General features: G+C 32.1%; 3 protein-coding genes and 2 long non-coding RNA genes across 9 annotated transcripts in view; 1 reads left to right on the top strand and 4 right to left on the bottom strand.

Moving 5' to 3' along the window:
• The window catches only part of LOC148598023 (uncharacterized), a 5231-nt gene extending 3663 nt beyond the window's left edge, over positions 1–1568 (bottom strand). Inside the window, exons 1-2 of the mRNA XM_088561492.1 lie at positions 1250–1568; positions 1–144 (exon numbers count right to left, since the gene is read on the bottom strand). The exon at positions 1–144 is cut by the window's left edge and continues 33 nt beyond it. Of these exons, the coding sequence (XP_088417618.1) occupies positions 1–144; positions 1250–1568 (463 nt within the window). The remainder of the gene's footprint in view (positions 145–1249) is intronic.
• Positions 1569–12961: 11393 nt separating this feature from the next.
• On the bottom strand, positions 12962–15350 carry LOC148598022 (uncharacterized). Its single transcript, XR_015918351.1, has 3 exons — positions 15106–15350; positions 14118–14194; positions 12962–13250 (listed from the first exon to the last, which is right to left on the bottom strand). It is a non-coding gene; the product is annotated as an uncharacterized LOC148598022 (long non-coding RNA).
• Positions 15351–16655: 1305 nt separating this feature from the next.
• LOC148598021 (transmembrane protein 18-like) lies at positions 16656–37179 on the bottom strand. 4 transcript variants are annotated; one of them, XM_088560231.1, is made up of 7 exons: positions 37067–37179; positions 34966–35083; positions 29218–29272; positions 27518–27611; positions 26132–26476; positions 17862–25873; positions 16656–17316 (listed from the first exon to the last, which is right to left on the bottom strand). In XM_088560231.1, the coding sequence occupies exons 1-5, from the start codon at positions 37121–37123 to the stop codon at positions 26342–26344; spliced, it is 459 nt and encodes a 152-aa protein (XP_088416357.1). In that variant the 5' UTR covers positions 37124–37179; the 3' UTR covers positions 16656–17316; positions 17862–25873; positions 26132–26341. The 4 variants fall into 4 exon arrangements, with proteins under 4 accessions (XP_088416357.1, XP_088416356.1, XP_088416358.1 ...); XM_088560230.1 differs by having other exon boundaries at positions 17862–26476; XM_088560232.1 differs by having other exon boundaries at positions 17862–26476; positions 36955–37084.
• A 10731-nt stretch (positions 37180–47910) lies between these two features.
• Positions 47911–50114, top strand: LOC148598020 (uncharacterized). The gene is made up of 2 exons (XM_088561464.1): positions 47911–48068; positions 48999–50114. Exons 1-2 carry the CDS (start codon positions 48064–48066, stop codon positions 49966–49968), a joined length of 975 nt encoding a protein of 324 aa, XP_088417590.1. The 5' UTR covers positions 47911–48063; the 3' UTR covers positions 49969–50114.
• Positions 50115–60011: 9897 nt separating this feature from the next.
• Positions 60012–62155, bottom strand: LOC148598019 (uncharacterized). Of its 2 annotated transcripts, none has more exons than XR_015918569.1 (3): positions 61902–62155; positions 61058–61790; positions 60012–60633 (listed from the first exon to the last, which is right to left on the bottom strand). It is a non-coding gene; the product is annotated as an uncharacterized LOC148598019 (long non-coding RNA). The 2 variants fall into 2 exon arrangements; XR_015918568.1 differs by having other exon boundaries at positions 61058–61195.
• Positions 62156–72089: the final 9934 nt, after the last annotated feature.

Below are 72089 nucleotides of genomic sequence, written 5' to 3'. Positions count from 1 at the left end.
CATCCTTCTGACATGAAATGGATAAAGTACTCGATATAGACTCAAATCCAGGGGCACATTGGTAGGTTAGCGTATCTCTATATACTGGATAGGTTGCTGTAACATTAGCTCCGTAAACCACTGGTTTGCTCGGACACTGGATAGCTAGAAAACATTTTCAAACCACTTGATTTTTAAATTGGGTAATCGGTATCGACACGAGAAGAAAGCAAGCTGACCAAAAATAAATATTTTGTTCTTTGGTAGACATACAGATCAAATTGACACCTAAAGGCTCTATGCAGGGATTTATAAAACCATTTAAAATGTTTACCTTAAGATTTATAATTAATGAAAAGTTGTAATACATTGTAGTATTTTAATGAATGTTTACATTCGAACCTAAACTTTTCGTAATAAAAAAACAATAGAAATTAAAAAATATAGGCAACATCAAATTCTTTTATGACAAGTTCTTCACAAAGATATTATTTGTATTTAGGCGTTTGTAGACACGCCTTCACAATCGTTTACGACACATATCCTTTTAACACTTCAGATAAAGTTTCCTTAGCCCCACATTTAACCGATGCATATTTCGTGCCTAAATTTAAGGTATTGTAACTCTTTTCATGACGTGTTCTTTTTTTTCAAACATCTGAGATTTCCCAAGAGTGCCAAAACAAAAAAATGGGGGTTTTCCCTTAAACCCATTTAACTGATTGAGCATATTCAGTATTAGATTAAATTATGCGTTATTTAATATAATTGATGTGTTCATAAATTTAATTTACTTACAGTGTTCGGAAACTTTTAATTAATTCTTACCGTATGAAATATTTTATGACCGGTTGTAGAGGAATCCATTATATAATTGTTCCTGAAATGGGTTAATTCCATCTTTTTTGTCAGGTGTTGCACTTTTCTTTCATTCAGAATTTTATTCATTTAAAATTCAGTGGAATTCATTGACTTTAAACTAACTGTAAAAATACTTTAAGGTCCAATTTAAAATAAATTCTGAGTAGGTTGTACTTTTCGAAACACGGTACAACCATCCGCAACGCTTTTATTGTAATTGTGCATGATATACCCAACTACTAATTTTAACTCTAAGTTCAACGTGAATTATACTATATTTGTTGATGGTATGGTTTTCTGAAAATACACGATGAACTTGTGACAGATGCGATCAACTATGAAAATAAAAATACACACAAACGAATAATATACCAGTTACAATAATTAACGTTTAACAATATCACCTTACCCGAATTTGAAATGTAATATTTCATTCCAGAGGAAAGTACGGAGACGGTTGGATCTGTTAACACATCAGATGAAAGCTTACATTGATGTTTTGCCTCGTTGTAGAAGTAAGTTTGACAAGTAATGGAATATGTACAATACAAGGCACAATTCACCAAAGAAGGTGTTTCTTCAAGTACAAACCCTGAAGTTGCGACGCGGTTATTAAAATTTGATTGGATGAAAAACTGCTCTGAATCAACAAAACTTCCTAATACAATCTGCAAGCGTATCACAAACATTGTGATACATACAAAATATACTGTAATACCAATTTGCATTTTGACAAAATTATTTTTGTAGAGACCAAACATTTACAAATATGATCCAGTTTGTTAATATGAAACAAATTACTAAGACTCGTTTCACAATACTCGATTAAATATAATGTCATATGTAAACGTTAAATACGTATTATTTGATTTTGAAAAAAATACGTATTTATATACACTTGAAATTATAAATCAATGATTAAGTATCCATTAAAACAATTTAAAAAATAAGCTTATTTCTAGATCATTCAACTGAGTCTTTTTTAGTGTTTTCCCATATCATTATAACATTATTTTAATTGAAATCTGTTTCTGATTATTTTAACTTTCATTACTAATTAAAATCAATCGCGGTATGTTTGTTTTTCAATAAGTAGTACAACACAACAGTGTTAACAATCAACGTAAAATTCAATAGAACTAATTGAAATACAAACACATTAACAACTCACCAATTATAAACGTTTGACCGGCTTTGTTCCCATGATAAAGAGTATCCGCATTGTCTACACTAATTATTTTAGTTTATAAAACTGATTGAAATTCAAAACCTGGATCAATCAGATATTTTATACTGTATATCCTTATAATCAGTTTACAGCTAATTGAACAAGACCAGTTCCAATTTCAATACAAATTTAGGTAGGCTGTTTTGTAGTTTAAATAGCTCTCTAGGTAGAAATTTGCCCTACATTATACCAATGTGTCCTACTTAACTACCTCAGAACACCTGTGTGATCTTTTGGACACTGCCTTTCAAGTTTGAGCAGCTGTCAATTGTGACGACCTTAACCTCTATATCATCCAGGGCAGCTTGTACACTATGTACAAGTGATTTACTTGTTTCTGATTGGATAACACTGTTCATTTTATTTAAATATTCATAGACCAGCCCTATGTTAGTTTCAATTACTTACGTGAACTGTAAGTTGAAACTTCTTTTAAAAAGAGTTTGATGCTCATACATTGTTAAAATGAGTTTCTCTCTATCTGAAGTAGTTGTTAGAGCTTAAAGTAATGACAACATTCATTACACTTTTGCAAAATGGCTATGTTTTCAATTTGCAATAAAAATGCATACACTACTCCTTTTAAGGACCTTCTTAATATCAAACAGTTTAAAACAATGTTTGTAAAATGGTTTACATACTTAAGTAACAGTTTTAACTTTTTTTCTTTGGTTCACAGTGACAGTGTATATAAGATGCTCCAAAATATAAACTTGAAAAAAAATGTACTAGTATAGAAAATCTTACAATGATTTAAATGGCCTCAGTGAGTTGTATTTACTTGACATCATTGACAGCTATTTAAACTGGAATTTAACAAAAATGCCATTTTGATCAAAAAATTTAAGTGCGTCTAAGCTTTATGACTTCTCTTTTTATCACCATTATTGTGACAGATGAATACCAAAAATACCAAAAATGTCAGGTATCAAGCTTCCATCCGGAAACGGACAAGACTGTTGGAGATGTATAATTCAATATCGGGAGGCTTCCGCTGAAAACTGGAAGGTTAATACCTATGTAGATGCATTTATTTCAAACTTTCCCCGCATCATTTACTATTATTCGTTATCATAAGTACAAATGAAATAGTGTAATTATCATTATTAAACACAGCAGAGGTATTGTATGTCTGTCTGTCTGTCTGTCTGTCAGTCTGATGTTAAGCACAAAAAAAACATAAGTAACTTTTAACAGCTCATCTTGAAATCAAGCAGTGCTACCATTTATTTGGGGAGAAGGCAACGGAATACACTCTTGATGAACACCGAATGTGATACAAGTTTGTATTAATTATGTCAATATTTGTTGAACAATGCTATTTTATGGAACGAGAGACAAAACTAATTGGGGTGTTCAGGGAAATTTCATGAAAAAAAAGAATTATTCAGTGAGTTATTATTCCATCGTTATGTTAAATTAATCTATCAGGAGATGTTAATCTGAAATGTAACAATCTGTGAATCTGTGAAACCATAGTCAGTGCTTTAATAAAAGCTAATTTGATTTAACTACAAATCAGATAAAAGGAATCTAAGAAACACGCACACAAAAAAATCAAAATAGTAGCCTGGTACAAATTATAATTTTAGAGGTTGATCGGAAATAAATCCGGGCACATTCTTCTTCGATAGAGAAATGTGCTTTATTTATGTCACAGAGGATGATACACTATACACGAATGAAAGTATATTGAACTTTACAGAAAAAAAACGAGAATATAATCTTGTAAATGCATCATTAACGTCTTAAATGTGTTATCATTCCGAGCGGAATAAAAAAATATGCAAATAAACACCTGAAGTTATTGACTGAGAATGCAAATTGATAAATGCGCTTAATGTACATTTCACTTTTTTTAGAAGTGCAATTATTACAGTTCGGTTTGTGGAATATAGTGGTATATTAATGATACTCCTTTTCAATCTTTTTCGAGAAGTATAAAAGATGTTGGAAAGACGAAGCATGTTCGTAATATTTCATTCACCGTTTTATTATGTTTAAATGGTGTGAATGTTTTACCAAGCCTTTGTTAAGAAATATCAAATTATATTTTATAAAAATACACCTTTTTTTCAAATCTTTGAGTATAAGAAGTATTGAAAAGGTAACAAAAAAAGTAGAAAGAAAGAGGGCAACAATTAGCACCTAAAAGTCACCTTTGTAAACAAGTGAAAAGATACACATGGTATTATTGCTCAATCTTTAGTCCAATGATTTTCAATCCTAAAAAAAACAGTTACTCTACATTATAGCTTAAACCACTTTAGCAAATAAACGAATCCTATAGGTTCGTCCGTTCTGTAGTCAGTTTTGCGGAAATATGTAATATGAGAACACAGACTGGACTAATACAATACCAAAAAGAAGACACTATTTATCAGAATAACGTCAACCGCTAATATGCTGCATAGGTTTTGTTTTGTTTTGTAATTCATAAGAGAAAAACGCATTGTTATAGATCAATGATTACTTTTTAATACATGGGCTCATATACAACCCCTAATGTAATAAAGTTTCATTAAATTCAATTTATACATTTATGAAGATGTAGGAGGTGTAATGAATTAAAGATGGACCCCATGTCCCTATATTCACAAAAGATAAATTCCATGTTTTGCTTAATGAAACCCCCAAATTGTTTCGAATCAAGATCTAGAATAGAAGGTGAACAATGGTAAGATATGATAAAGATTCTGTTGAAGTTTCATTAAATTCAATTTATTTGTGTATGTGAAGTAACTGATAAAATATGAAAACTTCTGTTTCTTTACTTATGATCAACATTTGAGCTAAAGATTTGATTTAGACACTTGCAAAAGGAATTACATTTAAAAAAAAGTTCAAAGTTTTGTCTTGCAGATCAAGTGTCCATCATTTAATGTACGTGGTCTATCGTTCCAGTTCCCATTTGCAGAAATTGACGCATTTTTCGTCGTCGCTTGGCTCTATTTGTCCCCATGAAGTGAAACTTCCATTTTAAAGCCAAAAGCTTTAGAATTACAATAAAGGTAAATGAGTATTTTGCATCAAAAATGTGTCGTATAACAGGGATTCGATTTACCACGCACAAGAAACAGTAATCACCTAAAAAATCCGTTATATAGTAATTTATTTTATGTTTTTTTTATAATTTGAGTATACTAATATACATTACCATACATAGATGTGGACCTGCGTACAAAAAGTGGATAAATCTATTAGTTGAAACTCTGAACTTGCTATTGGGCTATTTTCACTTTCCGTATTGCGATTAGCTATTTTACCAATGACAGACACGGTCGTACGCACCTTTCTGTCATGGGCTGTCTGTCATAAAACAACAATGAAAACTGTGACATTCCTGACTTGTTTGTAAAAGCTATTATGAAACTGATATAAATGCAAAGGTAACACGTTTTTGTTTATAACCCTTAAGTGAAACATGGTATGAAAAAAAACATCATGTAGTGTAATTTGACTATTAGTACCACCAGAATCAAGGAAAACAGACAAGATTTTTTTATATCATGCTGAACCATTGAGTTACAATTTCATGAAACAAAAAAAATGAACATTTCAAGGGCAGATAACTCTGTTAAAGACCTCATTTTTCAAAGATTCTATTGGATAATTCTGAGCAAATTCAATGATGCAGAGATCAAATAATGGTCTTTTCAAACAGCGAAAGTATCCTTGATTGAAATTATTTTATAAGATAGGTGTGGTTTTGACATGCATTTTTCTGAGTTTTTCCATTTTACCTGATCCTTATTAACGATTACATTTAACATCATTTTGTGACCGTGAAGTAATCAGCCATTTTTCAATGATTTGATCTTTAAATATTGTTACCAAAACTAAATTATAAGAAATGATAGTCATATTTTTTCTATCTTTTTTTTTAAGATAACCTCAATGCCTTTGGTATACATATTTGCAAACAATCTGCCACCAAGTTATTTAGTGAGCACCACGTGGTTTCAGTTATATTTTCATAGACAGAAAGTAAATATAACAGTCATTTATTCATTAAATACGTAAATGCTTATATATTAATTTCAGTATTGTTTACTCAAAGATTTACTGAGATTAATATACTTTTATCGATTGTCGGTCTTTTGATCCATTCGTTTTCTTTAGAATTTTCAATGTTTACTAGTACGCTTCCCGCTTCTTTACACCAATCCTTGAAATTGAAAGAAAAATTCATATTTGATTAGAGTAATGTTTCATTGATTTGAGTTCTTCCGAAGTGAAATCTGTTCTTGTTAGTTTTGATTATGGTTCATTCAATATTTATTTTCATGTCGGCTTTGTGGGGTTGTTTTTTATTTTTTTATTTATTTTTTTTTATTTATTTTTTGATTTTGTTTTTTTTTTTTATTTATTTTTTTTTTTTTTTTGGTTTATTCTGTTGTGTCTAGATTTTGTAAACATGACGTATATAATGAGTGATTTTCGAACATTTAATTGGTTTAATAACACAAACATTTTGAAAAAAGCATCACAGCTACATCACTCTTGTTCTATCCCACCCATCGTCTGTACATATACTAAGTGACATACATCTAACTCTGTTGTATGGTGAGGTATTCCATTGAATCAATTGAAGTATTACTGAGTTTAGTTAAATATGTATTGTGTCCGTTTAGTGTTTGTTTCGTGTTTGTTTTGTTTTGTTTTATTTTGCTTTGGTTTTTTTGGGGGGTTTTTTGTTTGTTTGTTTGTTTGTTTGGGTTTTTTTTGTTTTGTTTTGTTTTGTTTTTGTTTCAGTTCATCCTAAACATTAAAGTAGACAGTGATGGCTTTATAACAATGCTTCTGCTCAAATTCAACCACAGGATCAATGCGCCTGTCCACAGTCAAGGTATGTTTTTCATTACGATTTTATATTAGTATTTACCAATTGATTTGAAATTTTCATATTTTACGTGACTTAACCAATGTATTACAAATTTCGAAGACTAACGACTTACCACTGCTCCTTGCCATATTGTTGTATTAAATACAAACTTGTAATAGTAACCGTTATAGCGTTCCCAACCAGGTGAACAGTTCACTATTAAACACATGACAGAAAATTGAACTTTATACTATTCAATGTATACATTTCTTATCACTATTTTTCATCATGCAATTATTATATACATATGTTTATGGTAGTGCCATATCCATGAAATGGATCAGATTCATAGTTGATTTAGATTGTATTATAGCAATTAATTACTTGTAAGGCAAAACTACTGAGGTTACAGGAATTATGGATTGGTTTGACGGATTCTTATTTATAATCAACGGTTTATAAAATGAAGCCAAAATAGTACTACCACTCAACGAAATCAACTTGTCCAAACGGAAAATTAAAGAAGATGTATTTTCATAAAATGCTCGATGTCTGTGGTGCTTTTCAAGAAGTGATAATCGGAAGCATTTAAATATTCATTTTCTGCAATTAACATGTTCTCACAATACTTCAGTTTATTTGGATTTGTTTAATTAAATAATGTTTATAGTAAATATAAAGATAATTGATAAACTAAATAATTCAAAACAAACAAAATTTCGAACGTCACACGCTGTTAAGAGCTTGATGTTCAAGTAATTATAGTAGTATGTATAGTCTATGAACCATTATTACATCATAAGAATTGAATGTTTTCCCGCTGCAAATCACATGATGTCTGAAGGACCTTTATTGATATACCAATTACCTTTTTTTTACTTTTTTTATGTTCTTTTTATTTATTTATCTATTTTTTTATTTACATTTAAGATTTTTTACGACTGCAGATTCATATTTCGAACACTACAATACTCCAGCATTAACAAAGCATTTTGTTGTTGCAGAATTCATAACAAATTCAAAATTTACGCATAGACCCAATTACTGATTTTTACGTCTTTATTGTAAAACATTTTGAAATTCATTTTCGTCATAAACTTGCGGATCGTTATAGTGTGTACTTACGCAACCTTTGGAATTAATTGTCCACTGTGACATAGTCTTTTTTCCTATATTTTCATATATTACGAAACGTAAGCAACTCGGCTTGAACTACAGCCTGTACATACCCTTGGCTTTTATGAAGTCTGGATTTTACTTTTGTTTCTATGTTTTTTTTTTTATTATTTCATCTTGTTTAATATGTTTTAATTTTCTTTGGCTAGTCGTAATTCCGGAATTATCCTATTTCCGAGATATGTTTTAATTTTCTTTGTCTAGTCGTAATTCCGGAATTATCCTATTTCCGATTTCATGTAACGTTCCAATTCTTGTTGCAAGTATTTGTGAATTTGACATAGTTTACAATCTTGTGTCAGGATCTCAATTATAATATATTTCAAATTATAAAAACTAAACAATGTAGCATGGAAAGTTTACAGGGACAAATTGTAAAAATATTCTTTAATGTACGAATGAGGAATGACTTTTTTTCAGTTGTTTATTTTCAAAAATGTTATCATAAATAAAAAACGGTTATCGTACAAATTGTTATATTTAGAATGAACACAAAAATAACTCGACCTCGATTAAACCAAGCAAGGATTGTCTTTCTTTATAAACGTTGTTCAATATCAACTGGTCGACTATACGTCCTATATATCATAATATTAACTCAAAATATCTTGTAAATGACTACAATTGCAAAATTAACAGTAAACGCAACGCACACGACGCAAACGTTTCATACTTAGATTTATAATATAAGGAACCTTATTTTTTGTTATTTCTTTTCAGATGCAGTTTTGATAGCTAATGTTTAAACAATTGGTAAGGCTGAACACATTGGTTAATCCTAGTATTGTGAGATCGCTGCTACTTATCTTTACGTGTATATTCTTTTATGCTTATATCAGTTTATTTTGACTTTTTTTAATATTTTCATTATAATTGTTCTGCTATGTGTTGTTTTTCTTTCCTTTTTATTTTTATTATTTTTTTTTTGTATAAACAATATGCAAATGACCATAAAAGGAAAATCATTCCACCAATGATAACAATAGTTGCTGATAGACATTGAGACTAATAAAACTCTATAAATGGAACGAGGCACGCTTAGTGTGGAGTTTTAAACAATATGTCCTCAGTAGTTTTTCCATTTTACCTGATCCTTATTAACGATTACATTTAACATCATTTTGTGACCGTGAAGTAATCAGCCATTTTTCAATGATTTGATCTTTAAATATTGTTACCAAAACTAAATTATAAGAAATGATAGTCATATTTTTTCTATCTTTTTTTTAAGATAACCTCAATGCCTTTGGTATACATATTTGCAAACAATCTGCCACCAAGTTATTTAGTGAGCACCACGTGGTTACAGTTAAATTTTCATAGACAGAAAGTAAATATAACAGTCATTTATTCATTAAATACGTAAATGCTTATATATTAATTTCAGTATTGTTTACTCAAAGATTTACTGAGATTAATATACTTTTATCGATTGTCGGTCTTTTGATCCATTCGTTTTCTTTAGAATTTTCAATGTTTACTAGTACGCTTCCCGCTTCTTTACACCAATCCTTGAAATTGAAAGAAAAATTCATATTTGATTAGAGTAATGTTTCATTGATTTGAGTTCTTCCGAAGTGAAATCTGTTCTTGTTAGTTTTGATTATGGTTCATTCAATATTTATTTTCATGTCGGCTTTGTGGGGTTGTTTTTTATTTTTTTATTTATTTTTTTTATTTATTTTTTGATTTTTTTATTTTTTTTTATTTATTTTTTTTTTTTTTGGTTTATTCTGTTGTGTCTAGATTTTGTAAACATGACGTATATAATGAGTGATTTTCGAACATTTAATTGGTTTAATAACACAAACATTTTGAAAAAAGCATCACAACTACATCACTCTTGTTCTATCCCACCCATCGTCTGTACATATACTAAGTGACATACATCTAGCTCTGTTGTATGGTGAGGTATTCCATTGAATCAATTGAAGTATTACTGAGTTTAGTTAAATATGTATTGTGTCCGTTTAGTGTTTGTTTTGTGTTTGTTTTGTTTTGTTTTGTTTTGTTTTGGTTTGTTTTTGGGGGGGTGTTTTTTTGGGGTTTTTTTTTGTTTGTTTGTTTGTTTGTTTGTTTGTTTGTTTGGGTTTTTTTTTTTTGTTTTGTTTTGTTTTGTTTTGTTTTTGTTTCAGTTCATCCTAAACATTAAAGTAGACAGTGATGGCTTTATAACAATGCTTCTGCTCAAATTCAACCACAGGATCAATGCGCCTGTCCACAGTCAAGGTATGTTTTTCATTACGATTTTATATTAGTATTTACTAATTGATTTGAAATTTTCATATTTTACGTGACTTAACCAATGCATTACAAATTCCGAAGACTAACGACTTACCACTGCTCCTTGTCATGTTGTCGTATTAAATACAAACTTGTAACAGTAACCGTTATAGCGTTCCCAACCAGGTGAACAGTTCACTATTAAACACATGACAGAAAATTGAACTTTATACTATTCAATGTATACATTTCTTATCACTATTTTTCATCATGCAATTATTATATACATATGTTTATGGTAGTGCCATATCCATGAAATGGATCAGATTCATAGTTGATTTAGATTGTATTATAGCAATTAATTACTTGTAAGGCAAAACTACTGAGGTTACAGGAATTATGGATTGGTTTGACGGATTCTTATTTATAATCAACGGTTTATAAAATGAAGCCAAAATAGTACTACCACTCAACGAAATCAACTTGTCCAAACAGAAAATTAAAGAAGATGTATTTTCATAAAATGCTCGATGTCTGTGGTGCTTTTCAAGAAGTGATAATCGGAAGCATTTAAATATTCATTTTCTGCAATTAACATGTTCTCACAATACTTCAGATTGTTTGGATTTGTTTAATTAAATAATGTTTATAGTAAATATAAAGATAATTGATAAACTAAATAATTCAAAACAAACAAAATTTCGAACGTCACACGCTCTTAAGAGCTTGATGTTCAAGTAATTATAGTAGTATGTATAGTCTATGAACCATTATTACATCATAAGAATTGATTTTTTTCCCGCTACAAATCACATGATGTCTGAAGGACCTTTATTGATATACCAATTACCTTTTTTTTTACTTTTTTATATTCTTTTTATTTATTTATTTTTTTATTTACATTTAAGATTTTTTACGACTGCAGATTCATATTTCGAACACTACAATACTCCAGCATTAACAAAGCATTTTGTTGTTGCAGAATTCATAACAAATTCAAAATTTACGCATAGACACAATTATTGATTTTTACGTCTTTATTGTAAAACATTTTGAAATTCATTTTCGTCATAAACTTGCGGATCGTTATAGTGTGTACTTACGCAACCTTTGGAATTAATTGTCCACTGTGACATAGTCTGTTTTTCTCTTTCATATATTACAAAACGTAAGCAACTCGGCTTGAACTACAGCCTGTACATACCCTTGGCTTTTATGAAGTCTGGATTTTACTTTTGTTTCTATGTTTATTTATTTTTATTTTTTTTTGTTTTATTTCATCTTGTTTAATATGTTTTAATTTTCTTTGGCTAGTCGTAATTCCGGAATTATCCTATTTCTGAGATATGTTTTAATTTTCTTTGTCTAGTCGTAATTCCGGAATTATCCTATTTCCGATTTCATGTAACGTTCCAATTCTTGTTGCAAGTATTTGTGAATTTGACATAGTTTACAATCTTGTGTCAGGATCTCAATTATAGTATATTTCAAATTATAAAAACTAAACAATGTAGCATGGAAAGTTTACAGGGACAAATTGTAAAAATATTCTTTAATGTACGAATGAGGAATGACTTTTTTTTCAGTTGTTTAATTTCAAAAACTGTTATCATAAATAAAAAACGGATATCGTACAAATTGTTATATTTAGAATGAACACAAAAATAACTCGACCTCGATTAAACCAACCAAGGGTTGTCTTTCTTTATAAACGTTGTTCAATATCAACAGGTCGACTATACGTCCTATATATCATAATATTAACTCAAAATAGCTTGTAAATGACTACAATTGCAAAATTAACAGTAAACGCAACGCACACGACGCAAACGTTTCATACTTAGATTTGTAACATAAGGAACCTTATTTTTTGTTATTTCTTTTCAGATGCAGTTTTGATAGCTAATGTTTAAAAAATTGGTAAGGCTGAACACATTGGTTAATCCTAGTATTGTGAGATCGCTGCTACTTGTCTTTACGTGTATATTCTTTTATGCTTATATCAGTTTATTTTGACTTTTATTAATATTATCATTATAACTGTTCTGCTATGTGTTGCTTTGCTTTCCTTTTTATTTTTATTATTTTTTTTTTGTATAAACAATATGCAAATGACCATAAAAGGAAAATCCTTCCACCAATGGTAACAATAGTTGCTGATAGACATTGAGACTAATAAAACTCTATAAATGGAACGAGGCACGCTTAGCGTGGAGTTTTAAACAATATGTCCTCAGTAGTTTAATCACGACACCGGCCAGTATGCACATTTGACCCAATTTCCGAGACAAAAAAAGATTTTAACTAGTAACCAGGGAATGATTTTCAAAAAAAAAGAAACGTAGTTCGATACAATGCTTGATTTATTTCTCCATATGTACATAAGCATTGTAATTTTGTTGTTGTTTTGTGTATGTGGGGGGGGGGGAGTTCTATCAAAAAGTCAATGTTTCCGGATCACAAAAATCAAGGATTTTTTTAAGTGGAGTCCGAGTTGCTCATTTGCTTTTGTTACTTTGTATGTATGATTTTAGTTACCTTATGTTCTTAGTTGGGTATGCTGGATTACATTCTTTTGATGACCGCTATAACCTTGGTTCCCTTGATTATTCTTTCATAAAAACTCGTTAATAACTGATGATGTCAATATCAAAATGCAAACTAAGATGAAAGATTAATCGTTTTATTTGAATTAAAAATAAAGTTAAAGTTTGAAAAATAAAGTAAAACACTGTTAAGTAAAGATAAAATTGTGTCCGGCAATTCATAGACAGAAAGTAAATATAACAGTCATTTATTCATTAAATACGTAAATGCTTATATATTAATTTCAGTATTGTTTACTCAAAGAATTACTGAGATTAATATACTTTTATCGATTGTCGGTCTTTTGATCCATTCGTTTTCTTTAGAATTTTCAATGTTTACTAGTAAGCTTCCCGCTTCTTTACACCAATCCTTGAAATTGAAAGAAAAATTCATATTTGATTGGAGTAATGTTTCATTGATTTGAGTTCTTCCGAAGTGAAATCTGTTCTTGTTAGTTTTGATTATGGTTCATTCAATATTTATTTTCATTTCGGCTTTGTGGGGTTGTTTTTTTTATTTTTTTATTTTTTTTTATTTTGATTTATTTATTTTTTTTATTTTTTTATGTTTTGGTTTATTCTGTTGTGTCTAGATTTTGTAAACATGACGTATATAATGAGTGATTTTCGAACATTTTAATTGATTTAATAACACAAACATTTTGAAAAAAGCATCACAGCTACATCACTCTTGTTCTATCCCACCCATCGTCTGTACATATACTAAGTGACATACATCTAGCTCTGTTGTATGGTGAGGTATTCCATTGAATCAATTGAAGTATTACTGAGTTTAGTTAAATATGTTTTGTGTCCGTTTAGTGTTTTTTTTGTGTTTGTTTTGTTTTGTTTTATTTTGTTTTGGTTTTTTTTTTGGGGGGGGGGTTGTTTTGTTTTGTTTTATTTTGTTTTGGTTTTTTTTTTTGGGGGGGGGGGTTTTTTTTGGGGGGTTGTTTTTTTTTTTTTTTTTGTTTGTTTGTTTGTTTGGAGTTTTTTTTTTTTGTTTGTTTTGTTTTGTTTTGTTTTTGTTTCAGTTCATCCTAAACATTAAAGTAGACAGTGATGGCTTTATAACAATGCATCTGCTCAAATTCAAACACAGGATCAATGCGCCTGTCCACAGTCAAGGTATGTTTTTCATTACGATTTTATATTAGTATTTACCAATTGATTTGAAATTTTCATATTTTACGTGACTTAACCAATGTATTACAAATTCCGAAGACTAACGACTTACCACTGCTCCTTGTCATGTTGTCGTATTAAATACAAAACAGTAACCGTTATAGCGTTCCCAACCAGGTGAACAGTTCACTATTAAACACATGACAGAAAATTGAACTTTATACTATTCAATGTATACATTTCTTATCACTATTTTTCATCATGCAATTATTATATACATATGTTTATGGTAGTGCCATATCCATGAAATGGATCAGATTCATAGTTGATTTCGATTGTATTATAGCAATTAATTACTTGTAAGGCAAAACTACTGAGGTTACAGGAATTATGGATTGGTTTGACGGATTCTTATTTATAATCAACGGTTTATAAAATGAAGCCAAAATAGTACTACCACTCAACGAAATCAACTTGTCCAAACAGAAAATTAAAGAAGATGTATTTTCATAAAATGCTCGATGTCTGTGGTGCTTTTCAAGACGTGATAATCGGAAGCATTTAAATATTCATTTTCTGCAATTAACATGTTCTCACAATACTTCAGTTTATTTGGATTTGTTTAATTAAATAATGTTTATAGTAAATATAAAGATAATTGATAAACTAAATAATTCAAAACAAACAAAATTTCGAACGTCACACGCTGTTAAGAGCTTGATGTTCAAGTAATTATAGTAGTATGTATAGTCTATGAACCATTATTACATCATAAGAATTGAATGTTTTCCCGCTGCAAATCACATGATGTCTGAAGGATCTTTATTGATATACCAATTACCTTTTTTTTTACTTTTTTTTATATTCTTTTTATTTATTTATTTATTTTTTTATTTACATTTAAGATTTTTTACGACTGCAGATTCATATTTCGAACACTACAATACTCCAGCATTAACAAAGCATTTTGTTGTTGCAGAATTCATAACAAATTCAAAATTTACGCATAGACACAATTATTGATTTTTACGTCTTTATTGTAAAACATTTTGAAATTCATTTTCGTCATAAACTTGCGGATCGTTATAGTGTGTACTTACGCAACCTTTGGAATTAATTGTCCACTGTGACATAGTCTTTTTTCCTATATTTTCATATATTACGAAACGTAAGCAACTCGGCTTGAACTACAGTCTGTACATACCCTTGGCTTTTATGAAGTCTGGATTTTACTTTTGTTTCTATGTTTATTTATTTTTTTTGTTTTATTTCATCTTGTTTAATATGTTTTAATTTTCTTTGGCTAGTCGTAATTCCGGAATTATCCTATTTCCGAGATATGTTTTAATTTTCTTTGTCTAGTCGTAATTCCGGAATTATCCTATTTCCGATTTCATGTAACGTTCCAATTCTTGTTGCAAGTATTTGTGAATTTGACATAGTTTACAATCTTGTGTCAGGATCTCAATTATAATATATTTCAAATTATAAAAACTAAACAATGTAGCATGGAAAGTTTACAGGGACAAATTGTAAAAATATTCTTTAATGTACGAATGAGGAATGACTTATTTTTCAGTTGTTTATTTTCAAAAATGTTATCATAAATAAAAAACGGTTATCGTACAAATTGTTATATTTAGAATGAACACAAAAATAACTCGACCTCGATTAAACCAAGCAAGGATTGTCTTTCTTTATAAACGTTGTTCAATATCAACAGGTCGACTATACGTCCTATATATCATAATATTAACTCAAAATAGCTTGTAAATGACTACAATTGCAAAATTAACAGTAAACGCAACGCACACGACGCAAACGTTTCATACTTAGATTTATAATATAAGGAACCTTATTTTTTGTTATTTCTTTTCAGATGCAGTTTTGATAGCTAATGTTTAAAAAATTGGTAAGGCTGAACACATTGGTTAATCCTAGTATTGTGAGATCGCTGCTACTTGTCTTTACGTGTATATTCTTTTATGCTTATATCAGTTTATTTTGACTTTTATTAATATTTTCATTATAATTGTTCTGCTATGTGTTGTTTTGCTATCCTTTTTTTTTTATTTTTGTATAAACAATATGCAAATGACCATACAAGGAATTTCCTTCCACCAATGATAACAATAGTTGCTGATAGACATTGAGACTAATAAAAATCTATAAATGGAACGAGGCACGCTTAGTGTGGAGTTTTAAACAATATGTCCTCAGTAGTTTAATCACGACACCGGCCAGTATGCACATTTGACCCAATTTCCGAGACAAAAAAGATTTTAACTAGTAACCAGGGAATGATTTTCAAAAAAAAAAGAAACGTAGTTCGATACAATGCTTGATTTATTTCTCCATATGTACATAAGCATTGTAATTTTGTTGTTGTTTTGTGTATGTGGGGGGGGGCAGTTCTATCAAAAAGTCAATGTTTCCGGATCACAAAAATCAAGGATTTTTTTAGTGGAGTCCGAGTTGCCCATTTGCTTTTGTTACTTTGTATGTATGATTTTAGTTATTTTATGTTCTTAGTTGGGTATGCTGGATTACATTCTTTTGATGACCGCTGTAAACTTGGTTCCCTTGATTATTCTTTCATAAAAACTCGTTAATAACTGATGAAGTCAATATCAAAATGCAAACTAAGATGAAAGATTAATCGTTTTATTTGAATTAAAAATAAAGTTAAAGTTTGAAAAATAAAGTAAAACACTGTTAAGTAAAGATAAAATTGTGTCCGGCAATTCCGAGGTCGGTCGTTTAATTGATCGTGTGTAGGGAACAAGAGAAATTATTTATTTAATTTTTCCCTCAGAAGAGTCCTCAGTAGCTGACCATTTTGTCTGCGGTTGACTCTCTTGGAGGATATTGGTGGTAATTCCGGTAGACTACCCCTTTTTTTAACATCTTCAGAAGGTACGTAGAAATTGACACACTCGTTATAATCGCCGTCGTAGTATTTGCATAATTGTCCTGCTATTTCTTTGCGGCATCCATATTCTGCACAGTATATTTCGTTCAAAACTTCTACCATCCCAACCCATTTGACCGCTTCTGCCATCACACTACAATCAGTCTCAGGTTTACCGTTGTATACACCACTGCAGATGTCATCACGGACTCCTTCAACACACGACTCCAATTTTGACCATTCCGAAATGGGTTCAAATTTCTTGCATTCCATTACATCGTCGGATGCCTTTGAAAAACCTTTACCTGCAAACCACATAACAACCTGGACTCCGGGGCTGGATCCAGCCTTGGCGTACACTGCAAGTGCAGAGAGGAATACACCGATATAGCTGATTGTCCTGGAAATGTTTTATAATAGTTGTAGTCATACAGAGAACAATTAGTAAAGCAATTATAAATCGCAAAAAAATCGAATTATCAAAAATAGGGACAGTTTATTGATACTAAAAACAATGAACATATGTATTAACTGAAGAGAAGAAAAGCAGGCGGTCTTATCAAACCTTAATCACTTGCATTTAGAACCCCACAAAAATATCTGGGACTTGATAGGAAGAGTAAACCTGTCCTGCTCTTAAAAGACCTACTATTACATTCCGAACAAAAATATCCGAGACTATTTAGGTAGCATACAGAAATTAGCATGAGGTCTTGAAACCAAACACTACTTATCGTCACCAATATAAAATACAAAACGGACATAATATTTACCTAAATCAACGTTGAACATAATTTCCTTTAATTTTATTAAAATTTAATTGGAAAAAATATTTGATAAACACATTTGATGTGAACTTTTTACATATTACTATCTGTGGAGGTCAACGAAACTACAAATCATTAACAAAAACTGCCGTGATCAATACTTCAATGCTACACTTACCGCATACTGAACTAGCTGCAGTCCTTTTAGTGTAGACCAAACAAGCTTTGGAAAAATGTTTCTCCAGGCTGTCTCTTTTATAGCCCCTAACAACCAATCAAAACGTCCTTTGAATTTTGAAATTATGGTTATTTCTAAATACCCAAGCTTATTTTGTTTATAGAAATATGAAATGACCCAAATGAGTAGGCGAAAAAACGAAAAAAATCGTCAGCGTTTACGATTTCAAATTCTTTTCTTATTATAATTCAAATTAATGCTTTGTTTACTTCGCTTAAACTATCTTATCACAAAGTTCTCCATAGAGCATTTACTTTGTTGTCAGTTGAAAAAAACGAAGCTTTTATAAAATTATCTGATTAAGTATCAGTGTCCTTAAGAATCACGCAGAATGTGAAATATGGTAAAAAAAAAATCTACCATTTTAAAAGTTTGATTTCACTATTTGAACCATCAAAATCAAGAAAAAGACAAGATTTTACATACGACTTTGGTCAATTCAGCCATAACTTCAACTAACATTTCAAGGGCAGAAAACTCTTTCAAAAACATCATAATTTTCTACCATTCTAGTGAAAAATGTCTGGGTAAATCCAGTGATGCAAGGATCAAATGATGGTCTTTCCAATAGCGAAGGCATTTTGATTGAAAATATATTGCCAGATCGACGGGGTTTCAATATACATATTTCTGATTTTTCTTTTTATTTTACCTGATTCTTACAAATACCTACACTTCATTGTTGTTACCTACAGAAATAACACTATTCATCGCATAGTAGAACGAATCTTTTCTACTTTTATGGATGTGCAAGCGATAAAAGGGAAACATTTTTGTACAAAGCTTCTAAATTTAACCTCAAAGATATGCAAAATAAATACAGAGAATACGTTTTAAAATGCTGCTTATAATATTGCAAATCGGTGTTATTGCCAGTTGAACAAATCGTCCCTAAAAACTATGAATACTTCTTTCAATTATACCATTGTGAAAAAAAAACAATTAAAAATCCTCATGTTATTTGACTTGTAAAACTTACCCCTGTCTTTTATACTTTTAAATTGATTGAAATCGGAACTTTTCGACAACATTTCAGTTTTTTATAATTCCAAACACATTTGTTTATAACGAATTAATTTCTAAAGGCGTCTACCGTAAAGAAATGAAGTGAAAAATTGACACCATCTTATAGTTTAAAGAATAAGCTGCAAAATCAGAATTCAACCGTAAATTGTCTTCATTTAAGACCGTAAAGTCATTTTATAAGTCCTATGAGTGCAACGTAATGTTTTCAATCTCAACAGTGTTTGTAATGAGTAATCAAAATGATAGCTAAATTACTAGTGAATTTCTGAATGATTTACTAGTATATGTTATTTAATGTAAATCATTCTTCTTTTTAATTTGTAAATCAAAAGAGAAAGTAATAACCTCAAAAGTTATGTGTTCTTGATAAATGTTTGTAGCTTCATAAAACATAACTAACAACTTTAAATGATATGGAGTATAAGACTAGCGATTCCTCTATCCCGTGCCTGCATCAATGTAAATCAATACAATCTTGAACGAGCATGTCGAAATGTGTCAGATTCATCTCGAAAAACTGTGAAGTAAACTCACTTGTTGATGACAACATTTACTCTACCTAGAAACCATATAGGTTACCCAAGAAGTCCAATAGTAAAAACAAAGTGTAACAACGGCATCATGTGATAAAGAATGTGTACTGTTTTTTCAACTTTCAGTCAGTAGTTTGAGAGGAATTGCTAATGAGAAGATGCCCCTTCCAAATAAAGCAGCGACAACGTTTATGTTTTGCATTAAGATCCCCAAAGAATTTTGACCCCGTTGGCATTCCATACCCAAAAAGTCATTCAGATGGGAGAACAAAAAGAATTATGAAATATATAATTTCCTATAATATTCTTAAAATCTAAATAGGTAGAACTATTAAATATATAAATAAACCACCTTATTGTAGTATGCACACAGTTTTTCACCTATTTACAATAATGAAATGTGTTGACGAAAAGAAATTGTAGTGTCAACGTTACCGATATCAAACTCTTTTGTTATTAGATTTTTAGTTAAATCTAAGTTAACTTCGCTCAAACTATCTTATTCTATTGATAAGGTTATGCATTGTGCTTTTACTTTGTTGTCAGTGGAAAAAAATATTTTTATTGAAATCATATAATTAAGAAGTTATTGTTGTAAAATTCGGAAGTAATACTATTCATCGTGGAAAAATAATTGACCTAGCATAACGAATCTTTTCTACTTTTAAGGGAGTCCAAGCGATAAAAGAAGAACTTATTGTACAGTTTTGTTATTGAATGGGGGCATCCTTGGCATGTTACATGTTTGTGTCTTAAGGCCAGAATACGGAAAACATGACCGTAAATCATAGTAGTAACCCGTGTTTGGAAAAATGCCACGTTCCTCACACGATAAAGAATTCTACTGTGGTATTAAACAGAAGGAGGAGCCACAGTTTCGCTACACGACGCTAAATTGCCCAATCCTACCCACCTCTCCTAATTTCTAGTAATTCGTCGATCCTATTACTCTTGTGTTCAATACCAATTTTTAATTTCATCCATTCCATGTTTATCACCAGCGTATAGTTGAACTATTGCTGCTTGGGCTTAAGACGCCAATCGACCAATCAATCAATTTAAACATTAAAATCAAGTCATAATCGAACGAGATATAATACAATGTTCATGATACAAGAATACATTTTTACATTTTCCTTATTGAAAATAATTATGATTGCAGAATATTTTTTTTCCAATGAATTACAATTAACTTTACTACCTTACGTAAAACATTTAGTCCAAGCCATTTTTTTAAATAACTTCAATGCATAAACATTTGTACACCTTTTATGTCAAAAATATATTTTTATTTGTATAAATTTATATAAATTCCAGATTCCAAAAATTTCAGAAAGAAACATTATGTTGAAAAGCACAAAAGATTACATAAATGGTCATGTTACATATATGTTATTGTAATTAATGTACCAAGTTATATTCATGGAACGTTCCGTTTAGTTCAACAAAATCAAATTAAGACATTTCTATCCGTTAAAGCAAGAAGCTGTCCATTTTTTTAAAACATGCGCAATATCCATAGAAATTTCGGTTTCTTAATGTTGTACAGTATTTCGTTTATGTGAATGTTCACGTTTTCCTATAAACACACGTCGCACAGTCCTGATTTTTTCAAACACTACTCTGGAATATTTCCGACCTAATCTCTGAACCTCAGGCTTTGCCGAAAATGATATGAACTTGCCTCGACGAATGTTCCGAAATAGTTTTGAACATGCTCCTCCTTTTCTGATTCCGTTTTTATCCACTTCTATACCTGATATTGCAAATTCTTTAGATTGTAAGCACTTTACATGATGTGTTGAATATATACAGTATATCAAGCAAAATATCGTATAAATGGAAATTAAAAAAACATTTTAAAGATTTTAATGACGTGACTTTTAAAATTTATTGAAAGCATGTGCTTATTTTATTTAAAAATATACAAAACATAAATAGCACATTAAAATATGATAGACTTAAAATGTTTTTAAATGTATAAGTAAAGGATTGATAGATTGAAATCTGCTTAATTTTGTATGAACAGCAAAATACGATTTCCCACGGGACAGTGATACTACCTGAAACATTGATAATGCTGCGAATACATCGACCATATTATTATTCCGTACCCTATTCCCATCACCACATACACTGATATGTAACGATACAAACAGTATGTCAGAAATGTTATTTGTGATGATGAAATGTGTATCGTGTGGTATACTTTGATTATAAGCAGGTAAACATGTACATTTTAGAATTATGCATTTTAACGTAGGATAAAAAACATTAACCACCGAAAGTATATTTCATGTTGAGTTTATGTTTCGTGTGTTCATATGAAATGACAATTTGTTGTTTCCCCCCTTTAAAAAAAATATGCTGTTTCCATATGTGTTTCATGATGACGACCATAAAACTTCTTTGTGATGACTTCAATCTTGTAGCAACATAACATCCCTGTTCCAGAAGCCTATTTGTTAGAATTCTAGCGCAATATAAAACGAAGTTTCCGCAAGCTCTGACATAACGTATGAGTTCAAATGAAAGATAAAAGCCAAGAAACTTCATTATGCTAATTGAGTATTGGAGTTAGACTTCTAAACTCAATACATACGGGTTTTTTTTTATTTCTGCATCAACATTAAATGTACAGTACTTTAAAATTACACATTAAGTGTCAGTCCTTGGCAGTGGGTGAAACATGATACGGAAAAACCCTACATTTTGAAAGTATTTTTTACTATTTGCATCATTTGAATTAAGAAAAAGAGACAAGATCTTCCGATATTTAGATAATTCAGTTATAATTTTGTTAAAGTGCACTGGAAATGAACATTTCAAGGGCCGATACCTGTCACAAAGCATATTTATCTAATTATTTTGAAAAATTTCTGAACACATCCAACGGCACAGAGATCAAAATTGTTTTTTTAACAGAGAAATCATCCTTGAGAGAAATGATATTGTTATACCAGTGGGTTTTTGACATGCATGTTTCTGTTTTTTTCACAATTTGCCTGACTTACACTTAATTTACAAAACATATTCAACGTCCCCTTTCACAATAAGAATTATATCATAAATATCTATTAAGCAACAAAAATTGGATTTTCATATATTTCAGTATGATGTTTGTATGAGTTTATCGGATAAATTAATTTTGTGACAGAATTCACGTAAAATTTGTGATTGAATATAAGTAATAAATTATCTTGCCATTCCAAATTCAGACAGTGTTCAAACTTAAAATAATCTCCTTTTTTGTATGACATCTTGTTAAATAGCATGGATATTCTTACTCTTATCCTTGTTGTTTAAAAACCAAAAAAGTGTTTTCTCCTTTCTGAACTTAATTTCTCGTAGGTTATAACCATTATCCGCGAAATCAACCAGATTTCAAGATGCATTTGTAAGTTCAATACAGTACATAATAGTGCTGTCCCGATGACCAATGAATATATGATCGCTGACGGATGGAAAACTGATGACCGGTGACCCATCTGATCGCAGTTTTACTATGTAAATTGAGGGATGGTCGATTCATGTAAATGGGTATGGTGCGATAGAGGATGAATATAGTGCCATAAATTCACTTTTAGCTTATTATAATAACTCACCATTTTATGTTTCATCAAAATAGCAAATTCAATAGGCAAGTTAATTAATTTATGTCTGAATTTAGACAATAAAGTAAATGTGTATAAAATGGAAGCTAAAACAGACTGAAATAGAAAATATATAAACCGATCATTAATCACATGATGTAATTAACATGGTGGGAGGAAGTAACTGTATAACGGATCGGTTTGATGGATCGGTCATTGATGTGCAACCGATCAGTGATTGAGGAACGATCGCAATTATAATTGCACCGAGCAGTGTAGTCATTATGCGCAATGTTAGGTATACTCTATTCTAAAGGCATTTTTTAAGACTTTTCCTGAACAATGTACTCGATAAAAGAAATGAAACCACTATATCGCAGTAAACAAATCTTTGTTTTGTGGTATTGAATCTTTCAGGGATATTCTTGTTGTTTCTGCATGCCTGGATTTCATTTTAAAAAATCTCAAATTGGGATTTTTCTCAAATGTTCAATTTCAAGGGATTTGATTGGTCAAAGTTTGTATTGAGTGAGGATTTGGGGAAAATCTCAATTGGAGATTATGTATGGAATCGGTACCTTGGTCTTAATTCCTCACTATCAACTAAGTGTCCTGATGTAAGTTCAGTACATACATATATGCTATGTAACAATATGGCAAATTGTGTCCATGTCCTTAAGTCATGTGTAGGCCTTCTTTTAATAGGTTGGTTTACGGATCCGCCGACCCGAAAAAACCCGTCAAAATTGGAATAAAGCTAAAATTTCAAAATTGACTGCCGATGGTATTTTCCCATGTGTTAAGTCAACAGTGTTCCAAAAATCAATTTGTCAGTCAATAAAATGCTTTTCCAAAAATCAGATCGATGAAAGCATTTCAATGACGTAGATCGCAAAACGCAGATAGCTTTCACTCCCAAATGCATTCGATTCCGGTGATGGTTGTAAAAACAGATAATTTCGTTTACTTTCAAATTATTCTACTGATTTTATTTTATTTATAAAAGAACTGTAAGACGATTTGTGGGTAGGGTTTTGAAACAATTTATATAAATAAATGACAAATATAAACAAGAACACTCTTTCGGGGTCAAAACATTACTGATTAACAAACAACTGTCAGCAGAATTTTAACTAATTGAACTTTTAACCTTCAACATAAAAAACAAGCCAGCTAGGTCAAATATTCAATTACCAATTCTGTTGATAAATATGTTTACTATAGTAAGGGTTTGTATAGGTCGGAAACAAAACCTCAGTTCAAATATTATACAAATGTATATGACTTGGGTGATACTTTTTATCATGGTGACGATAGATAATGTGTGCAGTGAGGTATAAATGAATGTAATTCACTTGACCTTAACATTACCCATTGTCACCAGATCATTCAAATAATAAAATTGAACTTTGTTAGATTCTAAGGAAAGTGGACATCATTAGAAATTATCCCTTTCTCCGATAAATGAATTTACTATTATGGTGTCTATAATCGGATTTTTCAGTAAACCTCGTACTAAAAATTGACAAATATATCGTGCTATATAGTTTTATCCTTTTACTGAACGACAGTTTCCCAGTACAGGTATTATACGCCGACCCCACCATTTTAGTGTTAATTTCCAACCTGATGGAATATCAAAAAATTTGTCAGAAAAAGAAAGAACTTTAAATGTATTAGAGAACAATACATATACTTGAGGCGCAAGAAAAAGTTTTTTTACAATTTTTATCTCCTCTGACACCCAAAATTCTGCAGAGCTGCTGTCTGTAAACCAACTATGAAAAAACGAATAGTTTTTTTTACCTCCTCCTACCCGAATTTTGCAGATTTGCTTTTCATAAACCAATTAATAAATATATGGCCTCACGAACTTTTCTCAACAATGCAAATTTATATTATGCAATATACATATAAAAATCACCTTAATGCCGCAATGATCTTACAATTATGAAAGTTGCAATGAATTTTCTATTGTTACAATTGCATGACCTATGACTCAATTTCATAATTACTTTGCTAATATCACAACTGGTTAGGCAGGTCTTACAAAATCATTTATTTGCTTTAACAAGCTGATATGTTTATGGACTTTTTTAAATGGTAAGTAAATATAATTTCAAAACGATTAAAAGTTCTGTTCATAATTTCGCAACAACTTTAATATCTGAATTTGTCACAGCAAACAAACATTTTCTAAGGACAGCCTAACCTTACAAGATATGAGATCAAATTTAAGCATCTGATTAAAAGATAAAAATTCATAACTATTAACAAATAACACAAAAATAAAGGCCAAACCAAATAAACTGTTAGTTATTGACTTATATTTCATTTCTTCTTTTTCAGTATGAGAACAAGACAAAATATACACATCAGAAGTTTCACCAAACTTTCATATATTGTCGTTACGTTTTTCTTGAAAGTTTAAAACTTCTTAATCTTTCTATTAAAGTCACCCTTTGTACTACAATATCAATTATCAATAAATATATGTTAATTTTGAAGTTTAATTCCAGACATATTGATATTACTTGAACCAGAGACAGGCAATCTGACCAAGTGACACAATTTGTTTGGGTGTGTTAGGAGGCGTAGCTTCAAGGACGGACGTGCCACACATATTCTACACCACCCAAAATTTTCTTGTCTCGCTCTGTTTGGCATTTAATTCTATTTACGCCTCCTTTTGCCTTTTACTCCTGGATCCGACCCTGTTTAGTGTGACCTATATAACAGATTCAATTTGCAGTTTTTGTAAAATTTTCGTTTTTACTGAACCTTTAATCAAATAATATTTCTACTTTGAGGTACAGTTAGTTTTAATTCTTGAGGGCAGAGGGGCTTTGTAGAAGAATTTTCATTATTAAATTCTTGAAGTTCAAATTTTACATTGTTGAATTATGTTTGTCCTGCCCATGGCTCAGTAAAAAAATCTAGGAGGTAAAATTTTGATTTTTTTTTAAATCTCAATTCTGAATTACCCCTTCTCCAATCTTTTGCATCTAAAAAAAAAATTGTCTAATTGGAGTGAATAAGCTTTTTTATCGGTCCATACTTCCTGGGAAAAATAATCACTGCAAAAAGAGAACTGTATTTCAGGACCAGCTTTTCAACTGGCTTCCCTAAACAAATATTCTTTCTTCTATATATACATGATAAATATACCAAATTGGAATCATGTTTTGATTTTTGTTAAATCGGACAACTAAAAAATCACTTAGTTTGGCCTAAATCAAAGTTTTATAACACCACATTCACAATAGGTTTAGTCTCCCTTCGGCTTGGTTGATTTCTTCTCTGGTTCTTTTGTTTCTACTGGAGTGTTTTGTTTTGTTTTCCCGTGATGCTTTGCATGTCTTACATCAATCATTAGTTTACTCATGTCCAATAACCAAAAAACCTGAAAAAATAAGGTTTTAATGGAACATTATGGGATACCCTGCCATGTATGGTAAAAAAGGATGGCAAAATGTTCAAAATGTACTAATTCAAAAATTACTTTCTGGATTTTGCTGAAAATTGAACTCAATCTTGGTTCCCTTGATTACTCTTCCGATTATATGGCATACCCCTTTATATGTATGAAGTGCGTGCATTAATTTTAAATGATTGTAAAAAGAAGACATGACGAAAACTGTCACAGAAATTATATATTAAACCTATAAGACTAAATTATAAGCCTGCATGTACTCTGCAAAGAAGAAGATTTTGAGGCAAAAGTCTGATATAAATTTGTCTCAAACAATGTATAGGGGAATTTGTTCGGGATGCTCATTTTAGCATATTTCGGCTGTCTGTCTAAAAACATCAAAATAATTTATGCAAAATTATTACTCTGAAATTAAGCACTTTATGCACAATTTAGCATCCGCCAAAATTAGAAATATCAGAATTTTTACATATTTACTTTTGCCTCAAAATTGCCATCTGTCATAAGGTATAAAGAAACTGGGAAAAGTAGACACAGAGAAAAGTGTGACACGGATATGGACAGACAGACGAACATGACATACAATGGCAATTTTGCATACTCCTGAGCAGGTTTTACAGATTTTGTATCATGAGCAGTTAATTAAATAATATAAAAGATCAGTTTTCCTAATTTTATACTGTTTTAATTCAAAGGACTTCTAGTCATAAACTCTTGTTGAATGAGAACATGCCCTGTATTTTTTCCCACTATGAAGCAACAGAGGGACATAGCAATGATAGCCATCTATAAATCCATCACTTAAGATTTTTGGTTGCACAAAAATTACTCGACAGTTTCATCTGATATTTGGTGACGTGTATTGATATGAAGTACAGAAGTACATTTTCAGAATACACTGCCATTTAAATTTGGAGAATTCTGTAGGAATTATGGGACTCACACTATCAACAACAGAAAACCTTGTTATGTACAATGTACCAACTAAACAGAAATTACAAGCCCACTTACCACCATAATGAGACAGTTGATAAGAATAGGTGTTGAAAAGACTGTTGATATGAATAAACCATTGCTATCAAAATATTGCTGCCGAGAAAATAATCTGAAAAGATTAAGAAAGTTGACAATTTGGAATTCCTCAATACACTGAATGAGTTCAATGAAATCCTGAACTTTTCAAGATGATCAAGTTCGATATTCATTGATAAAAAACAAGCGCATTTTTAACTTTATAAATATCTTTAGAAATTTAGGGGTTTTCAAGCAAAATAAAGAGAAAATGAGAAAACACATTAGAACTGCATTGTACAATTAAGCAACTCTAACTAGTATTGCCATGTACTACGTGTAATTTAATGACCTATTGTGCATTTTTTTTTTATTTCAAATCATGATCGTGATCACGATCATTGACAGTAGCATTTTTTTACATTGATCATAATAGTGATTAGCGAAAAAACTATCGATGTATGAACCGTTATAATTTTATAACCAAAGAGGACGGCCATCGTTCTTAACTCTCGGTATCCATAAAAATAAAATATAAAAATCGCTTGCTCTGCTGGAAGCTGCACTCCTAACTTGGGTGAGAGCAACACAGGAATAAAGTATAGAAGCAAGATTGTCTTAGTTTTGAGTACAAAACCTACAAAACTGTCATCATTTCTAAATTTATACATTATTCTTCTTCAATGTACCGACAAATTTGTTGATTTTGTGCAAATACAGTTAAGAAAAGGCACTGACTCCTACATCTGCTATTTTCAATACTGAACATAAATCTGATCATGATCATGATAAACTGTTTATTGATTATGTTTATGATCATAAGCTGATCGATAATTAACATGATTAGAATATAAAAAAATGCACCCATAGTGACCTATTGCATATTTCCTAATAATCCTTAATTTTGCCAGTTCATGTACAACTTATCTCCTTCCCTGATTTATGTGTTCTGTATTTCGTTAATACTGTTTAGCTTTGAAGGAAGGTCACTGATTTGGGCGGATCACATTTTAGGCCTAATATGCACTTTTGGTAATCAAATGTATGTGGAACTGAGCTATTTATACTCATATAACATATGATGTTGTTGATAATGCATTGTTATGATGTTATGTCACTGATGTTTTGATTAACAGGAATATGTGTGCGTCTGCGTCAAAAGTTAAAAAAATCAGTTTCTTATTACAATCATCCTTTCTAAACTTTCTGAACGATTTTGAGCCATTCCTGCTTCACAGCATCTGCACTATTTCCCTATAACCTTCATTTTATATCAAGAAACATTCTGTGTAAGAATCAAGCAAATAGGGTGGCACAGCATTTCGTTTTAAGTGGTTTTTTGTGCCTCAAATATATTCAATACATCTGAAACACCCGTAAAGCTATCAAATTTATCCTGAAGCATTTGTGGCGTTAAAGTTTTTTGACGGCTCGTATAGGCAAAAAGTGCAGGAATATATTTTTCCGCCATTTTTCGTAGTGCATTTCAACTAAATTTAACCTATCAACATCTTAAAAAAGAAAACTTAACAAACTCTTTGATGTTTATTTCTGAAAGTTATGATGTATAAATGCATGGATGATGCAGATACATGTACAGCTCTATAATCTTTTCCTTCATGTGGTACACCTTATAAACATTTTGCCCATTTCTTAGAAAAAGAAGTACTTTTAAAACGCTAACTCTGCGCATTACTTACTTGTAATTCAATGCTGCCCATTCATTAATATTTTCAGCAAAGAACACAAGCATCACTGGAAAGAGAAGAAAAAAAAATGAAATGATACATTTCAAGTAGGGAATATATGATCGACTTACATGTATGTTGTGAGAAACCAAGTCTTTTTTTTCTCAACTCGTCAATTTTAATTAGAAATATACTTGAACGCCAGAAATAAAAACAATTTACAATACTGAAATTGAATGATCAATCATAGGAGGATCTTGGGGATTCCAGCGAAAGGAACCTCCCAAGCCCCTATCCTAATCATTTTGCTTCGAAATTTTGTTATTTTCTGTGTTTTTTAGGGAAAGAACTTATGAAGCCATATGTTCCCTTCCACAGCTAAAATTTGAAACCCAATAGGATAATAATGTGGAGGTAATACTAATAGGATAATTAACTGGAAGGAGTGAATAACCAAAATATTATCACGAGTGCCGAAGAACACATATATTTAAGTTATTCCGCACACGAGTTAAATCTTACTGCGTTCTTGGCACAAGTGATAATATTTTGGTTATTCACGATAACCAATTGATTGTCCTATTTATTATATAGAGTTCCTCGATTATTCGTTGCTATTTTCAACATAAATTTCAAATTTTGTTAATGTCAGATTGATGTCAAAGTTGTGACGTTTTGGCGGGAGAAAGTCCGAGAGTGAAATTACCGAATTTATTTCACAGTGTAAATTATAGAAATTTATTTCAATGGGAACATATGATAAAACGCTGCTATCTATATAACAATTATGAGCCATATATTCTTATGACAAATATATATGAATAAATGAATAGCATGTGTCTAAAATAGGCTACATGTCACCAAATAGGCAACAAAACTTTGATCAAACTTCATCTTGTGGTCACAGAGAAGTTGGATACACTAATTTTACTATGCAATTCAATTCAATCCAGGTCCAGTAACTCCCTTAAGGTTTGTCAAATCAAAATGGAGATATGGTATGGTGTGATCAACTATGTATTGTACTTAACATTCCTATAAAATGTTAACAAAACCCATCCAGTGGTGCTAGAGAAGTTGCCTCAACAAAGTGTTACTAAAGTTTCAATGTCATAAAAAAAAATCCAAATCCCATTACTCCCATAAAATTTATCAAATAAAAAAAATAATGCAGTATGGTTAACTATGTATACCTTTGCCTATAGCTAATAACCCTAAAAAACTTAAACAAAATCTGTTCAGCGATATGTGTGACTGACTGACAGACAGACGGACGGAAGCAGGGATTGACAGACTGATGGATGAACATCATTACTATGTCTCTATGTTGCCTTGTGGCAAGAGAAAAAAAATCAATAATAACATGATCCCCCTTTTTTGCTTCCATTTGATAGATCTTTTTTCCAAAATCATTCCCGCCAAATACATGAAGTTGCAGTAAAAAGTATACTTCTGCACTTTTGCTCTTTTCTTAAATGTTTTTGTTTGGTCTTACAATCACTTCTTCCAAATATTCCATGTAGTAATGTCATATAATGTCAAAACCTCATGTGCAGTCCTTTATATAATTCTATAATGGTTACACTCCAGGTCTTGGAAAAATATTCTTTATCATACATGTATTTGGATCTTCATATCAATTTTGAATTTTGATCAGAATTAAACTACTTTTGTAATGGAAACCAACATTATTATATTGACATCATGAATTCAGTTGGTAAAGATCACCCCTCCTTAGAAAGTAGGAAGTTAACTGTGTTGTCATGATAGATATACACCCTTTTAATAGGAGTCCAATAAAACAGAAAGTTGATTATGTAGTCATGCTACATGTATGTATACAACTCTCATTAAAGTTCCATAAAATAGGAAGTTGATTATTTTATCATGCTAGATATACCCCCTCTCATACAACTCCCATAAAACAGGAAGTTGATTGTGTTGTTATGTTAAGTATACCTCCTCTCATGTACAAGTCCAACAAAACAGGAAGTTGATTGTTTTGCTATGCAAAGTATACCCCTTCTCATACAAGTCCCATAAAACAGAAAATTGATTGTGTTTTCATGATAGGTATATTACCACACATACAAATCCCATAAAACAGGAAGTTGATTGTGTTGTTATTTTAGGTATACTCCCTCTCATAAAGGTCCAATAAAACAGGAAGTTGATTGTGTTGTCATGTAAAGTATATTCTCTCTCATACAGGTCCAATAAAACAGAAAATTGATTGTGTTGTCATTTTAGGTATACTCCCTCTCATACAGGTCCCATAAAACAGAAAGTTGATTGTGTTGGGTATGTTAGGTATACTCCCTCTCATAAAGGTCCAATAAAACAGGAAGTTGATTGTGTTGTCATGTAAAGTATATTCTCTCTCATAAAGGTCCATTAAAACAGAAAATTGATTGTGTTGTCATTTTAGGTATACTCTCTCTCATACTGGTCCCATAAAACAGAAAGTTGATTGTGTTGGGTATGTTAGGTATACTCCCTCTCATAAAGGTCCAATAAAACAGGAAGTTGATTGTGTTGTCATGTAAAGTATATTCTCTCTCATAAAGGTCCATTAAAACAGAAAATTGATTGTGTTGTCATTTTAGGTATACTCCCTCTCATAAAGGTCCAATAAAACAGAAAGTTGATTGTGTAGTCATGCTACATGTATGTATACAACTCTCATTAAAGTTCCATAAAATAGGAAGTTGATTGTGTTGGGTATGTTAGGTATACTCCCTCTCATAAAGGTCCAATAAAACAGGAAGTTGATTGTGTTGTTATGTAAAGTATATTCTCTCTCATACAGGTCCAATAAAACAAGAAGTTGATTGTGTTGTTATTTTAGGTATACTCCCTCTCATAAAGGTCCAATAAAACAGGAAGTTAATTGTGTTGTTATGTAAAGTATATTCTCTCTCATACAGGTCCAATAAAACAAGAAGTTGATTGTGTTGTCAGGCTAGGTGAACACCTTCTAATATAGTCCCATAAAACAGGAAGTTGATTGTGTTATTGTGATATGTATGACCCCACTCATACAGAAAGTTGACATTACACACAGAAACCAAAATCACTTACAATGTTTGCACCCCCCCCCCCTACATTAAGTCACATATTTCATTCAAAATCAATCTGTGAGATATTTTTGTACAAAATGAAATTTCCAAACAGGAAATCGATATCTGACAGCAAGCAGAATTGTGTACCATGTATGCCCCTTCTAGATGAAGCCATTAAATTGTGAGGAAATTAGGATTGAATAACAGATGGACAAGGTGAGTCCAATATTTCCCCCACACTTTCAGTGGAGATATAAAAATGTCTGAACTAATACCCAAATTACCAAATCTACACAAACAATTTATTTTTGCAATATGAAAAAAAATGTAGGTATATGTAGTGTGGCTTTGTGTTTTCTAAAGGCTGAAATCAAAGGTTGCAGTGTCAGTGTAAACAAAAAGAAAAGTATTCGAATTTTCAAACAAGTTCAGAACAGCAGATATTTTAATAACTAGTAGAATGGTGGGCTTTTCCTGACAGTGTTTCACTAAATGCCTGATTCTTACAAAGAGTTCAATGGAATCTATGTTTACAGTCCTTGAAACGATCCCTGCACTGATTTGACAGATCGATGACTGGTGACCAATCTGATTAGAGTTTTGTTATGCAAAATGATGAATGATCTGTCAAAAATAAAACTAATGTAAAATAAAGGTATAAATTGATATTTAAGTCTATTGCATTATGTAAATATGTGTAAAATTGACACAGAAGACAGCGATAATTGTAAAATATATTGACCGCTTTGTGGACACATGATGTGATCACCAGTTTAACGGATCTGTCTGACAGATCGATGACTGATCGAAAACTGATTGATGATAAATGACCAATCACAATTTTTGTTGCATGAATCAGTTCAGGAACTGTACATGTACAGTTCATTAATCCACATACTGTAAAACTTGTCTAAAATAAACCCTGAACTAACAGAAAATGTTCAAAAGGGGTTCATTTTACACAGGTTACATTGTATCTTTTTGACAGTTTGATGAAATACTGATGCTAACCATGCCTAATTGATAACTACAGACTGATCATGTGATTCCTCCCATTCAAATTAGGTGATTAAAGATGCATGTGACTTTTAACAGCCAGTCAGAGATTAAATTTCTGCAAGAGGTTTTCCACCATTTAAAATTTTCTTAAGTTTCCTACAGATAATCATGGGAGATACCGATAGCCTTTTCTTGATTTTAAACATGTCTCCACTCTCAATGGTAAAACTGAGATTTTAACATGCTCACTGAAATTGGCATGTTGAAAATCTTAATTTTACCACCTAAAGTGGAGAAATAATTTCAACCACTGATTACTAAAGAAAAACCCAATGGCGGATCCTTGGGTTGGTGTAGGGGGTTGACCTCCCTTTTTTCACCCCTCCTTTCCAAAGTCACTGGATAACTGTTTGACAGACCAACCACTTACAGCACTGCCGATTTGTAACTGATTGATTATCAGTAATGTCTGTACATACATTGTATTACATGTAGGTCAGTGGTCAATTTCATAAAATAGGGTACTGTTAAGTATTAATTTTCACCATGTCTGTTGTATCGCAACTGACAGAGAAGCATGAAAAGTAGTATCTGCAAAATTTACTTTTGACAATATATACTATTTATCATTTTTTTAACCGCAATAGTTTATACCAAAGAATAAGTCCACTTATCAGAATCCATGAAAAGTAGTGCAAAAACTGATACAAATGTATTAGTCAAGATAATGGTAATATAGTTTACATACAAAATTGAGGTTTTAATCTTTGAAAATTTTTAAGCAGGAGATCTCTCTCTCAAAATTTTCAAAGTGAGAGATTTGTCAATCAGAAGTAAAAATCAGGCAGATCTTATGATATAGATGACACAGGGTAAATTTTATCCAGTTGAATTTTTTGTTCCAATGTAATGTAAATATCATATGTATGTTATAAAGTACAAAACTTATTTAAAATTGACAATAGGTGACTCAGAAATTACTCTAAAATCCCCTAACAATGCAACCAAATTTAGCTCAAATTTAAGAGTTATCTCCCCTTTTTCAATGAATTTAAATGTTCTTATGTAATTTATTTCTCTTTAATCATTGAAGTTAATCAAAAGAGGTTATACAATGGAGCATTTGTTGCATTTTACCATACATGTATCTGTTACTTTTTCTATTGCTACAATTTCTTGTGATATTTCCTCCTCTGAAAGATGACATGCAATGTTACAAGGATAGTAATGGCCTTTAAAATAAGTTCTGAGGTGTGTGATCAATTTGTTTTGTCAAAAGTTAAAGAAATTATTACAGTTTCAAGTCAGAAATTCTAATAAGACATACAAAATTTTGAAAGTCGCCAAATCTACCCCTTTGACATACATGTATGTGACATTATTTTATGAAATATCTGGAGAGTATCGCCCAAAAAAAAGGAGATTTAACACCTACATATGACAGTCAATGATCTCCCCATGGCCATATACATGTAACATTACATTGTCCTGTCGCTATATTTTTATGTGGATGCTATCTGAAAAGAACTTCCATGAGTCCAATACAAATATGATGCTATAAATTTTAGAGGCAAGACGCTATATTGAAATTCAGGGGTTATCAAGGTGCTTTCTGTAAATCTTAGGGAAAGCACTGATAGTACCATTCTAATATTTTAAACTTTTGCAATTCACCATACACATGTACAAGTATACATACATAATAAACCAAACCAGATGAACTGTATCCCTGTTTTACTCCTGATAAGGATTGTAGTTGTACAACAAAACACATGGAATAACAACAGACATCTGAACCAAGGATCATACCAGTCTATCTACAATGAAAAAGATACAAATACATGTACATGTACAAAAAAATGTATGTTGCAACAAAATGGATGTGAATCATTTGATACGCTTGGTCAAATGAGCATCTGCACTTGTAATTAACACAATTAATCATTAATTGTTTTCTTAAGGCCACTGTTGTCTGTTGATTGATGCATTGATCAATATATTATTTTTTTCCCGTTGCACTGTTGAAGTGCTTTTAACATTTCAAATAACATCAAGGGGAGGTAATTCACAATGCTCACTGCAGCGAGTGGAGAAAGTATACAGTAAGCAAGTTAACTCGAAAAGATATTTGAAAATAAAAACAAAACAGACAGAACAATAACTGCCCAGTAAGCAATGGATTTCAGTTCCATCTGAAAGTATAGATTTTCAAGACAAACTTCACGCTATAACAGCTTCAAAACAAATTGACATTTACACGGTTGCCAATGCCAGAATAGGTTTAGATTTTATCTGGACACATGGTTAAATTACATATAGCATCTAGTGAAATTGGCACTACTGTAAATCTGTACAGTCATGAACATAACTATATAAAATAAATCGCTTTCTCTTTTCAATAAACTCAAATCTACATGTACATGTACATGTGTATTACACATAAAATCGAAGTATTTTTTTAAATATGTTTTGTAAGTAGACCAAGATTTTGATTATAAAAAAAGCATTTGTTTATACCATTAGGCATTGATCGAGTTCCCACCATTTTAAATTTTCGGAGCTTTCTACAGATTTTAGTGATAAACTGACTCTACTTCAGCCCTGGTAGCCATATTCTTGATTTAAATTATTTCACCACTCTCTATTGTAAATTAACGGTGCATTGTTTGCTTGACAATCATTTTCAATTGAAATAAATTACAAATAATATACAAGGTTACCATAAGCAATCCGTCATTAATAAAAATAATTTAACTGCCAGATTGAATTACATATATATAAAACCTACATTTGTACATGTACAAATGTACATGTATAAGCTAAAAGTTATAATTAATAAATTAACAGATTCTACCTTGTGCACTTGTGTTTCATCATATCTGTTCCCTTTCTATTGTAGTAATATGAGAAATAACATACATATATACAGTAATACATGTAATAGCAACAACAGAAAAATACTACATACATTGTGTATGTACATGTAGGTGTCAAATTTACCAGATGCATGCCAAGCTCTGTTTTTGCTAGATGCCAGTTTAACCAAGCAGTTGTGAAGTTTTGCCTAGAAACCTAAATGCCTATAAATTCACATGTTACTAAAACTCAGTAAGACTTACTAATTACTGGTTCACCTAAAATCATACAAAATAAACCGAAAGTGCTTAGAAAGATACATTTGTCATGCTTATGACAAATGTCAGCTCTTATCAAATGCCATTTTATGTGTGCATATACAGTAAACCCCATCAAAACATGGATTGTCAGGTTAAAATGGTCAAAGTTCAATAATATGGCCAGAGCTAACAGGAAAATGAATCTGGAGTCCAACTCAATAGGACTGGCACTAACCCAAATAATATAAGTCATTATATTCCGCCAATCTCTGATTGCTCCATTAAGAGGACTTTGACCAATAGAGGGCACTGAATTATTTGAGTTAGACTGACATGCACAATTTCAAACAAGTGATATTTGAAATACATTTCTCCAAAGTATCACAAAAAAACTTTATCAGGCACACATAATCTGACTTGCAATTTTGTACATTCTGACTGTTTCTGACCCCTGCCTGACATATTTATAAAATTCCAAATCATTTTTTTTTTAAATAAACAACTACAGCTGTATTGTGAAACAAAGACAGAGTGCATGTGACATGAAACAATAACATGGTCGTCTTACTGACCCGGATATATTTCCTCTCGAAACATCTTTTAAGTGCAATCATGTCCCATTAATAAAGGTAAAAGCTTGTAATCAAGTGTTTTGGTAAAGTGACTTTTGATTTAATTTGTTACCGATGCGAGATAAGTCCACATTCCCTGAATTTCGTCTACTTCAATAGGTCGTTCCATTTTACACGTTTCACATTTGTTTACAATTTTTTTCCGGATATTAAATAAAACTTAACAAATCCGGGTTAGTAAGATATACGGTCCGTCTATAAAAATAACACAGAGCAAGACTTATGTTCGTTTGTCTGTTTTTCTCGGTCTATCAAACTTTTTACATCAGATCACAATTTTTAAGTAGCAGTCTTTGTAAGAATCATGCAAATTCTGTAAAATGTGAAAAACCTAATTAAAAGAAGGCTACATATTTTTATTTTTGTATAGGTCTAGATGATGTAATTTATAATTATTCATTTCATTTTGCATGATCTAAGCTGGAGTACTACTTAAATATCAAACAAAATCGTTTAAACTCATAGTAAAATATTGATATTGTGTAATATATATTTTATTGGAATACGCGCGTGTAAAGGGGGGGGGGCGCTTTTGGTTATTACTGTGCGCAGCTCTTGAAGTGATCAAAGTCACTTTTTCATTTTTTTTTATTAGTATTATTTCATCCATCTGTGATTTTATTTGAAATTACAATACCAATATTAAAGTAGTCATTTCGAAATTAGAATTGTATGCTGGATGAACGTTTTCTTAAAGAAATGGAAAAGTTTTGGTACCATTTAGAAATAGGAATTTTTGGCATGATGTACTTTTTCTTATAAACAGATTTGATATTAACCATGAATCCTCCTTGAATTTATATGCAACGACAAAGGAGAACTACGTTGCACCGTGATTCCGGTATTTCTAACACACTTATAATTAACAGTCTGCATTGTATCTTAGTAAATGTCCATGTACAAGCACGAGCTTTGTGTGGGCTGTCGCTCGGTGTTAAATAATCGAATATATGCCGTACCCATGTTAAAATGAGTACAAATTTACCCACTCAACGAATTATTTCTTAAGTACACGATTTTACCCATTTAATGAAGACGATGAATTGGATCTCCTTTATATTGGTCAACGCTTAAAAGTTGTCCGACCGTTGTTCATACAAACCTTTGCATGCGCTTAAACAATAATTACCATCATCCCATAATTTTGTAATAAGTTTGTAATAATAAAAAGGAGTGTTAACTCCCTGCACCTCTCTGGATCCGCCACTGATTTGGTGTAATGAAAAAAGGACATGACCCCAATGCGATTCCAAGTTTCAGCTTCTGAACCGTTATAAAAACCAGTAGTCATTTATTTTACTGAGTCTCCATTCTTTACGATCAAAATTTTCATTTTCAAAAAGATCTTCGTCAATTTTTTTTTCTCAAATCCTTCCAAGCCCACCCAATATTAAAAAAGTCGTCCTCCTATCTCTCCTTCTGTTTGTATGTTTTCTGTTGTAAGCACACAGTACAATCGGTGGTAACATCGTCCTTTTTAATGATTCCATTTGCTATCTATGTATTCCTGTACATAGAGCCAGTAACGTTTCTTAAACATTTCCACCTGTACACTCTGCTATGCTACAACATGCTCAAGCTGACTCGTGTGGAGGCAGTTAATCATATTATAATTCAATAGTTCCAATCTAATTAGCCTATACCTTATTCGAGCATTTTGATTGATTGTTCACCTTTTCACGACTTGACAGTTTTTACAACAGTGTAAATTCAAAGCACATATGGTCTCAGTATCATATTAATTTTCCCATAGACTTCTATAGTGAAGTGCATATTTTTAGGATTTTTTTTTTAAATGTAAATTGATTCAATAAAATTTTCACTTATGTAGCATTTCAAGGACATTTGAATAAATAATTTCCCGCAAAGAAAATAGGGTGAGTCCACGATGATCGGACAGAAAAATAGTCTTGAACTATAAATAGCCATTTTCTCTACTTTCACTTTCGTTTTGCAATCATTAAACCAACCGTTTCAGTGGAACATTTTTATGTTATTATGTTAGATTTTCTTTTTAAAAAAGTTTGTCATCTTATAGTGTTTGTTCTATTTTATAAGTCATTGCTCACATCTTTTGACAAAACATTAGTTTGTAGACAGGCAAAAAGAAAATGCACTATATTTTTATAGCATCCATGCAATATATTTTTATAGCATCCATGCACTATATTTTTATAGCATCCATGTTTTGATGTACACCCCGCTCAGGGATATGCAATGCGATACTGGTACCATATCGTACACAAACATGGCTAGAACCGCTGAGTCTATTGAAGGCGTAATGGTAGTATCTGATACTTTATTCCATTCATTGCTGGCATTGGATATTCAAAACAACAATTTTGACACACAATTTGTGAATTGGAGGCGCGCAATGGCATCATAAGATAAATATTTTGTGTCCATTCTGTGGTTGTAGAGGAGCCCGGACTAGAAGATGCGTCCTGGCTGGGCCAACTAAATTAAATGACAAGTACCATCTTTTGCACGCACTGTTAAAACCCCATGGCATCATTTGATAGAGAATTTATGAATTTTTCATCAAATTAGTTTCATTCAACGGTTTTAGAAGAGTTGCAGATTCAAAGTTGGTCTTCTTGGTACTGACTTAGTCCATGCTTGTATCAGGAAAACCCCAAACGTCATTCTAATTGTAGAAATACGCATGATTGTATCATGTGATAAACATTTTTGAAAGTTTCATTAAACTCTGTCAGCAATCTCGGAGAAGTTGTGGATTACAAGATGTCCCACTCCTTTGTCAACCGATGACAAAGACCATATTCTGCAACAGGAAATCCCTTGAGTCATTCAAATGAAAAAAAAAACAAAATAAGAAGCTATGGCAGTATGACATAGAAAGTGCGACTACCGTTCATATATACACACACAAAATGTTCATTACCATAAACTGTCTGCAAAACTCAACAATTCGAATTATCCTATCACTTTTTTCATATGTACTATCAATTACGTATGCACGTACAACTTCCTTTTCGACAGGAAACTGGTTATAAGACTATAGCTTAAATTGTGAAAGCAGAATATTTTACCCAACAATGTAAACTGGGTTTCATGATCCAATTTCAGTTGGAAATACCCTCAAATCATTCAGTAGTTAAATATATGATTTGTGAATTAAATGACCAATGACCCATAGGACCTGCAAAACATCGAGTCTGGTTGAAAAACAAATCATGTACTAAAAATGATAACGGTGAGCAAGCTTTTTAGGAATGTTTATACATTTGTACTTGTATTATCAACTGGGGTCATTATACTTATGACCTGAAAAGCCATCAATATCAGGTTTGTATGTAAAATATACAATTAGGAGCTTAAAAATAGCATCATGGCAGCTTCATTTTTGTATACTCTGTAAATGTAATTGTGATCGAACCACGAATAAAGATTAACCAGTTACTCCGTTATTTGACCACACTCTTAAATAATCATTGAATATACAATGAAACATTTTATAATATCTTAGATTCTATCAAAAATACTTTTTGCAGTTATTTAGAATTAGTCTCAGATAATTTGATTTTGAAATAAGGGAAGCCTCTGCTCTTATTGAAAAGTGCCACTTGAGTGGAAAGTATGTGTCAAGGGTCATTAGGTAATAGACACCAACAAATCGAATTCTCTAATTTTATTCAAACTGTAAAACGCCAGTTTCGCAATGTTTATGCCAGAAAATATTCTCGGTTGTCTGCAGTGCTATACAACTAGACTATAATTATTTGTAATATGTAGTGATAATAATCTTAAAAGTTTAAAGTAACAAAGAATTGAATTGAATTAATAAAATAAGACCAACAACATGCATGTACTAGTACATGTATATAGTTTATAAAAAAATCAATTTTTGCGTAAATTGCGACGGAATACATGGAACTAAAATCCACGTTATCTATATTGAAGGATTTTTTTCAACACTGATTTTTTTTGGTCAAAAATGAAATGATAAAATCCCGGCCTGTAATCAATGCACACAATTATTTCCACAAAACAAAGAATAGTAACTAATGCTAAGATAAGGATCCGGAAATTTTGAAAGGTGGTGGCGCGTCGAGGGGGTTTACGATAGGGTTCAGACTACCATTCATTTATTAATTTTTATCAAAATTTTGCACGAATTTACCCAAGTTTTTCAATAAAAGAGGGTCAAACATCTAAAACCTCTTTTGGATACGCAACTGATGTTAGTGATTAAGCAGAGAATCTCTTGTTTAAGAAAAAAGTATGTCTCACAATTAATCAGATTGTTTCATAATGTTATGTAGCCCCAAATGTATACCACATGTATTTTGAAAACCTGCCAAAATCAAACAAAAACCAAGTCCAAAAACGGTTCGGCTATAAAAGACGATAAAATCATGTGTGACCACAATTTAAAAACAATTGGAACTACTCGGCCTTTCTGGTTACACGGAGGAAATGACCGAATAGTTCCGACTGTACACTTAAAGTCGGCCGAAGCATTGAAAATGGAGGCAGAAGCATGAAACAATAAAACAAAACTAAATACTAAGTAACGTACTTCACTGTGAACAAACGACCGGGAAGTCACATTCAAAACTATAGCATGGATCGACAATCTTATCATGACTTTGTATACCGGTATTCAATGTGACAAGATATATTACAAAATATATCAGTGGCGGATCAAAAGAGGGGTGTAGGGGGTTGGCACCCACCTTTTTACCTTTTTTATTGGAAATTTTGTCATTTTCATGTGTAAATTGACAAAAAATAGCAAATATTGTCATGGCACCACCTTTGTTTTGGTGAGGAGGGGGAACCCGGCTGGCACTCTCTTTTTCAAAGTGTCTGAATTCGCCGCTGTCCATCTCACAGACAAGATATTTTATTGCAGAAGTACAAATTTGTTATCGTTCTCTATTTTCAACCACAGTCTTTGTTCGACTGGATCTTGAACTCTAACGCCTACACGCATGACCTTATAGATTTCAATGTATTTAAATCATTTTTAAAAATGAAATCTGAGCTCCAACTGCTACTATGTTAAAGGACCTCGATTTTCATACAGTGTAAATAAGGGGCGTTTTCTTCATACAAATCTTAGCAGAAATTTATTAAACATTGATTGAGACGCCGACCGTCTTATTTCAATGTGAGTACATACTTTTTCAACTTTTGGAAATTTCTTTTTTTTTTACCAGTTAAACTTTTTAAATTTATGATATAACGTGAATGCATATGGTGTATATGTCAAAGAGACAACCAACAACCCCATCGGGAGAACCACGGTACAACATAAGTCATACAATAAGAACACAAAAAACTGCTGATAAATATCATGGTGTTAGTTTCTATGTAAAATACTAAAAGTGCTACATGTACCTTTAAACATTTGACAACAATCATAACTATATCTCTTTAAAATTTGCCTATTCAACGGATTGATCAATTTATTGGGTGAGTATCGAGCTAACCGTGCTTTGTGAAGAATATTACCATAAAAATTAGGATGGTAGATACTCGTACATTAATCGTTTACAAGTATATCTGTATTTGAGAATGATTTCATTGCATCTGTTGAAAGATTTTGTGGTTTTTAAGAGCTTTTGATATCGTAAACCTTGATGTGGTAATTTTCGATTATATGAAGATTTATTTCGTTAAAACCGGAAACACTTTTGCAAATACGAGCAAAACGAACTACACAATATGACGATGGGTATTTTTTCATTAAATATTACATGCACATCTTTAAGAAAATATGGTGACAAGGTCCTAAAAGATGACTATTTAGATTTTTATTCCATCTCAACTAAATTAATTTTACCCTTTGTCCGTGCGTCCGTTCGACTCACATCTATTTCAATATTCCATAGGTGTACATCGAAACATGTCTTGGACCGGCTGTTTTCCTCTGCAATTTGTATACGACTGCAAATAAATTGCCGCCATATTTGTTGATGTCATCGGCACCGGCACTGGCGACATCTTCGTTGTCGTCCGTATATACTACTTGAGCGATCAGTAACTTGAGAATAAGAGTGATATACATTATGTATCTTTATCTTTGTTGATATATTCCACAAAAGGAAGGCTCGAATTTTATTTTTGTTTTTGAGGGAGGGGTATGTGTGATTCAAACAGCTTAGAAATTAAGGACAAGCATATTCATGATGTCCGAACATGTGGATGAATCTTTTTGAAATTGAGTCACAGGGTGTTATACCATAAAATATTTTTTTTGTGGTTGCTACATTTGTACGTGAGCCGTTCAGGAAGTAAGGACCAAAAACAAATATATCCATGCTTTCTGGACAATAACTTGATTAACTGTAAATTGATGCCTTTAAAATTGTACCACATCAGGGAGGTTGGAGTTGATTTTGGGGGTTTTGACTAAAGTTTTTTAGGGGGTTTTAAAGGCTAAAAGGAGCACAGAAACAAGTATTTTAATGATGTCTGGACAATAACTTGAGTAAATTTGAAGGGATCTCTTTGAAATTCTAGTACAAGTTCCAATATCACAAAACAATTGCTGGGATAAAGTTTTTGATTTTGGGTGTTATGACCAAAAGGGGTAAAAAACAAGCATTTTCCATAAACATGTATACAACATACAGAAAATAAAGAGATAAAGTGAATGGATCGCTTTGAAATTGTCCAAAAGGTGCAATGCCCAGATGTACTAATTCAGAAATATTGTACCATGAATAAGGCTACTGTAATACTGGTCAAATTCTTTTCCTGTGTAAAATATTTGATTGCAATCAAAATTCAGAGCTATATCGAGCTTGAATGATGTGTCCATACCTGCCCAAACTGTTCAGGTCTCGACTTGTTCAGTCGTATCAAGCTGCACATTGCGAAGCATTTTATTTATTTACTACTTCGACTTTGTATATTGATACATTGCAGTAACAGGTTGCTTGCTTCCAGAGTGAGCTAAAAATAATGGGTGTTTAAGCGAAAACAATAGGATTTGTCATTTGCCATGAAAAAATATTCACTAATAAGTAAACATTTCTAAAATCCATTCGAAATTTTGAACAGTAGGTATACCAACTATAAACTATTTGTGGGTTTAATTGTCAGAAATTACAAGAATATTTCAATCTATGGGTATTTTAAAGCGAATGATTTTACCCGGCGTTTCCCAATTGTTTCCAGTAAAAAAATTGAATGTCATCCGAGAATTTTAAAAGGCCTGTGCACACGGTTTGTAGGAGAGGAAACGGACGTCCGTCGGTGTATGGAGCTTGGCATTTTGACCTCTCAAATAGAAGAGTTGCAGCACAAATCTGAGAAGGATTATTATAAGAAAGCCGTCAGAAAGAAATACGAAACTGAATATATTGTCAAGGAGCAAATAAATAGCTGGTTTGTGTGCAATAGATGACTTTCACATATGTTTCCGTTCTGAAAAAGTTCTTCTATATATCGAAATCAAATGCAGTCAATCAATTCTCCTACAGAGTTTTCAGACCATGCTCTCTCTAATTAGGAATTGGGGGTCAACACGAGTTACTTGATCGGCAGCCAAGGAAACAAAACAATAAATTGATTACTACAAAGATTTGTTTATGTAATATCAGATGTTTTAAGTCAGGAATAGACGTCTGTTGGTGTATGGAGCTTGATATTTTGACCTTTTTGACCCCTCAAATCACATGAGACGATAATCTTTGGCTTTTTTAGGAGGGCAAAGGGATACAAAAAAATGCATTAATGTAAAACATTGGAAACTGTCTAAACCAGACCATTTTTAAACTTTAAATTTGGTCCGGTTTACTCAGGTTCAAAGTATTTGTAAAATGATCGATATAAGGGACTTAAATCTGGTTAAAACAGATTTTCGGATTACTGTGAAAGTACTATTGTTTGTGGGGTACCAATTTTCGTGGTTTTCGTGGGTAAGCCAAGCCACGAAATTTAGTTCCCAACGAAAATGTGATTTTTATTAATGTGTATAGTACATTAAACCTCAGAATCACAAATTAAAGAATCCACAAACTATATGTTTCTTCTCTAATCCTCGAAAATTGGCATCCACAAATTAAAGAACTTTCGCAGTAATCAGGCATTTTTGTCGTGTTCAAAATTGTCGTTTTCTAGTATAAAACCGTAAACTTTAAAAATGATTCCGTTTAGGCGGGTGTTCGGTTAACTGTTGTTCAAAATACATTTAACTGAAAAATGTAAAGAAACTTGTCTGGTTTATACAGGTTATCAGATAATATAAGGTTCTGTTTAGACAGGTTTAACTGTATATCGATCGACAAGGCTATGAAACTTGTCTGAAATGCATCACAATTTTTTCGAGGATGTTGAACTAAAATTTGAATATGTGCTCAGTTTTTCACCTCATTAAAAGTTGTAGGACGTTCTTCTTTTGTCAGCGTTCGTTGTTTGGAAACGTGTATATGTATTATGATCCTGTGGGAAACTGTAGTGTCCATTATTTTGTTAGCGTCAAAAATCCGGTCATAACCCTGTTTTGTGAAATAAATGCCGTTTAACTTTTAAGTGCGAGAATGATTTGAAGAGATGGTTTAAATATATCTTTTCAATTTGATGATGATTTGAAGATATCTCTTCAATTTTAAACAAATAGTCCAACAAAGATAGCATCTCAATAGTTTTGACGTAAACGCCTCGTATACAAATATTTTCGTCCTTTTTTTCATTGGTTTTGTCTTAGTAGCTTTTATCTATCTAAACCACTAAAGCAGTAACCAGGATTTCATTTTAAAAAAAAATAAATTATGAAAAGAAAATTGGGGGTCACTGGGCTAAACTAATTAATCCATGAAATGGATAAAACCAGAGGAGACGGTAAATCTGACCAAAAAAATGGCTGAACATGACAAGCAAGCATCCTCAATATAAAAATAGGAGACGTGGTGCGATTGCCAACATGATGAAACAGTCATCCACCAAAAGCAAAGCAACGAACATTTATTTAATTTGAAAGGGAATCATAAATCGAGAGGTAATCAAAAGAATGTGACCCAAGGATAAAGACTAAACAAAGAGTGTGAAATAACCAAAAAAGTACCTTCATTTAAATAAAAGTAAAGGTGCAACGCAGACTCCAATAAAAACTCTGAGCATGCATGGACCAAATGCATTGATAGGGTACATGTAAGGATCCTTTCCATTTTATAAAAAAAAAACGCGACACATCTGATACTGTCCATTATGCTGAAGAATTATGGGCCTATGTTTTTGTCGAATTAAACCTTTACTCAAGATTTATATTTGGTAAAGGAGAGTATCGGTAATTTACAGTGGAAACTGTCTTACCCGAACTGTGAATAACCCGAAAACCAATCTGAATCGAACCATGAATGACCCGGAAACCTGTCTTAACCGAACATGAATGATCAGAAAATCTGTATGAAGCAAACCCGAATAATCAGAAAAACTGTATGAACTGAATTATAAATAATCAGAAAACCTTCTAAACCGAACCATGAATAATCAGAAAACATGTATGAACCGAACCCTGAAAAATCAGAAAATCTGTATGAACCGAAACATGAATAATTAGAAGACTTTTCCTAACCGAACCCTGATTCATCCGAGAACCTGTTTAAATCAGATTTTTTGAAAGTGCCTAATATCATTTTACAAGTATTTTGAACCTTAGTAAACCGGACCAATTTTAAATATTAAAAGTGATATGGTTTAGACAGTTTTTTTTACATAAATACCTAACCTGCCAGGACGAAAATAAAAAAAATAACGTTTTTAGACAGTATACATGTATCATGTATTTGTCATTGATACATGAGAACCAACTAGTTTTATACACAGTCGATGTATGTTCAAAAGCAATATCATGGATGATTCTTTCATTAAGCACAGACCATTTTCTTGTCAAAAGGGGGCTGAGATTTCATGTCTAGTTAGATTTTATATAGATTTTATATATGAATATCGTGTCAATGTTCATATGTTCATAATATGTGCATTGTACTTCAAATAGAAATAAAAAATCAAAATAATAAATTGCAGGTTAATGTATTACATTTGTTTAAGTGAAGTTTTTGTAAGAATCGGGCAAAACGGGAAAATCAAGGACGATATCTTGACAATCTGACAATATAGTTACACTCGAGGATGCGCCCTCTATCTGGAAAGACCGTTATTTGATTTCCGCATCACTAATTGGATTTGCTCAGAAGTTTTTCAGTAGATAGTTAGAAAAAACGAGATTATGTATCCTTGAAATGTTCATTTTCAGTCTATTTCATTGAAATTATAACACAATTTACCAAAGTGATATGAAAAATCTGTTTTTTTCCTGGATTTTGATGCTGCAAATAGTCAAGTTAAACTTTTGAAATGGTAAGTTTTTCATACTATGTTTCATTCACAGCCTGATTCTTACAGGGACTGACACTTTCAAAATGATTACCTCAGATTAGCCAAGTTCAATCGAAGAGAAATTATTGCATGATGCAATTACAATCTGCCTTATCTGAATCTCTAAGACTGACGACATAGTTTGGTTTAGACAACGTCACCAGTAATCGGTTTATCCATGCTCAAAATATTAACATTGATATATGTTGACTTGTATAAGTTTCTGTCATGTTTCCGATTTATTAAGTCCTTAAAGTTCAGTTTTGTCTGGTTTTGTCAGGTTTCGATTTATCATTGGTTCAGGTAATATATGTTTTATTATATTTTTTCCCTTATTATATAATCGGTTTATAATTTCTTTTTAAATAAAAAAAAACTCGAAGTACTTGCCCCTAATTTGGTAGTTGGGTTGTAGAGCTATATTAAGATTTAAATTCACATAATGAATGTTTACAAAAGTCTTCTTTTGTGATTTGTTCAAAGTATAGAAAATAGTTCTAGTTTTTTTTCTTGTAAGTATGTGAAAAACTATGTACATACTTTACAATTTAAATGGTTGACATTGAGAAAGTGCTGAAATTTCAAAATATTGCTGAAAATACGAATTTTGATTGGTCAATGGTTTATATAAAGGACAAAGTCTGACAGACTTTTACCAAAATCATTTGGACTGCAATCGATTTCTGTCAGATCAATATGAGGTAAGTCTTGTAATAGTCAGTGCTTATGGTTTGTTTATGTTTTGTTTTGTGGGGTATGAATTTGTTTTGATTAGTTTTTTGTCTTGTGCTTTGCTTTCTTTTGTTTAATTTAGGATTCTCTTTTATTTTTTTTTGTCATTTTTGGTTGGATTTCGATGGTTTTATATTTTGTTTTTGTTTTTTTTTTGTATGTTTGTTTGTTTGTTTTTTGTTGTTTTTTTTTTTTGTTGTTTTTTTATGTAAATTTATAAAATATTGAGGCAATCAATAATGTTAAGGACATCAAAGGTAGAGATCGATGTTTGGCGCGCTTTACAGGAATTAAAAGTAAAAATGGCAGGACATGTAATTACAACAATTTAAGTAGGTTAGCACTGCATGTCCGGTCAGGCAATTTCTTTTTCCACTTTTCGCTTTGATGTTTGACCTTAAACAAAGGAGAGGACTTACTGGATGCATTGTGCTATTAAGAAAACTTATTCTTAGTCTGTTTTTTGGTTTTTTTTTTTTTTTGGTTTTTTTTTTAACCTGCACTTAAGTGTCAGAATTAGGCCGTCAAAAAACCAATTTAAGCCTGCCAATCGTACATTTATTCAAACTTCACCGAGCTTGTGGTCTGAAAGCCAGCCATTAGACGATTCTCTTGTAGGTTATCATACTTTTTATGTTGCATTAAATGCGTATTCAGTCGATAAAATATAACCTTGTAAAACCGATCCTTGAAAAAGAAAACCCTGTTAAAATCAGAGACTTTTCACACTTCCGATCTGTTTAATTGTGTTTTGAACCTGAGTATTCCGAACACTTATCAAACCCTAACGATTCAAATCCCAAAATGGATTCGATTATGACAGGTTTCATTGTCTTTCCTTCATTTTACTAATACATGCATTTATCTTTTGTTGACGCTCGTCTTAATTTTCCTTATAGGATCATTTACGTTTGCCTCGCCGCACTGATGGTGCATGTTAATGCACAAGATAGTCCTGGGGTCCAGATTGTTAAAAAGCTTACTGGCAAAGGTTTTGAAAATGCAGTAGAAGACGTTATGAAGTGCTCAAAGTTTGATGCAGAAAAGCAGTGGATAGAGTTAGAGGGCTGTGTTGGAAATGTCAGAGACGGCATCTGCAGTGGTAAATATAGTGGAGATGCAGAAACTGATTGTGGTGATTACAAGGAAGGCGTCAAGTGGGTTGGTATGGTAGAGGTTCTAAACCACATGTACTGTGAAGGATTCGGCGGTTGTCGAAAAGAAATTGCCGAACATTTTTGTTCATACTATGAAGGCAATTTCCGCGATTGCGTTAATTTCTATATCCCAGAAAAGCCACAACGCAGTCCTGGAGTCCAGATGGTTATTAAACTCGCAGGGGAAGGTTTTGATAAAGCTACTGAAGACGTTATGGAGTGTGCAAAGTTTGATCCTGCGACGGAATGGCAGCAGTTAGAGTCCTGCGTTGAAGGTGTACGAGCTGATATCTGCAGTGGCAAATATAGCGGGAGCTCCGACACTAAATGTGATGATCCTGAAGCTGTCAAATGGGTTGGAATGGTAGAAGTCATTAATGAAATCTACTGTGAAGAACATGGATGCCGTAAAGAAATAGCTCAAGAAATTTGCAAATACTATGATGGAGATTACGAAGGGTGTGTGAATTTCTATACTCCTGGGGGAAGTGTTGCAAAAAGGAAAGCTCTTCCAAAATTGCCTCCAATTTCCAAGAAATCATCCCAAAGACAAGCAAGTTCGTCTTTAAAGGATGTTCTTGAAAAATACCTCTCTGCTGAGGATGTTAACAAGAGAAATAGACTCCCTGATCTCCCACCAATGTCAAAAGGCCCATCCCGCAGATACAGTGCACAGTTCCTCAGAAACCTTTTGAGAAAGTATAAAAAATAAACTAACAAAATATCCGTAAAGGATATTTCAACTGTTTTCCTCATGACCGACACAATCAAAGACTTTGAGTAATTGTTTTTATTGACACTTTGAAATGTCACTTTTCATCTTTCGTTTATGTATTCCAAATAAATGTACTATTTGAATGGGTTTTGTCTATGTAATGAATCAGTGATAGACATTCTTAAATTTCTTGCAACATAATGTTGAATGAAGTTCATGTTTCAATTAAAGTTTATCTGCTGTACTTTTTCTCTGCCTATATAAAAAAAAAATTAATCTCAATCACGTGGTGCACACTAAATTTCTTTTAGGTGTGTCGAGGTCATTTGCATCAGTAAGGGAGCGTCTCCAAACACCTAGGTACCGATTTTTTTCATATACATAATATCAATATAATAAGAAAACCAAATGAAGACACATTTAACAGCTCGAAGTATAAATATCGGCAAAAATAATACCGTTAAAGCGTCAGCGGTAAAATATTTCAAATACGCCAAAAACTAAAAACGTCGCATAAAACGTGCAAATAGGAAACAAAGACAACATACATACGCAAAATGTAGCGAACCGAATAAAATAGATTGCACATAGAAAAAATTTTAAAAAAAGGAAAACAAGATATCACAGAAAAGCAAAAGCACTAGCAATTAGAACTCCCATTATAAAGGCTTGGAAGAAACTGATTCCTGGCTTAATAAGCTACATTTTATCTCTTTTTTTTTTTTTTTTTTTTTTATATTTACGCTCATACCTAACGTAAAATTATATCAAGTGTCATTGAATTCTGTCTAGTAGTTTTTGAGGAGATTTTTTTAAATAGCACAAACAACGTTGTAAAGGGCAATAACTCCAACACGGCGTAGCCATTTGTTCGAAAATTCAACCAAACAAAGACCTCTTTGCTGAACACTTTTACCTGTGTCAAAATTTGTGAAGCCCTAAAGGTTCAGGAAATATATACTAGTGCGCGAAAAACTCCTGTCGAAGCCCTATGTTCTATATTTAGTAAAAATAGACCATGTTTTAACAGATCAAAAATGCCATCGGCCATTTTGTGCAGAACACCAAAAGGAACAATTATACCAATTTTTATATAATTTAGTCCATTAGTTTCTGAAAAGAAGATTTTTTTAGAGTAATAATAATTAACATAAGCGACAAAAAAGTGAAAACAAGTCCGTCCGTCCGTCCTTCGGATAGACTATGTACTCACATGTAACAAATTTCATGAAAATTTGTCCACAGACAGATCTCATCATGCTTAACAATTTTACCCTCATGTCAGAATTTGGCTGAACCTAAAGGTCTAGGAGATAAATTCAAAAAGCTGTTGTCTGGCCCCTATGTTCTTATTTGAGTAACGGCGGCTACAGATCGAACACCACCCCCCCCCCCCACCCCCCCACCAAACCAGTTTTACACAGAATACACTACGGAACATTCAATCCAAGTTTGGTTGTAGTCACAACAGATATTTGAAAGTACTAACATTTAAAATAGCAAAAACAAAAACCTCGGAAAAGCATAATTTAATTGACTGACTTATACGAACATATAACCATAGATAGATTGCATTCTGCTGAGCATTTTACCCCATGCCAGAATATGGCCTAATAAAACAGTTCATGCGATATTCGCGAATAACCCATGTCTGACCTAAATATTTAATTTTCAGTACCAGCTGGTCATGTTTTCGACGGCTCAAAAATCCCCAACATCAATTCTAGGCAAAATACCCTAAGAAACATGCATACTAAGTTCGGTTTCAATTGGTCCAGTAGTATAGAAGGAGAAGATTCTTGAAAGTAATTAAACATAAAAAAATGGCGAAAAAAAACGCAAAAAGGCAACATCTCCAATATCGTATACATGATTTACCCTGAGCATGTAATCTCATCTTAAATCATGTTTAATATAAATTTTCTAGTTTTTGTAAACAAAGATGAACTCTTCTGATATACCAACCTTCCGTCTAGAATACTACTCGCTTAAGCCGGGATTTTTTATTATCAGTTTTTGTTTTTGTTTTAAGCCATAAATTTGAAATATTTTAATACTTTTTAAGTTATGATTTTTATTGATAAAAATTCTTTTAATAAGATACTAATATATGAAAAATATTTATTCGCGTATTAGTATACATTCAACCTTGTTTTAATGAAAAATTGAGTTCAAAAATAAAATGTGATTTTTAAGTGATTATTTTTTTAGTTTACATATGCATAGGATTAAAGTAGCTGTCTTTGTAAGAATCATGCAAAATCTGAAAAATGTGATACACCCTAAAAAAGGCTACATATTTTTATTTTTGTAATTAAGTGTTGTTTTATGGGTCTTTACTATGAAATGTGTAATTACTCATTCAAATCTGCCTGCTCTTAGGAGATAATCAACATTGAAAATCCAGTAAATTCTATTGTATTTGAGCGTCATTTACAAAGTTATCTCCCTTAATTTTGAAATCTACAGTGCATTCTATACAACTTTTATCTCCTAAGCGCACGGGTTATACGAAAAACTGAATGTTAATTTCTGCATATTATGACAATTCAAACAAAATATCAAAAACAAAAATATGTAGGCTTTTTACCCATAAATCACATTTTCCATGATTCTTAGGTGGAGTACTACTTAATGATTAAGTTATGAAGTTATTTAAGTATTAATTATAAATAGATATCTTCATATCATTTATTTATTTGAAAATTCAATATCAGTAAACAATTGAAAATTAAATGAAATATAACATCATAAAATTAAGTAACATTCTGTGTAAGAATCAGGCACTGGGTGGCGCATCGTTTTCCCCAGTTTGGTCATTTTTGCCTGAAATGTATTCAGTACATCTAGTAAACAACCAAAAAGCTATTTAAGTTTTTTCTGAAGCATCTGTGACGTAGATATTTTTTTGACTGCTTATATAGGGAAAAATTGCAGGACAATTTTCGCGCCATTGTTTTCGTAGTGCATTTCAATTTAATTCGACCTATCAATATCTTAGGACGACAATTTTTTCAAACACTTTGATGGTTATTTCTAGAGGTTATCAGGTATAAATACTTGGTTCATGCGACAAAATCTGTGCGGTTTTTTTTTTTTATGTCTTCGTCATGTGCCACACCTTATACATATTTTGCCTGATTCTTAGACGGTGAAGTACTTAAATGTTTACTTGCTTATACGTAAAGCTCTGTAACTCTCTCTGTGTAAATCCTTTAAAAAAATTACCGTTAAAGTACATTTATGCAAGTGTCAGAACCAGATCTTTTCGCCAGCTTCAGTCTAAATACTGCGATGAGAAGAATTGAATCTGTTTAAAGGTGCAGCATCGCACATCTTAAAGCTTCACTTTTTTATTATATATGGTCTATAAATCTTTACAGTTGTTCTGAAAATTACATGTTTACACAAGGTTCCTTAGTTCACTTCAAATCTTACTAAGTCGAAATAGGACTAATTTTATGTACCAAAGAAATGGAAAAACACTAGAATAAAACAAGATGTCATTTTTTTTTCTAATCTCAAGTATAAAAAATTATCGCGATAGACTTCTTACAATTAGGCTTCTGAAACAGTGTCATGTTGCTACAAGATTGAAGTCATCACTACTGAAGTTTTATGGGTGTCATCATGTACTCGTGGATAGTTATGGTGTATCCATCTGCGCCGTGAAAATTGATATGTTCAATGTATCATAAGTTTCCTTTTCTCTTTCGTTAACCCGGACTTGACTTTTATGAGCAACTCGGCTGTTGTTTCTAGAAAAAAAACAGAGGACGTTTATCCAACCGGTGCACCTGGTTCATGCTCCCAATTTATAGTGGAGTGAGAGTTGCTCATTTACTTTCGTTACTTTGTATGTACTATTTTAGTTACTTAATGTTCTTTTTTGTGTTTGTCTGTTTTCCATGTCCGGTCTTTGTCCCTGGATTGCATTCGTTTGATTTCCGCTAGAATCTTGGTTCCCTTGATTACTCTTTTTAGGTTTATTATCATGGTTTTCTTTTTCCTTCCTTTAACAAGACTACCAGAGTTCCTAGATGTTAGTTTAGGAATAAAAATGTTATGATTTTTACATCATATAGTGAACAGAAACACCTTCAACCTTTAAGTAGCAGTCTTGATAAAATCAGGCAGGTGATTCATGCATGTCAAAAACCTACGGAATTTACTTATATTTCTTTTTCAGAATCAGTTACCAACCATAGAACTGGCTTCAGTTTTTCATTTGAGCGTTGCGCCTTTAAGAAAAAAATATATATAGATTGTACATGAAATTAGCAATTTGCAAAAGTTATCGTTCTTGATTTTGTTTGATTTAGTTGATATGGAGATAAATCATGATTTTCTCAAAAGTGCAGGTCTGAATACTGAAATAATTAGAAAATGTAGACTGAACAAGCATCGTTTGTTCGGTGGATTTTTTCTTCACTATGAATCACTTTAATATTGGCAGTGTCTGAATTTTATGTGGACTGGTACTTAAAATGTGAGTCTTTTTATGTGATTGTTTGCTTTTCAATCCCTTTATAAAGAACGTCATTTCTGTATTGTACACCTTAGGTTTGTCATAAACTTGATTACATCAACTCTTTTGAAATTAATCTCGTCATTTTTATGCGTTTATACATTTACATTCAACAATTCAATACGTTAAAATTGTTCATTTCAATTTAAAATAAATTTAACCAATAAAAAGTTTGTCGTATTCTCGTTTTCAATGTGTTTATGCAAATCTTTTTATATAAAAATGTGGGAAAATTTTTTTGCACAAAGTATCATTTTTCTTTGGATGAAAGTTTGTTAAGCAAACATTAAACTTGCTCAATTTTGACTCATAGGTAAATATATAAACATATGTATAGAGGTGACTACTAAAGAATTAACTGAAGTTTAACATCAATTTTCGTGTATCATGTACATATTACATAATTTTTACCCTCTTTTTGACTAAGATTGTCGAAAGAATAATCAAGGGAACCAAGGTTATAGCGGTATAATCAAAAGAATGTAATCCAGGGACAAAGACCAGACATGGAAAACAGACATACACAACAAAGAACATGAAGTAACTAAAATCATACAAACAAAGTAACAAAAGTAAATGAGCAACTCGGACTCCACTAAAAACTGGGAGCATGGACCAGGTGCATCGATAGAGTGAGCGTCATCTGCTTTTCGAAGATACTATTCTTTCCAATAATGATTTACTAACTTTTAAAATGTTTCTACCTTTTAAATATATGTTATGGGTAGAACATTATTTGTTGTGTATGTTTTCCATATCCGGTCTTTGTCCCTGGATTATATTCTTTTGATGACCACTAGATCATTGGTTTCTCTTGATTACTTTTACAATCAGAACTCTCCTTTATATGTAACTAAAAGATAAGCGATGCCAAAACGTTAAATAACATAGTTCCATCGACGAAATTGATGAAACGCATATGCTACAAATTTAGAAAATGTTTGAATGTAGAAAGCCACTTATAAAACAGTTTTCTACATGTAAACTGAGCCTTTTTTTTTTTTTTTGGTACAGTGACTCTACTTTGACTTAAATCCATATGTACTCAGTTTTTCACTTCACTAATGACAGACGAAAACAACTAATTAAAATACCCTTTTCGTTTGTTTTTTTTTTCAATGTACCTGACCACGTGTTGAATATTTGAATTTAAATAACTTGACAACAGTTAAATTTAGATCATTCATTGACCGACATATTTTCAATAGAACACTTTTTTCTTCCGTTTTTCAAAATAGACACAATTTACATCTTTTATATTTTATATTTTGAATGATTTTTTTTCAAAACAAATTTTGTGCGATGTTGCTATCAAAAATATACGCAAAAATGTCTGTAGCATCTTTTGATTTTTTTTTATTTCAACGAAGGGAAACATGTTGATGGGAAGGCATAAGTTATCATTATTCTCAACATGAGAACTTGAAATAGGGAGAGGTGAGTATGGTCTAGTAATCTATGGTCTCTTTCTACTGTGCGAAAAACGTGGTATCTTTCCAGACGCCATGCACCATTTTGATTTGCGGTCAGGTTTTCTGTATTATGGTCTAAAGACCCTAACATGAAGTAGATATACCCAACCCCACCACGCGAGGCGGAATTGAATTAAAGATATGCTTTTAATAATGGCTTTTATTCACACGTCCAGTAATGACAAAACGTCTTTTCTTATATTGTCTTCTAATTAAAAAGGGTGCTTCAGTGCTTCAGTAATAACAAGTAGGTTGTATACGCAAAAATGTTTGGTCCTCCTTCATTTAATTTCCTAACACAAACAAAACGACCACGGCTGGAAAATCACAACATGTTTATTTTCAATATGACCTACTTATTGTCGTCTGATTCGATGTCTTAATCATTGAAGTTGAACTTGAATTTTGTTAATAATTGTTAAATTCAATTTCATGGATTTTAGTAGATATGTATCTAATTAACCTCAGATTTTTTAACTTAAAACTCGTTGTCTAAACGTGACAAACTGTTCCCAGAGTATATCCTATAAAGGCATATTCATGTTTAATATATTTTGTGATAAAATTGTTTATTACTTTTCCTTTGTTAATGTTTCATAACTAATCACAAACATATAATGAGACAAAGGTAATAGTATAAAATTATAAAATCTGAATATAATGTCGCACATTTCGTTATCTTGTACACGTGTTTCAAGAAGTAACCTACCGTTAGCAACATTACAACTAATTGCGTAGGAAGCTTCAAAAATAAATTATATAAAGAAGTTCTCCATTACAAAATTATGGAAATAGGAAACCAATTCCAGCACAGAATAATTCTACCATATGAAACTAGAAATGAAGCCTCAATGATTTAGTATATTGAAATTTTAGGATACTACAGGTATAACAAAAACGCGGAGTAATTTTAAGTAATTGTGTGAACGAAACACCTAAAATTGGGAGTTTTATGGTTATAAAATAGTTGCAAGATAAGAAGTAATGGTGCGTTGGTTTTTATAAGAATTTTGTCGGTTTTTAGATAGTTATATTTGACAGCGAAACCTGTCTAAACCGAACCATTTTTGATTTTTATGATTGCAGTGATGACACTGGTGTTCTGATTCCTCAATGTTCCCGTTTGAAACATTGAATCAGTAATTTTTCGTAGTCTATGAAGAGCAAATAGGTTGGAGACAGACATCTTTGTTCCAGGAGTTTTTAAGTATCCACATATGATAAAAGCCACTACGAGAGTAGGTGGTATTGCAATAAGTTTGCAGTCCATGCTTCACTACGGACAATATCTTTCTTAATGAATTATCATCTCCTTCCAGGAGCAAGATGAGAATTTAGCTTTATACCTTTAATTGTATGGATTCCTATGAACTTTGGGAATCCAATACAATTAGAGAAAGTCCTCACGTATTGCATCGATGTTGAGAAAAGACATGAAGGACGTATTGTTATTTAGGATTAGTATGAAATAGAACTGCAGGTACACCTTTTGTTGTTTAGGATTTCATCTTTGTCAAAAGTAGTACGTTTGTATGTGGCATTACTTTGGGTGTTACTATCAATGCCCAATTCCTTAATATAGCAATTTAGGTAATGGGATTTAACAACTAATACAATGTTGTTTGAAGCTTTGTCCACAGGGACGATAACAATTCTCATGTAGTGAGGAAAGGCATTTAAGTGCCTCACAATAAGTGAGTGAGGACACGAACGTCTACCGCTTCCGGAGCTTGGCAAATTTGGTACCTGTAGAAAGTGTCTCTATTGTAATTGCTTTGCTAGATTTTTTATATAAATGCCATTGATGTTTTCTGAATTTTTAAATGATTTTATTTAAAACAAAAGCTATATATGCAGTAATATTTTATTATGACTAGAATCAATAAAAATGAAAAATATATAATTGAAGAATGAAAAAATAACTTGAGATCATATGAAAATCTTAATATTAGGCTAACAAAGAAAGTTAAGATAGTTAATTATGACATTTCAGTGGAAAACGGGCAATAATCGCTTACTAGTAGAGTATCTTACACTATAGAAACATTGAGAAAATTCTAGGGTTGTCACAGAGTTGCCCAAAACATTTAACTACAGTATGCAGATATAGTTGTGTGTCATGAAATGATAGGGTCATTTAACCCTACCTTATGGACCCTCACCCTACCGGTGCGCCTGGTCCATACTCCAGTTTTTAGTAAAGTCCGAGTTGTTCATTTACTTTTGTTACTTGTATGTGAAGAAGCAACTTCGCAATTCTTTTATATTAAAAATTAACGATGAATAGTACAGTGAAGGGAGTTAACTCTGTATTTTGCCATTCCAAGCTAAGAAGTAATCTGCTCCAATCGCTTTCCCGTTCTGATCATTGCTTCCCATGCTGAATTTAGGGGGTTTAGGGAAATCCTGCTCATTTGCTGCATTAGTAGCTAGGCCTCCTGCTTTTGCTACGTATTTAGCTATGTCAGCAGTTTGTGTTGCAAAGTCAAATGTTGTGGAATCGAACTTCACCTGCTAAGGAAATTAACAATCATTTTTAAAAATGGACAGGTGTGAGTGAGTATATGGAACATAATAACTAAATTAATATGAATTAAATGGCTATTTTATCTCCCCACCTACCCATACCTTTCTGAACAAAGTGATGGAAATAAATTCATATGTTTGGTTCCATACCCGTGAAAGAAAATAATAATAACAAGATAGCCTAAAAAGTAAATGTGATCTTTTTTTACAAAAGTTCATGGCCATTTTTTTTTCAAATATAATAAATGTGTAGTCGTCTCTCTGCAACGTGATTTCTTAACACCATTATTATCATGTTGTATTAACTAAAATGTTCCGTAAAATACAAACGTATGTGCATCTTGATTGACTGTTCAGAGGGCATAATTATTCACTTTACACACACACTTAGTACTTTTAAAACATCGCCCTTTTATGCAGATTAGTATTGTTCAACATATTACCTTCACGGTTGATTAGTAATAAACATTTTCTCAGCAACTTGAGGTCCTGGTCAATAGAGCAAGCGACCCTAAGATCGCTAAAATATAGACACAAATCATCACAATCAGCGATTATGAGTAATCTGTCGCTTATGAAACTTGATACAACCATTGAAGTGTGCTCAAATTTTAGAACATTCTCCCCAATGAATTTCAATGCTTTCTATGTAACTGATTTCTCTTAATACAAAACCAACGCCACTTTTAGTAAGGATGCATTTGTGATATGAAATGGTGATTTTTTTTAAAACAAAATTGGTCATATGCCATCCATTGGTTAACAGTCTCCCCAATGACTTTCAATGCTTTCTATGTAACTGATTTCTCTTAATCCAAAACCAACGCCACTTTTAGTAAGGATGCATTTGTGATATGAAATGGTGATTTTTTTAAAAACAAAATTGGTCATATGCCATCCATTGATTAACAGCCTCCCCAATGAATTTCAATGCTTTCTATGTAACTGATTTCTCTTAATCCAAAACCAACGCCACTTTTAGTAAGGATGCATTTGTGATATGAAATGGTGATTTTTTTAAAACAAAATTGGTCATATGCCATCCATTGATTAACAGTCTCCCCAATGAATTTCAATGCTTTCTATGTAACTGATTTCTCTTAATCCAAAACCAACGCCACTTTTAGTAAGGATGCATTTGTGATATGAAATGGTGATTTTTTTTAAAAACAAAATTGGTCATATGCCATCCATTGATTAACAGTCTTTTAATGCTTTACATTATATACATGTATTTTTATTGTGTATTGTTAATATAATTTCGCAGTAAAATGACTTAATGGATAACGAAAAAAATGTTTGCCTTTTTCTAGAATTTTACTTTCAGTATATTTTGAATTGTCAAGTTTGTCGCAGACAGGACAACTATTAACACAGCGTCTGTTTCGTACCAGTGCAAAAATAGACCGTCGTCTCTTTCTGCTCAAACCTGAAACAAAGTAAAGAATACAATTTTCTAGGCAATAGAAATTTCAGGATTTATTATCAATTTTTTTGTTTCAATTAATAAAGTTTTCAATAATGGCATTGGAAAGGAATTTCCATTACATGCTACAAATTGACTAAATTGGCTGTTGTCTCAGAAACTACTGTTTGTTCCGATTTAGTGTGCTGTAGTAAAGAAAAATCCAACTGTCAATGCATCCAAGATAAGCGCAGTGTCAAAGTATTTGAAAGATTAAGTTATGCACACTCTGTTCTTATCTTTAAAGAAGATGCTGACGTCACTGCCGACTCCTTCAAAGAAATTTCCAACGGATTTAAATGAGTTTTCAATACCAGACAATGCTGTACAGAGCTCTTTCTCGAGAGATTCAAAACCAATTTTTATCCCATCCAAAGATGGTGAAAGAAGAGCTTAATAAGGTATTTCCAGCTTTTACAAATTTAGAACCCAGATCTTTGAATCCGTCAGATAAACCATTGAGAACGAAATTTCCAGCGCCCTCTAGCGCATCGCCAACTGAATCGGCAGTTTTTCCTAAAGCATTGGCAAAATCTCCAGCTCTGTCTCTAACTTCAGTTCCTTACTTTTGGAACCATTTACCAGCGTCATCTGTGACTTTGCTGATGGAAACAATGGCTGAGTTGGCAGCAGTCGATAAAGTAATGAGAATTTGCTTGTCCAGAGGTGGTCTGAAAAAATTGTGCACAATAAAGTAATGAAAATTGGCCTGAATCTGCATGCCACCCGGGTTTCCTAACAAAATGGAAGGGGGACATCATTTACCATATTTTATCAAGTTTCCACAAGAAGGAGACAATTGTCCAACAAAAAATAGGGGTACTAACCCCTGACATTCCCTACTTTGACATGCTACTGCAAAATCAACCGAACGATAAAATAAGACTGATAGTCGGTCATTGATAACGGTAAACGTTTATATTAGATTTTGTAAAAAAGGAAAAAACATTAATTGCCCTATATACATTTTAAGAATGGCAACTGATTAAACAGGTAGAAAAGCTTATTGATATATCGAAGGAAAAACAATGCCGACAATAATTAAAAGTTGCAAAACGCAACTGCCGGAAAATTGTAAAAAAGGAGGTAACTCACTTCAGTTGACATAAATTGGCTCTGCAGGCATTACATTCATCGATAGTCAGGTTTATTGAAACTTTTCGCTTTTGACCAACTCATCTAATTTAGCTGCTATCTGTACCATGGCCTCGCTTCGTGCTGCCCGGTCGGTTTCTACAGTTCAAAAATGTGTTAAAATGTTAAAAGTTCCTAGCGAGCGAGCGAGCGAGCAAGCGAGCGAGCGAGAGAGAGAGAGAGAGAGAGAGAGAGTGCGTGTGTGTGTGTGTGTGTGGTAAATATGTGATCCAGGTTATGCGACATAGGTCTAGGGTGCGATTTGTAATATGCGATGTTGGATATAAACAAACGGTATGTATTCTAAAAATTACACGCCAAAAACTGTATCCCCTATATCACCTCAAGGGTTACCAGCCCACGGGTGATGTAGGTCAAGGGTTGAGATTTTGACATTTCATGTTCTGATCATTTAATTTAACTAGCCTTCAAGTGTTTCGTGTGGGTAGGATAAAAGGTATGCGATGACCATAACAATCAGTGGCAAACTTGATAACCTCTTTATGTACCTAAAACTCTCAAACGGATTTAAATGAGTTTTAAATCCGTTAAATTATTTCAGTTACTTTATGTTCTTTGTTGTGTATGTCTGTTTTCCATGTCTGGTCTTTGTCTCTGGATTACATTCTTTTGATTACCGCTATAACCTTGGTTCCCTGGTTACTCTTCCAATCGTTTACCGGAAACAGATATTCTGAAACAGCCAATTTAAGAAACACATATAATAAATATTAGTACATGACAATGATACGATCAAAACTGAATTGGTTAAAAGATAGTTTAGTCTAGGAAATTAATTACTTACTAGTAAGGGAATCATCTCCAATCGGAAAAAACTCCCGAATGCTGTAGCACAAGTTGTGAGAAATAACACTATAGTATACATGTTGAACGTCAAAATTCGTCTGGAACAATTCCATGCTGTCATGCTTCTAGTGCGTTAATATCCACATTCGGAACCATCCTGGGGTTGTATTGATTTGAAAAAAAAATACTTTGGTTGTTTTCTTTTTTCAAACTATTATTATTAGTTTCAGGTCTTGAGGGCTTGTACTTCGCTTCGCGTAGGTCCGTTTATGTAAATTATTTGTATTAGTTTCACTCAGGTAGATATGTGAATCGGAAAATGTTGTTCGGGCAGCAAATCATAATCCTTTACACATTATTGAGACGAAAACTTGGAAATCGTACTTCCTACACGACTTTCTACATAACAAAATTCTAGACTGATGATAAATCGTCGCTTTTTACGAGATAAAGGTAATTATATATACCATATCCATGTGCAAGTATTAAATACATATTCATCAATTGGGAATAGTTAGTGTTACTGTACGTTTTATTTGTGGGAGAATTAGGATGCTTAAGAAAAGATAAATAAATTTGCTGTTAAGTCAGTTCAAACATCGGAAAATCATGCATTCAAATGTAGTTGTCACATTAAGGTTACAATTTAAGTAGGTCAATTGAAAAAGAGTCTGTCTATTCTCACCGTGGCACATTGGCTCACTGGTGATCTATGAGGTGTGTCATCTTATCAACAGGTAGCATGGATAGCAGATTTTTGCATCGTAAACAAAAGACAAACAAATGGAAATATTGCTTATAAATACGCGTGTACTAGTTGACCATACTTGATAAATCTAAGAGTTTCTTGGAAACTCCCCCGCTCTGTTTTGGTGGCGTGAACAATGTTACAGATAATAAACTTTCCAGGGAAAGTTCCTTCAAGTAGTAGTCTTTATTTTAAAAAAATGCTCTACAATGCACATTTCAATTTGTTAAGAGTAGAACCTATGTTTGTGTGTGTGTGTGTGTGTGTGTGTGTGTGTGTGTGTGTGTGTGTGTGCTCTAATTTTACTCCTCAAAGTTTGACTTATTTTATCGTTACTCTGCAGCTGTTGCACATGTAATAAATCATGCTTTGTCTATGTTACAAATAAATATATATGCTTTGATAGTTTTTGGTTTATATAAAATCAATTAAAAAAGCACAAAACAAAAATGGGTATTGTTTAATCAAGCACAGCAATTACAACAGCGATACTTTTTTTTTACAAAATTTACCAAGCTCCACAAGCGGTAGACGTTCGTTTTCTCTCTCACTTGTATGTGCAGACAAACCTGTCGAAATAAACGGAAATAATTCAATACAATATAGTTTGACAATTTGATGATGCTGTGTAAAATTATTCACTTTCCCCAAACTTTTCAAGTTTCTTTCATTTTCTAAGAGATCTGTCTGCTGCGTCTAGGATGAGTTTCGAACGTTGGGCTGTTCGTAGCTTGCAATTTAAAACTGCAGGAGTGGATAGTTTAAAGCTACAGGGAACAGATTTGGAGACTTTTTGTAGGAACTTTATGATATAAAGAAATAGTAGCAAGTAGGTCGTTCGGAAATTACAAGAAAAATATCATTATGTGCTAAAGAATGCAAGACTAAGAACTATTACATTTCCTAAATTTAGAATCCCCCAGTTTGGCAAAACATACCTATCTATCACTTGAGTCTCTATTTTGGTTTGCAATCAAAGCTGTAGTAATTAGACCATGATATCAACCTTCCAACAGAACAAATTCTAAAATGGTCATATAAATTCCTGACAGAAACTAGCAATCTTGGGAAAAGATGGGGGTAATATACACTCTTCCGAATATAACATTAATGGTTGTATTATCAAATGGGTTCAGTATACTAAGGCAAGAAAAAACATCAATATGCGGTTTGTGCATGTAAAATCGGGAGTTTAAAAACACCATCATCACAACTTCATTCTCGTATACATTTGTAAAGGTAATGAAAACCACGCCAGTCATGGAAAACATTTGCCAGCTTCGATGACTAAATACAATTCGAATTTGAGCTTTGTCCAAGATAGAAATGGTCAAAGGATGGCACCTGAATGTTACAGAGTAATCAAGGGAATCGAGATTCTAGTGGAAATCTAAAGAATGTAATCCAGGGATAAAGACCAGATTTCATATTTAAAATGAGTGGAATCAGGGAAATCTGTGGTTTTATCTTTGATACACATGGATTCTTTTATTACAGACTTCTGTGCCATCTTCTTCTAAGTGACACTTTAATTAATTTACCTCAGTCAGATTTTTCTTGTTTAACATTGCATCATAAGTGGCTCCCTCTTCTGGCTGTACAATACTTGGTGCATCTTCCTTGAGTAATAAGTTGCACACATAATAAACAACATAAAATAACCAAAATACAAAAGTAAAAAAAGTAAAAAAGCAACTCGGAATCCACTAAATCTAGGAGCATAGACTAGGTGCACCGGTAGGGTAAGCGTCCTCTGTTTTTCTAGAAACACCCGCCGAGTTGATCATAAAAAATCAAGTTCAAGGTAGACGAAAGAGGAAAGGAAAACTGAAACGTTGAACATATTAGTTTTCATAGTGCATATGGATACACCGTAATGATCCTAAAAGTATGAATGCTAGCTCATACACAACACCACAGTTAAATATCTCTGGCACAAATTAGTCAGTATCACCACATTTCTGAGGATTTGAAAAAGGCACATAGCGCATGTGGCGTTTCGAATACTCAGTCAGTATGCAAGCATGGTTATTACCATGAAATTGTTGTTCCCGCTTAGAATGTGTTGCGACATTGTGTAGTAAACAGTATAACTGGAGCTTTTGACAGTCATGCATATAGTCTGGTTCTTTATGTGGAGTTTTGTATACATAAAGAGTAGGCTCAGCGAATGACTTCATGCACTTTAATAGTGTAATATACTACTGCCTGTAGTGGACGTGGTATACTATATTACCGCATGAGGGACGAATAACGCCCTAGACGAACTTTGATTTAAGTGATACACAATACCGACCTTAAAAGCACACAATAAGTGTTATTATTATATAGTAATAAATAGTTTCCTATTCAAATCAATAGAAAACAAAGCATGCAATATATCCAGGTATTTGCACGCAAACTTTCAATCGTATCTGGAAAAATTCGGAGATGGATATTTGTTTTAAGTAGCACTCCAGCCAAGAATCATGCAAAATGTGATTCATGGATAAAAAGCCTACATATTTACACTGTGTAAATGACACTCAAATACAATAGAATCTATTGGATTTTCAATGTTGATTATCTCCTAACAGCAGGCAGATTTGAACGGATAATTACACATTTCATAGTATAGACCCATAAAATTACAATTATTTAATTACAAAAATAAAATATGTAGCCGTTTTTGGGATGTATCACATTTTGCAGATTGTGCAAGACAGCTACTTAGTTTGTCCGAATGTATTTCCAATAATTCATTCCTCCTCTCTCCCTCTCTTCTTAATAGTGTCATCAAGTTGAAAAATAACTTAAGTCCGCAACTTGTGATATTTAGGGCGAACAGTATTATAAGGTCTACACTAAGGATTACTTTAATGAAGCAGGTGGCCATTGATTTCCAATTATAATGAATACTTATAATAGTCACCGGAATGAATATAAAAAATAACATTTAAAAAAGTGCGATTTTCAACGGCAATGAGCGTGAATTACCTGACAAAAACCGAACACGAATAATTCAAGATAACCACGATGTTCTACTGCGCTGAATAATTTCTTGTTTCCTTTTTTGTCTGTTACTTCCACATTTAGTTAATCCATTTTTCTGAAAATTATTAACGCAATACCCCGTCGAGCGGTGTTCAGACCCAATAATCAATACGTAAGTATCCAAAAGGATATTAGTACCCTAAAATAAAGCTAGCTAGTTACTTCTTAGTCATGCTTAATTTTTTTTCATTTTGTTCTTAGAACATGCATTAACAGTATAAGTACCTTATATCAATTCCACTCCTATTGTTTAAATGTCAGCCGTAGATTCTACGTGTGTTTCCCTGTATTTTCTTATAAGATTAAAATGTACATAGATATACCCAAAGAATATATTGATTTTCATGATTGATTGATTGTCGGTGTTTAACGCCCAAGCAACACTATGTCAGCTACATCCGGGTGATGAAGATGAAATGGATCATAATATGAACATAAAATGATGATGAAATAAAAAATGGAAGAGTAATCAAGGGAACCAAGGTTATAGCGGTAATCAAAAGAATGTAATCCAGGGACAAAGACCAGACATGGAAAACAGACATACACAACAAAGAACATAAAGTAACTAAAATCATACATACAAAGTAACAAAAGTAAATGAGCAACTCGGACTCCACTAAAAACTGGGAGCATGGACCAGGTGCACCGGTAGGGTAAGAGTTTTTTGCTTTTCTAGAAACACCCGCCGAGTTGCTCATAAAAAGTCAAGTCCGGGGTAGACAAACGAGGGAAGGAAAACAATGACCCGTTGAATAAATCAGTTTTCATGGTGTTGATGGATACACCATAACGATCCACGAGTTCATGATGACGACCATAATACTTCTGTAGTGATGACTTCAATCTTGTAGCAAATAAGGAGAAGTGTATAGGGTCGGGCAATTTACCATCCTGTGGCGGAGCGCAGAGGTTCCCACTCCAATAGAATACCACAGCAGTGTTCTTTAACGTGCGTGGAACGTGACATCTTTCTCAACACGTTTCACTATTATGTTTTGTGGTGGTAAGGTTTTCCATATATGGCCTGACGACCTCAGCATGTAGCATGCCAGGGGTGCTCCATTCCACCACCCAGGGCGTACAACCCAGTTGTTCTGTGCACAGAGCACCTCCGTGTCCTTTACCCTTTGTCTAACTCCTTAAAAAATAGAAAAAAAGTTATTTGACCTTGAGACTCTGCACATGATTTATAAAACATACCCCGTGATTCATAAAGTTTGTGATTTTTTCCATACATTAACATTGTTGAGATCTCCAATTGAGATATGAACTGGGAAATAGATATGAATGGTTGCATGACTTTCACTGAACAAATTATGGGTCATTAATTTCTCCCTAACTTCACGGTCTTTCGCATTAGGTTCTATAGGGGAGAATTATTTTGAGTTACATGCGTTTTCGGCGAATTCCGTCAAATTCCGTGGAAATCTCTAATAAAGCAATTTGCAATGCTTACAACTATTCGTTATAATGAATGCAACGTCCATGTTGCAATTAATTACTATAGTCGGCGTCACATAAATAACATACTGTTAAAATTTGAATAAAAATATTTTCTACGACTTTATTGACACCTACCGTCGTTTAAATTGTCTTAAATGACTTGCTCATTCGTTTAGTCAAACGGCTTCTCCCTGAACAAGTCGCTTTTAGCTTAAATCATGCGTAACAAATCCTTACGGGAAAATCCCATACTAATATCCGCCATGTTGGTTTCTACGGGGCGATTTGTTTACAAACGAAGTTCGTAAGTTCCCGTCGAACTCCGGTGACAATCGTCTGCTTGATTAACTTCTCGGTATTGTACGTTGTTCGCGTAAAATAAATCCGAGATATCCGAAATAACGCCGAAATGCATTCTGGGTTCTTCGGTTTTTGGACAAACCATTTAAACGTAAACAACATCTCCTAGCAACCCGATCACTGTAAACATGGCCGACTTTTTACAATGTAAATATTGGCACCTGGAATTAAAATCTGACCGGAATTTAACGATTCAATGTTTAGGGAGAAGCCGTTTGGCTAAACGAATGAGCAAGTCATTTACGACAATTTAAACGACGGTAGGTGTCAATAAAGTCGTAGATAATATTTTTATTCAAATTTTAACAGTATGTTATTTATGTGACGCCGAGTATAGTGGAAAACTGTAAATTCCTTCCACAATGATGAATGATTGTGAATACTAGAAGATAAATGCAAAATAAGGAATAAATGTGTTCTCAAGTTATAGTTTTGTTAACATTTAACTGCAAAATTCGAGGAAATTGAGGTGTAAATTGTTCCTCGAGGGAATTCTTCTGGCCAACAAGAAAGTTTAGCTAGCCTTAAAACGTTTTTACCGACCCTTTAACTTTAAATTGCTTGTACTAAGTCAATAGAAAAGGAACTGATATGGTAAAACGCAACAAATTCATAATCGAATAATCTTTATGAAAATAATACACTTACAGAACTTATCGAAAGGTCTTCAGTTAGTGTATGCACACGTTCAAATTAGGTCTGAAAGGCGCCGACAACAAAAGTAATAAAATCAACGTTAACAGAACAAAGACACTTCTTCAAAATAAAGTAAGTCAAATAATGTTAAGAAGTTATGTTATAAAATGATAATGACCTCTTGACATTTTATCACACATAAATAAATACCACATGACCCTGTTTTTATCAATAAGAATAGGTTTTTTATATAATGCATATTATAACCTAATCATATCAACTAGTACGTGGATAATGGTAATTGATGTTATTGATAATTAGTAAGAACTTTCGTATTTTAAGTAAATAAAAATTCACTCATATCAACAGTGATGGGAAAAAATAAGCAAACGGTTGACTGTGTTGTTATATAAGCAACTATCTCTATCTGTGCACCTATAAAAAACATTTGCTTTTGTTACTTTGTAGGTATGATTTTAGTTACTTTATGTTCCTTGTTGTGTATGTCTGGTCTTTCCCCATTAATTACATTCTTTTGATTTCCGCTATAATCTTGGTTCCCTTGATTACTCTAAAATGCAATGATTGTGTACTGCAGTTTTTTTTATGGCATGGGGCATCCTTGGCATGCTACATGTTTGTGTTTTGAGGCCAGAATACGGAAAACATGACCGTAAATCATAGTAGTAAACCGTATTTGGAAAAATGCCACGTTCCTCAGACGGTAAAGAATCCTACTGTATTAAACTGAAGGAGGAGCCACAGTTTCGCTACACGACGCTAAATTGCCCAATCCTTCCCACCTCTCTTTATTTCTAGTGATTCGTCGATCATATTGTTCTTGTGTTCAATACCAATTTTTAATTTCATCCATTCCATGTTTATCGCCAGCATATAGTTGAACTATTGTTGCTTGGGCTTAAGACTCCAATCGATCAATAAATCAATTTAATACAATAAAATCAAGTCATAATCGCACGAGCGAGGTATAATACAATGTTCATGATACAAGAATACATTTTTACATTTTCCTTATTGAAAATAATTATGACTGCAGAATATTTTTTTTCTAAAGAATTACAATTAACCTTACTACCTTACGTAAAAAAATTAGTCCAAGCCATTTTTTCAAATAACTTCAATGCATAAACATTTGTACCCCTTTTATGTCAAAAATATATTTTTATTTGCATAAATTTATATAAATTCCAGATTCCAAAAATTTCAGAAAGAAACATTATGTTGAAAAGCACAAAAGATTACATAAATGGTCATGTTACATATATGTTATTGTAATTAATGTACCAAGTAATATTCCTAGAACATTCCGTTTAGTTCAACAAAATCAAACTAAGACATTTCTATCCGTTAAAGCAGGAAGCTGTCCATTTTTTAAAAACATGCGCAATATCCATAGAAATTTCAGTTTCTTAATTTTGTACAGTATATCGTTTATTTGAATGTTCACGTTTTCCTATAAACACACGTCGCACAGTCCTGATTTTTTCAAACACTACTCTGGAATATTTCCGACCTAATCTCTGAACCTCAGGCTTTGCCGAAAATGATATGAACTTGCCTCGACGAATGTTCCGAAATAGTTTTGAACATGCTCCTCCTTTTCTGATTCCATTTTCATCCACTTCTATACCTGACATTGCAAATTCTTTAGATTGTAAGCACTTTACACGATGTGTTGAATATATACAGTATATGAAGCAAAATATCGTATAAATGGAAATTTAAAGAAAAACATTTTAAATATTTTAATGACGTGACTTTTAAAATTTATTGAAAGCATGTGCTTATTTTTTTAAAAATATACAATGAATATATACAGTATATGAAGCAAAATATCGTATAAATGAAAAATTTAAAAAAAAAACATTTTAAAGATTTTAATGACGTGACTTTTAAAATTTATTGAAAGCATGTGCTTATTTTTTTAAAAATATACAATGAATATATACAGTATATGAAGCAAAATATCGTATAAATGGAAATTTTAAAAAAAACATTTTAAAGATTTTAATGACGTGACTTTTAAAATTTATTGAAAGCATGTGCTTATTTGTTTAAAAATATACAAAACATAAATAGTACATTAAAATATGATTGACTTAAAATGTGCTTAAATGTTTAAGTAAAGGATGGATAGATTGACATCTGCTTAATTTTGTATGAACAGCAAAATACGATTTCCCACGGGACAATGATACTACTCGAAACATTGATAATGCTGCCAATACACCGACAATATTAAGTAAATAAAAGAGAGGACATACAATGATATATTTATGGAAATAGTATAAGAAATGTAACATATGTTAACTTAATCAAAATCATAGAAAAATAAAAAGAACATCACAAGTCACACCCACAGACCTGCCTACCTGGAAATTACTTTCTAAATCCGGTCGTACTCGAAATTCAAAAATAATTAATCAGTGTAATAAGTACGGAAAGGTAAAGAATTCATAAATAATAAAAATATAAAACCAAAAACTTTGAAATATCTACTGTTTATTTTTTGCATGAAACGTTAAACACTTAAAAATAAGTATAGATATTCTGCAGTTACTTTCGCCATATCTGTTTTTCGACCATCCAGAAAAAAGAACGAGGTCAGTAACTAGTAGAAAACCTCTTGGATGTGGACACGATAGACTTTGACGACATGGACCTTTTTTCTATTCCCCATAGAAAAAAAAACTTTAATTCTTAAGTGTAGTGAAAATGCTAGAGCAGTTCTTACTGACGTCAAGAGTAATGTTAGTATTTCTGTTACTACGTAATGTCTCCCACAAACTCATTAGCTGTTCGATCTTAGTATAGTTTAAGGCATCGGTTTTATATTTTAAGTAAACTTCATTCTTATTCAAATCCTCCTTTATACCAATCAGGTAGAATGAACTTAAATCATTGCGAAAAATCCCACTTTGAGAATTTTGATGAAACTGCATCCATGAACTTATCTTTACAAGGTAGATATATTTCAAGTTAAAAGGATTTTACGTTTTATTAAAAATATATCGGAGTCATTCTAAGTGACATCAGGAGAAACAACAATAAGATCAAATAGTCTAAGTCTCTTCCGTCCCCGTTGATTTAATCCCAATAACTATGAAACTAGCTTGTACTGATTTTCCCGTAGCCTAACATAGTAAACCTTAATTTTTTTTATTCTATATTTTTAAATATAAACAATTTTTTTCAGTAACTCTTGTCAAATTCTTGCTGCTTTGGTCATGTATTGAATTTGTTTATGTACCACTTAAAAGCAAATTTTCGTATCCCAGAATAGATCAAAATAAAAAAAACGGTTATCTTTTCCGACGAATTAAAGGAAAACAAATGAAGTAGCTTTTTTGTAAGAATCAGGTCATAGTTTTCCTTTCCTTGTTTGTCTACCCCGGACTTGACTTTTTATGAGCAACTCGGCGGTCGTTTCTAGAAAAGCAGAGGACGCTTACCCTACCGGTGCACCTGGTCCATGCTCCTAGTTTTTAGTGGAGTCCGAGTTGCTCAGTTACTTTTGTTACTTTGAATGTATGATTTTAGTAACTTTATGTTCTTTGTTGTGTATGTCTGTTTTCCATTACGATTACATTCTTTTGATTACCGCTATAACCTTGGTTCCCTTGATTACTCTCTCAAAAATATGCTATACTCCAAAAACGGCTACATATGTTTATTTTTGTAATTATGTTGCTTTAAGGCTCAATATTATGGAATGTGTAATTACTATTTCATTCAAATCTGTCTGTTCTTAAGAGATAATTAACATTGAAAATCCAATAGATTCTATTGTATTTGACTGTCATTTACAGAGTTATCTCCCTTAATTTTGAAATCTACATTGCATTATAAATGATTTTTATCTTCTTTTAACATTGGTTATATGAAAAACCGAATTTTAACTGTTAACTATGGCAATTCAAACAAAATACCAAAAATAAAAAC

The sequence above is a fragment of the Perna viridis genome, chromosome 14 (assembly GCF_037379345.1).
Source record: "Perna viridis isolate PV_CMFRI_1.1 ecotype Kerala chromosome 14, ASM3737934v1, whole genome shotgun sequence".
Taxonomy (NCBI): domain Eukaryota; kingdom Metazoa; phylum Mollusca; class Bivalvia; order Mytilida; family Mytilidae; genus Perna; species Perna viridis.
Note: the sequence above shows the minus strand (reverse complement) of the source record. Positions and strands in the feature narration are given on the sequence as shown.